This window comes from Caloenas nicobarica, chromosome Z (genome assembly GCF_036013445.1).
Source record: "Caloenas nicobarica isolate bCalNic1 chromosome Z, bCalNic1.hap1, whole genome shotgun sequence".
Taxonomy (NCBI): Eukaryota; Metazoa; Chordata; class Aves; order Columbiformes; family Columbidae; genus Caloenas; species Caloenas nicobarica.
The window spans coordinates 43,062,562-43,134,650 of record NC_088284.1 but is presented as its reverse complement, the minus strand read 5'-3'; the positions used below and the strand labels follow the sequence as shown (position 1 = coordinate 43,134,650).

The following is a 72,089-nucleotide window of genomic DNA, read 5'->3' as shown; positions in this document are numbered from 1 at the left end:
GCACACTGAAAAAGGGTTGACAGCACATGTATTTTTATTTGGAAATATTTCTGCAAATGACTTTGCACAGCAAAATGAGATTACTATGCATCATATCATTCAGTGTTCCTTCATTCAAAATAACCTCTTCTAGTAATTTAGTTCAATTATGAAAACACTTAAATCCACTGTAGATATAAAATATACTATGCAATGCTCCTTGCAGACTGTGGCACAGACAAGTTCCAGTATCGCTGTGTATGGAAAAAGCATTTACTTTCAGTTTTACACACCGTCTCTTCAATTGTTGCTGAATGACAGAAGTCCAAAGGATGAGTAGCAGTAACTACTGGTTGACTCTGTCTTGTAAAGGTGGTCTCAGAACCCACTGAATTTTTACTGGCCTTATAGTATAGTAAGTTAACAACTAAGGAGAAGCCAAATAAAACAGAACAGGAGTACAGCAGAAGAAATAAATTGAAGGAAGAGGTATAGAAAGCAAGCATGAAAACTACATTGAAAGATGAAGAAAGTTGTACTAGTAATTTTATTCTTTTATAAAGAAATAAAAATCCTGCAATAATGCCCAAGTTAGTGAACTATTAGAGTACCATTTGGCAGCAGGCCTCTGAAAGTCTGTTTCAGCTTCCCAAAGTGTGAATACCTTTCACAGGTCAAAAATAACTGAAACTGGAAACATAGGCTGGACCAATCCACTCTCAAAAACCTCATGCTCCTTTCACTTATGTATTTAAATTAAAATTTTACGTTCTTCAGAAGCCCAGTTGTTTGTATATCCTTCTCTCTCACACTGTGCATGTAACAGGTCAACAAATACTTATGGAATCTTCCATTATATTTGGAGACATCTATTCTCAATTTAAGTAAACTGCAGAATTAATTAATTAAACTGGTTTCTCTCATACATTCTAGTCTGTTGAGAAAGCTTTAAATGTAAACTGTGTACTTAAACTGCTGTGCTCTTTCAAACCCACAAACAACTTGTATGTTGTCCATTGTTTCAAACTCATTCAAAAACATGGCTAAGTTCAACATTATCAACTGCATACTACTGTAAAAAACTAATTCGGTCAAAAACAGGCTGATGAACAATGTTATGACAATTGCTAAGAAAAGGAAATACTAAAATTAACATCATTCCCTCTTATTTTTCTGCTGCTATCTGCACAGTATCACCAACAACTTCAGCAGCTTGTCATACCACCTTCTTCCTCATCTTTAAACTGTAGGCATGCTGCTGATTCTAGTGGTTATAGCTGATGTTTCAACAACTGCAGCTAAAAAAAAAAAATCAACAGGAAGAGAACAAGTGTACCTGTTCTTCCACAAATTACATAGGAAAGAAAGTGCTGTAATGATACATCATCTATAGATAGCTTTTCCTCTATAATAAAAACAGCAAGTAATGAATACATGAAATAACTACCTCCATTGCATTACCTGAGATGCTCAATCAGTTGAGTTTTTTCCTGCCAAAGGGATACGGTCCCAAAGCTGTAGCAACTTGTCTCCAACTTGTGGTTCCAGCTCCTAGAAATGAGTAGGAAATTAGAGAAATTATTTGCACTGCTACTATTGAACATACAGAAACCATTTATAACAGAACTGTTAGATGAAGTTACTGGTGATTACTTTCAGTCTTTCTGAAGGAGCTCATTCCTTTTGCTATTGAGACACACATTAGAACTCCCCGCACAGGAAGATTTTTTCACTAGGGCTCAGGAGGAGATAAAATCTTTCATAAGCAACCCTGGCCTACAGGCTGTCTGGGGTTTTTTCATTCACAACAAGGTGTCAGTTCTTAAGAAGAGAATTCTGAGTGAACACACCACCACCACATACAAGAACATATGCACCATACTTTGTATTTGCCACGGGTCACTTATTAACTAAAGACCATTATTCTCTGCATCTTCTAAGTTTAATGCAGTCAAGTGTGCAGGAGAATGTGGAAAGGCAGGTCACAAGTAATACAGTAGCTCTTGGTGGAATCACAGATATTAATATAAATCAGATTACATATCTCACACTGAAAGCCAGCGCCATGTGGAACAATCAGGCACTTTCAGTTACATCAGCTGCTCCCTAGCCACACTTCCCCACTCAGCATCTGTACCGTGCCCAGAATGAATGTGTACTATTCTGTTCCAAATTAAGGAGAAAAATTACACCAGTGAACACTAGTCTTGTTACAATTTGTATGTGCTTGACTCCAAAACTACATAAAATTTTTTTCCAAGCTCTTTACCTGAGGCACTAAGCTGTCCAAGCAACTGTGTTCTCATTCCTATGATGATTTCCATTGTGGCTTTAGACAGAAAGTTCATTTCATGCCCTGCCATTTTTTAGATATCTTTAAAAATAGCTGCACTTATGCTGTTTTCTGCTCAAAGAAACATGTTCAAGTATACTTGCATAAATGGCAAAAGCTATTTGGCCCCAGTCTGAAATAAACACATGAATTTGTGAATAATTTCACTCTTAATAAGTTGTATCCCCTGCAGGGCAGTGTCACTATTCTGTCAGTACATTTACAGTTTTGATAAAACAGTGAATTTTGTTCTAAACCAATATTTGTAATCATGTCAGCAGTACGGAGACAGTAACTACTCCTACATTTATACAGTCCTAAAATTACATTTGGCACTTTGAAGGCAACCACGAAGCTGATGTGGCCTCCAGTGAAAATGGGTTTGGCACCCCTGGTGTAGGGATTAGCTAATGTGTACCTATTGGGTCAGCAGGTCTTGTCTTTTGGAAAATAAAACCTGTTTTGTGACCTTGTGAAGGAGTAAGCTGATTTTCTTCCCTGAGGTCACCTGCTGTTGTGTTGAGGAGGATGCCACAGACCAGCCTGAAGTAGCTGAGACTCCCCGGGGACCCTGGAAGAGCCCTGAAGACCCCAGGGGCTCCCCATGGGGTTTGGGAGCATCTCAGGAGGGGAGGCAGCTTTTCCTGGTCTCCAGGTATTGGGATTAACCTTTTTCCAGAGGGGTACCTCGCGCAGTCTGTGTCGTTGGGTTTCTTGTGCTGCATATGGTGCTGATCCCACAAATTACATTTTTAGTTTGAAGTCTGTGTTTAAAGCAGCGGCTACCTTTTACACTTGGCTGTGTGTTTCAGCCTGAGTAAGTGAGGAACCTGGGGGCTCACATGAACAGCTAAATAATAATTAACTCTGGCTCTCTCCCAGCCATCACTGCGTGCCTTCTGCCATGCCTGTAAAGAATATTTTTGCCATTTGCCTGTTAATTAGATTAGCTAAAAATTGCTCATTTTACTTTTCATTTTACTTTCTTAAAAAATGGCATTTATGTCAATAAAACAAAGGCAGAAACCATTCTGAAAGAAATGTATCAAACCAGATTTTTTTCTTCTAGTTAAGTACAATCATTATGTTAAATCATTGTAAGATCATTATATTAACTTATTATAATTATATCAAAATCATTATTTTAAGTTATTGGTGTAGCAGGATATAAAGTGGCACCTTGTTGGAACACTGAGAATTTAACCAGGTTTGAAAATACAAACAAAAAGATCTGACAAAAAGTGTTCCTTCACAAATGTGTAAGCCCAGTATAAACAGGAAAGCCACTAGGCAAAAATAAAGTTTCTTCTCTAAGGACTTGGTCATAGTCTACTGTTCTATATCCAACTTGACTGGTACACCATTTACTTTGATATGTAGTCTCTTGTGACTATTACTCTATGTGAAAATGAAATAATATCTGGAAAGCCCTGAGAAGTGCCATATGGTCACTAAATGTTCCTGCAGTCAAACGTTTTCTACACAGCATGGCTGCATGCTTTTGAGAGGCCTGTGTAGGTAGGACTAAAGGGTCTTGATATGCAAGAGTGCAAGCAATGGTAAGAATAGGATCCAGGCACTTCAAAATAACAGCACACGACGCCATTTTACCAAGGTGGTTGTACTGGTAGTTTGGTGAGATGATAACCAAGTTCAGTGAGATCTTCCCAAGGATCCATAGCATCTGTTATTTGTTAAAAAAAAAAATTAAAAAGGGAAGGAGGGGGAAGTAGACAACACTAATTTACAATAAAAGCAGAAAGTATGTGAATACTGAACATTAACTAGACTTGTTTCTGAATGCTAAGAAAGCAAGTCAAACTCTTTCAACAGTTTGAGATGAGATTTTAAGCACTCTCTTCCCTTAGCATGGAAAAATACATCCACACACACAAAATGAAAATAGAAAACACACAAAAACTCAAAGCATCCTTAAGTAACTAAACAACAGTCTCAATACAAACAAAACACAGTAAGATATGTTGCCACACCATAAATATAGAATCAAATACAATTCCCATCTAAATCTGTTCCTCTGCTGGCCTTAAGCATTTGCACAGCATTTCTCACAATTAAAGTTGGTGGCGGATCAGGAGCTTTCATAAGAAAGTCGACAATTGGACAGTTAATTGGAGCCAGAAGTTTTGTGTGTAAACAAAGCTCCTGCAAGTTAAAAAAGAAAAGACTGTTAAGATTGGGGGAGGCGGGGAGAGAGGGCAGGGAACAGGTAGAAATTGCTTTTTTGGAGTAATAGTATGGTTTCATGAGAATACATTTTTTAGAAGTTATAACTTCTGACCAAACATGCACCTAAAGTGGCATTCTTAGAAGTTCTGTAATCTGAAATTGCAACATATTCTGAAATTGGAGCCTACCAAAGAGATGAAAACAGAGTCCAGGATGACAGTGCTCAGCCCTTGAAAATAAAATGCGGGAAGTTGTCAAAAATTAGAATTTCTTAAAATAAAATAAAATAAACACACACACAGAATGGAAATGCAGAAGCAACAGGCCTAAAAAAAGATAATTTTGTCATTCAGTGTAAGCCCCGCATATGAGGTGAGAGTTTTCCAGCACATTAATTATTTTCAGTAGTACAAAAAATTGGTTATTATCATTTTACCTCAACACTGAAAGATCTGCCAAAACAAAAATATAGCCTATCTAAAAATAAAGTAATGTGGGTTTTTTGCTAACCTAAGATCCATCCATCAATGCGAGAGCAAAATAACGGACTCAACGACAGATCAATATGATAGTAGTTGAAGACACTTTATTGCTCTAACAAAGTTATATTTATACCTATCTTATTTCCGTACACGTGACACGCTATTATTTGATTGGATAAACAGTTTGTCCACAAGCATAGCTACATTGCTGATTGGCTCTTGCTACTACATCTACTTGCTACTACACTACCCTATATATGGTAGCTGTTTGCATTCTCGCATTTAACTGCTTCTTGCCCGTTCTTGCTTTTATGCTTGCTCAAGCAGCTTTTGCTGTTTACATCATGTCCTTGTACCAGGACCTAATCAGCAAGGCTCGATGGATAGTCCATGAGATTGTTGTAATGTCCTTGTCTGGTCAAGTACATTGCCATAATTCCCCCTTTCTCTTCTCGGACTATCAGCACTCTTTCGATGACATTATTTATCATGTTGGAAACACATTTAAAAATACAAAGTACAATAATGAGCACTATAGCTATCACAATCAAAATAATTAATCCTTGCTTTCTAAATCAAGAAGCCATCCTGTAAGTCTCCAGCCCTTAAATAATTGATCTAACCCCCTATCGGTCACTGTCTAGTAGAAAAAATGCGCAGGCCACACCAGCAAATCAGACAGCAACTGATGAGTTTATTCTAAGCCAAGCGTAAATCCAAAAATTACACCAAATACCACAAATTTCTCAAACAAGCTCATTCTATAAATACTAATCTATGAGATCTACAGTAAAAATATCCTCTCTTTTGCACAGTTCCTAACTGATTTATCCTATTACTCCTAATACATAGAGGACTAAATGTGTAATTTAGATAAACATGTTGACTACCATTGTAATGTATTTTATACTTTCCACAGTACCTACAAAACCAAATTACATATAAACTACAAGCATGACAGATAGGACAAACTTGACTACTTGCTCTTGTATATTGTTCTGACACTGTTCACAAACTAGCTGGATACAAGCGTCCCTGGGCACAGACCCCAGCAATTCCAGTTCCTGTGGTTCAAGATCTGCTTCCGGGAGGCAATTAATCCAAAGTGCCATGTTGGTATTATCACAGTTCTATCATTATCACAATGCCTCTGCACCGACCACTATTTTTAAACAATCGTGTGATGCTGCTATAGTCATCAAGGGGGATGCCAACCAAGCGTATGTGGAACGGGTTTTCTGGAGATGCCATAGCTAGGCACGTGGAGTCCTGGCCAGTCGTGTTGGCTAAAGTAATCCACATGTTAGTCTTTGTGCAGGCATTCAAAACGCAGCAATTGCAGCAATTGTTGTCAGGAAGATAACACAGGTTTCACATTTTGCGCCGGCAACCATTGCGGCCCTTGATCTGTAAAGATACAAGCATAGCTTCTCCCCCAGGTTATCAATTGATGTGGCCCTTCCACCATTAACTAGTGATTTGACCATAACTAGTGTAGTTTCTTTCTGATTTAGCATGTTTTTGGGTCATACTTGTAAAGTGTTTCATCACAGGGGGAATTTGGGCTGCACCACTTAGATATAAGTGATTCATCACATACAATGCTTTTTACAATCAGTTTTGCGGTGTTTCCCCTACTTTTCCCACTTTTTGTTTTTTAAAAAAAAATTTTTCAGAATCAGATGCGTGCGTTGGACCTTGACTACGTACTCAGAATCACAAATCAAATTTAGAGGTTCCTCCTTAAAAAGCTTTAAGTAATGTAAAGCTGCACCAAGTTCTACTAATTGGGTTGAACCTTCAATAATTTTTACAGAACGATACCAATTGTTATCTTCATGCCAGACCACTACAGCTTTAAGAGACTTCCCCGAACTATCAACAAAAAACTGTGCAAGCATATGAGATCAGACCAAATACAAGCATGGTCTGTGACCTGATGTGAAAGACATGCAGGTTCTGCAGCAATGTACATTTAGGCATGCCAAAAGCAATACTGTTAAGAAAATCAGCTAGTGTGATTTACAAGGACATAGATTGCAAATTAAAAAAAAAATCAAAATGAGATTTCACAAATGGTACATATATGACAAAAGGATCATGGCGTATTACAACAAATTCATTCCCTGCATTTCTTGGTCAGAGAAACAATCAGTATTGTTCTTTCCTTCTTTCTTTCCTTCTTTCTTTCCTTCTTTCTTTCCTTCTTTCCTTCTTTCTTTCCTTCTTTCTTTCCTTCTTTCTTTCTTTCTTTTTCTTTCTTTCCTTCTTTCCTTCTTTCTTTCTCTTTCCTTCTTTCTTTCCTTCTTTCTTTCTTTTTCTTTCCTTCTTTCTTTCTTTCTTTCTCTTTCTTTCTTTCTTTCTTTCTTTCTTTCCTTCTTTCCTTCTTTCCTTCTTTCCTTCTTTCTTTCCTTCTTTCTTTCCTTCTTTCTTTCCTTCTTTCCTTCTTTCTTTCCTTCTTCATTTCCTTTTTTCTTTCTTTCTTTTTCTTTCTTTCCTTCTTTCGTTCTTTCTTTCTCTTTCCTTCTTTCTTTCCTTCTTCCTTTCTTTTTCTTTCCTTCTTTCTTTCTTTTTCTTTCCTTCTCTTTCTTTCTTTCTTTCTTTCCTTCTTTCTTTCTTTCTTTCTTTCTTTCTTTCTTTCTTTCTTTCTTTCTTTTCTTTCTTTCTTTCTTTCTTTTCTTTCTTTCTTTCTTCCTTCCTTCCTTCCTTCCTTCCTTCCTTCCTTCCTTCCTTCCTTCCTTCCTTTCTTCCTTCCTTCCTTCCTTTCTTCCTTCCTTCCTTCCTTCCTTTCTTCCTTCCTTTCTTTCTTTCTTCCTTTCTTCCTTCCTTTCTTCCTTCCTTTCTTCCTTCCTTTCTTCCTTTCTTTCTTCCTTTCTTTCTTCCTTTCTTCCTTTCTTTCTTCCTTTCTTTCTTCCTTTCTTTCCTTCTTTCTTTCCTTCTTTCTTTCCTTCTTTCCTTCTTTCCCACGATCTCAAAAACTAGCATGGTGAATTTACTAAGAAGTCTCTTACAACTAGTTACCACAGAATAAGTCCATTAAAAACAAAACAAAACAAAATTTTGGTTTGATTTCCCAGCTTCATTAGAACTATGGATCCACTGGCAATGCCTTTAAATTTCACCCTCAGACTCCTTCATGCAGTATTACAGTTCTCTAGCAGTAACATTGCTGGGGGGAGGGCATGGGGGGGGATAAAACCTCCCTCTCACCCCCATCTGAGATGGTAAGATCTCTAGCCCAGCATGAAAATAAATCAGTCCAAACTCCACATCAAACCGGCCTGGCTCAACTCCACACCCGAATTAGTACCAGTCTGACCCAGAGAAGCATCCAGCACTCTGATTTCCCAAAGCTGAGCAGTGTGAAAAGACTGACTTCAGCAAGGAGGTAAAATGATGAGCTCTTTCCCCAGATGTGCCAGAACCTAAGAAACAAGATGGAAGCAAAAAGAAAACAGCACTGACAACCTCTGATTCAGAGCTGAGAAGCAACGCAGTGCCACAACAAGAATGGATGACAACATTCCAGGACAGAGGCGGGGAATAAAGCCCCCTTTCTTCGCTTAGCAGCAGGCAACCAGGTTTTTTCTTTTTTTCTTTCTTTTCTTGCTGCAGTTTAGACATAGCCAAGGCCACGCAGGTGGCATAATCGCTGGTGCTAAGGAGGAGTTGCCGGACCGCTGGGTTACGATGAGCTGAGTTTACCTTGCAGCTTGACACAGGCCTGAAATTTATGTTCAAGCTGTACAGCACAGGCCTGGGATATTTTGCTTTTTTGTTTTCCCATTTCATTCCAAACATGATACACTTTATATGCAATTCCAATTAGCTCAACAGTCATTACATTCCTTAGCTCCATTTACCTTTTACAATCTATAGATGCCAAAAACCAGCATACCAGCATCAATCCATTATTCCATTTTCCTAGATCCAAATCAGTTCATATTCTAGCAGCTTTTAAATACAACCTCATACAATAACAAGTTCACATCATAGCACTTAGGTTGGGTTTTGGTTTGTTTGTTTGTGTTTGTTTGGTTTTTGTTTGTTTGGGGTTGTGGTTTTTTTGGGTTTTTTTGTTGTTGTTTTTTTTTACAATACCAATCAGAGTTTAACAGTTTAAATTCTTTCCTTGTCTCAAAATTATTAGATAACAGTAAGAGCAAATTAACTTACAGTACCGTACTTCATCCCATTTTTTCCAAAGTTCTGCAGAACAACATCAGTTTCAATACAGCACTAAACCCCAGAATTCCACATTCAAGCCACATTCAAGTACAATATAATTTCAAGGGGTTTTTATCAGAATATTTCCCCAAAAGTTACTCTAATGTGTAAGGTTGCATCCTAAGGGGAAGCAAAGTAATATTTTAGTAGCGGAAACAGATCCCATTTTGTAATTATCTCCGCTAACAAAATTCTTTTGGTACCAAATATATATATATATGAACTAAAATACTGAGCTCAGATATGAAAACCAAATACCAAGTTCAAATATGCAGATGGATCACAGTTACACTTGTTCTAGACAATATCCCGATTTCTGCATTGCACCTTTGAGCTGCTTACCGCTCAGCCAGGTAGAGGTGCCGCTGGGTCTCCCTGACAAAATAGGTCAGTGCACGGTGGAGCCCAATCGGCACCCGCCTCCCTGCTGCTCTAGCAAGCTGGACTGGGCAAGGCTTTTATTAGTGCCTCATCTGGCGTGCTACAACTGTTATCCCCAAACCAGGATTCTTTACCTGGTGTGCATACAAAAGAGCCAAATTTAGTACACCGTGATGAGACACAGCCTATCACAGAGTTGTGCAAGTCTGAATGCTGGAATAAAGCTAGCATGCTGGAAAGAAAAGTAACGGCTACTACACACAAATTTTTATTATCACATTCATGCAGCAAAGAACTAAATTACTCATGATCTTCTGTATTATCACAAAACGCACATTTCGAGCCCAGGGATTCTCATTATTTAACAGTCTGTGAACTCACCGTCCCACACAACAGACAAAGACCTACTAGGACTGCAATGTGCTTAAACAGATACCCACAAAGAAAACAGGCTAACAAGGAAAACATCTATGATTGCTGTTATACTTAAAAATACTTAAAGGCTCTATTCTCGGGCCGGTTATTTATACATCAGCAGGTCCAGTCCTTTGACCTATATTTAGATCTTTGTACATGACCTTGATTCCTGCAGTTTTTCGTACAGGCACTTCCTTACCTAATGCGCTGTTGTGAATGACCATAGGAGGGTTATCTTCCCAATGGTCACTAGGTGGCGGCATCTCTCTAGAAATCTTCTTCGGGCATACTTCCGGTGGAACGACTTTCTGCTCTTCCCTAGGTTCGGCACGGTTGTTTGGAGGCATAGAAACAGGGATTGCAGATGGGACAACGCCGGGTAGAGTGAGGCCAAAAGTAGTCTGGGCAGAGTCATGCCCCTGTCTCCTCTTTCTCTCATTGTCACTAGGACACAGAGTGCAGCAAAAGCAGAAACCGTGGCTTTAAAATTGGCTTTCATTTCTTGAAGCGTGGTCTTAATTAACTTCCATAATGTAGCAAAACCCTTAACTTCTTTCGAGCCATTGCTAATGCTATCCCATAGGGCCTCTCCGATAGCTTCCCAAGTGCATAACTTAAAGGCAGTTCCTACATCAATCAATAACCCTTGATCTCTGCTCCATAATAGAAGCCGCTGTAGACAGGTTTCGTCATATTTTATACCTCTCATAGAGAGTATGTGTTGGAGGAGCTTTAGAACCACCTCTTCCTCTTTAGAGGCTGTCTGCCCCATCTCCTCCCCCGACCGCTTACCTCTTCTTTTGGGTAAGACCTTCACCTCTTTTACGGGTGCTCCTCGCCTCTTTGGAAGAATTCAAAGGCTAGCCTTTCCATCTCTTTTGGACACTTCAGCTGGGGCAGCTGAACTCTCGGTCAGGATCCTCCTGTCACTCTTCTCTTTTCGTTCGTTTCCAAATGGTGCAAAAGATCCGAGGGTCCCTGTTCGGGCACCAATTGCGGGAGCAAAATAACGGACTCAACAACAGATCAATATGATCGTAGTTGAAGACACTTTATTGCTCTAACAAAGTTATATTTATACCTATCTTATTTCCGTACACGTGACACGCTATTATTTGATTGGATAAACAGTTTGTCCACGAGCATAGCTACATTGCTGATTGGCTCTTGCTACTACATCTACTTGCTACTACACTACCCTATATATGGTAGCTGTTTGCATTCTCGCATTTAACTGCTTCTTGCCCGTTCTTGCTTTTATGCTTGCTCAAGCAGCTTTTGCTGTTTACATCATGTCCTTGTACCAGGACCCAATCAGCAAGGCTCAGTGAATAGTCCATGAGATTGTTGTAATGTCCTTGTTTGGTCAAGTACATTGCCACACATCAACTGTACTTTGCTGTAAGTAATCTAAGTCATTTCTTCTTCTTCACCTCCCCACAATGGTTCAAGTCATGCTCAGAGTAAAAGGCAGAATGAAGACCAAATAACTCGTTATTGAGGGGACAGAGACAGCAAATGCTCACATTCCTGCAGCCTAATGTCAATATCATATTATCAAACATAGGCATTTGTTGCTCTTAATATATATCTTCTTAGGCCTCACCCAGTGTTGAGAAGAATCTGATAAAGGCCTGTTAAGTCATGAATAGTCAGGAGAAGGTTAATAAGGTATCACTGCTCACTGTGTCTTCTAATATAGGGATGAAGAGGTATCAGTTAAAAACTTAACAACAGGCAGCCCTTGGCCCACAGGTCAGTCATGAAACACCTTACCGGACACTGTGGCTGCTGGTGCTACGTGGGAGAAAGAGGAAGGAGAACAAGTTCATGGAGGGAAGACAACTCGACCTGATGTAAGCTTCAGGAAATTCCTGAGTGTTGCTTTTCTACGACTTGGGAAATGACTCCAAGAAAATACATCCTGACCCTTACTCTTGTACAGAGAATTAGCATTGGCCATTGTTCCACACGACACTGGATTAGGTTAGTAACCCCACACACTGTGGCTGCTGTTATGCTGTGTACTTCATCCTTAACATACGAGACAGTACATGTTTGCAAAACAAAATACAGTATGAAGCATTTATTACCTGCCTTTTCTGTGGATAGCACTGGCTTTTGAAATCCACACCATTTTTAGCATTGTAACACTACTCAGTGCATCAAAAGACTTCTATAAAAGCGGAGCAAGGAACATAAAACCAAGAATGAATAGGGTACATGAAATAAGAGTTACTAATGATTTAGATCATCAACAGAAGTTATCTTAAAAATAACAATAAGCACCAGCAGCTTCTGGCACAAAGGCGTGTTCTAAAGTACTTGGTTTCAAATGAATTTGTGCTACAATATCTTTGTGCTACACGGTTTTCAAAATTCAAGTTTTCTAGTCAATATGTAATTGTAAGTCAATAAAAGTGTAAAGGTTTAATTGCAAGGCGACAATAAACCGTGGCAGATGCTCTCTGTTAATCCCCCCTCCACCCTCTCCTCAGATAGGAAAAAGTGATAAGAAGGATAAGAAAGAGAGACTTCAAGTTGGAAATGTCTTAAAGGCTTTACTAATGCCACTAATAAATACAGAAAAAATATAAAATATACAAAACCAATCTTGAGTGTCCCAGGGTAGCAGCTTTGCCCCATACGGAGTTGGCATGACTCCAGCAGCTGCAGGGCAGTCACCTAGAAGTCCTGGGCAGGGTTCTACACCAAACTGGAACTGGATTCAGGGATTCAGGGTCTGGAACCAGGCCTTGGATTGCAGGCAGATAGGCAAGGTCCTCTTCAGATGCTGGCCACGACTGAAGAGAGTGAGACCCTTGTGATCTCTCTCTTTTATAGGGTGTATGGCGTGGATGGGATGGAATACTCAGTTGGTCAGTTTTAGTCACCTGTTCTGTCCGTCCCTTCTTGTGAATACACCCCTCTCAATTATGGGATATTATCAGAATTCTTAGTTGTTATAGCAATAAATCTAAACATGAGCCTCTCCTGCATTCCATTGCTCATCTTATCAGTCCAGAGTGAACAGTACCTCAAAAAACATGTAGCTAAATTCAGAAAGGTGCAGTTACTTAGAAGGTACTTCGAAGAACTTGGCTGAAAGGAAAATTCACTAAAAGAGAACTGGTCTTGTTTTTAACAAAGCCAGGACATGAAGATATGGATTATATGTTATATTCAAGTTTTCCTCTTTGCCTCACTTGGAAATTTTGTCCTTATTTTCTTATATTTGGTACAAAATTACAAAAAAAAAAGTATTACCATGAGAACTTCAGAAATTTGGTGTGCCTATCTCCTATGAAATCCAATTGTATTTTCTAAGCTGGGTATTAAACTGCCTGATTATATTCTCTCAGTTTTCTTGAACAAATAATTAGGGAATGGGCATTCAACACATGACAAACAATGCTTAAAAACTTCATGGATTAGGCTTGGGCTGCATACAATAGTAGGACAAAGGAAACTCCCAGTGTTCTCTAAGTCTCAGGAAGACAGTGGTCTGAAATGACAGACTTGTTTTTTTAAAAAATAAAACAGATATACTAAAAAAAAAAAAAAAAGTAGATATATTAGTAGATCAATTTGCAATAGCTTTTACAAGGTTTTTAAGCAGCTAGCTATTTACAGTACTTTTCATAAAACAAATGGATGTCAAAACTTCTCAGTGAGTTTTGTTGTTTGACATGTACTAGCTCTCAGCCTACTATCGAAAAGACAGCTCTCCAACATATATGGATAATGTACTTTAAAATAACAATAGGAAGTTTACTTCCCAAGGAAAGCTTAAGCTCATCGTACCTGTTTCATCTTGCCCAAGTCAATAACAAATCCAACATCGTTGAGTGTTATGCTGGTTTCTGCAGTATTAGCAGAAAGAATCTGCGATTTAAAAAAAACAAAAAAACAAAACCAAAACCCCAACAATAGTAACTGTAAAAGCAAAGACAAAATAGACCAATACAAAATCTGAAAAAGTCCTCTGATAACTTGCTATTTTGCAGATGCCAGGCGGTGGACTTCTAAGCACCTTCTTCTGATCCAAAGGCTGCATATTTGAATGAAGCATGAAAACCTAATGCAAGACAAAGAATGCTTTTTAAGGATCTTTGAAAGAAACTATAAAAACTCAAGTCAGCCACAGAAACTATAGGTTTTACCTGTGAGCATTATCAGCAAATCTCTTGTCATCAAAAAGAATATGGTCCCTCAGGCTAACTATCTCATCATGTCCAGGAAGAAATATTAAAATCGCTCCTGAAAAAGAAGTTGGTTCATAGGGTTAAACAGAAAATTCACTTCAAATATGTGTCAGTACTGCATATATTAGCACTCAGAAGGTTTTACCTATTTCACATTATTGAAAAAAGAGCATAATTCATCAGAAGCTCAATCCACAAGAATTTATTGGCAGTGTGTGTATTTAACTACCAGCATCATAACTATGGCAAATGTTATAAAGTAAGTACATAATCAGGTCTAGATCCACTTTTTCATCATCAAGACCATGATGATAAGCTTTCAAGAGTTCTCTGTCCTCTGCACTAAGGCCACTACCAGTAGTTTGGACCAGAGAACTTTCACCCAGATTTCCAAATTCCACTGAAACTTGACCAGGTTGCTCAAACCCACATCCAACCTAGCCTTGAACACTTCCAGGGATGCGGTATCCACAGCTTCTCTGGGCAGCCTGTTCCAGGATCTCACCACCCTCATGATGAAGAACTTCTTTCTTGTATCTAAGAGAGTAACCTCTCTCACATTAAGAGGTTACTCTCTTAAAATAAGAATTGTCAAATATTTGGGGTCTAATTCTATCAACTCAGTAAGAAAGGTTCTATTTTTAATTCTTAGAGTGTGTTAAATCGGGCTCATTGAAACCAAGAGTGTGTATCCCATATTCAAGACTATTCAATTAAAAATTCGATCTAGAGTTTACAGAAAGCAATGTGATTAACAGAAGTTAGAAATGGTTTAGACTGTCAAAACCTGTTAGTGCTTACAGTAGTCTGATAAGTTAGTAGATTAGTTTAGATGTTATAGAAATGTATTTCTCATTTTTATATTGACAAATCAATCTATGTTTCAGTTTATCTGTTTGGTTTTACCAGCCATTGGATGATTTCAAGTGGATACTTGCTTCCATACAGATCAGTTGTTCTACTTGGCTCAAAAAGCCTCTCCCTGAAGTGATCATTAGTGCAGTTGCGCTGGTTTCACTACGCCTATAATCAACTGAGGAGTGTGGGAAAAAAAAAAATCAGCACACCCAATATAAACATCGTTATTTTCTCATCTAAATGTAGTATGAATATGACCTCCAAAACCCAGCCCAAAGAGAACTTGTTTTCTCACTGCATCCCACTAGTCACTTCGTGTGAATTTAATGCTGTCTTAGAAACATAAGATCTGTTAATACTTCAAAGCAAGTACAAAATAAATAAATACAAAACTCATTAATTCTGCTAAATCAATTTTTTCAACAGGCATCAGAATTCAAAGGTAACAACATTTGAAATTGGAGATAGTCACAGAAATTCTAGTCATTTTGAGGGTGGTTTTTCTTATGCAATAAGATGAGAAACTTATCACTGACATTTTCAGTTAAAATGAGATGGAACACCTGAGCAAGGGAATCAACATCTTTATGTAAACAGATATCAGAAAGACAAGAATCCATTTCTTTCATTAGCCATGGTTCGAGGCAATTCACATCTTATTCAGTCTGAAGAGAAAAAACAGTATTGAAAGATTAATCTCTTCAAAAAGTTGTCTTTACTCTCACGTATTAGACACGAAGACTTGGAACAGTTTATCAAGTGACAACCAGAAATATAGCATTCAGGTATCAGTTAAAGCATTTACTGGGTCATACGCGAGTACTTTAAACAATGGCAATCTACCCATTTGCTATAAACAAAAGTTATATGCAACCATCATAATTGAAAAGCACACCTTATCTAGAGTAGATCATGCTAATAAAAAAAGGTTTAAAATAAGTTAATATCCTTCTAGAAACTCCACAAGAGTAATATCTTTAGAAAACAATTTTTAAATGGGTAGTACTAATATAACACAGATTTAAATATCTCTTCCGACAAAAGGAAAAACTTACCAGTTGATTAAATACTGTGCCACCACCATCATCCAAAAAATTATACTCTTCAGTCCTCTTGGGACGGATCTTTGGCTCTGAGATTCCAGTTTGCTACATTTTTCTTGAGCAGAACACCACTCAGTAAGAGTGCTTTGCTGTTTTTCTTCTAGAATTCATAAAGTAGTATCAAAAATAAGTTTTACAGTCATCTTAATTATCTATCGTTTACAGTGATAAAGAATAGTTATATCGTCACGAAGTTTTACCTATTCAATCTTTTATTTAATCTAGAATGCTATTACCAGCTCAACATAAATTCCATGACTAAGGGCACCCAAAGTGCACCATCGCAAACATCTCCTACAGAAATAAAGTAAAAAAGAATACAATTTGGGTGCTTAATGCCTTTAGGTCTCCAGTATTCCAACTTACTGCATTCAAATGAGCTTTCTAAGTAAATATTTTCTACACAATTCTCAGGCCAGGTCTTTCTCCAGAAGTGAAATACCAAAATGATATAGCTCCTGCATGTAAGAACTCATTTTTGCACACAGTAGAAGCAATAGAAGAGGACACCAGTGCCTTAACTGAACTTTTCTATCCACAGTGACCAGGGCTGAGCACCACAATAAACATGCAGTTAGGATCATATGCTATAGCTTTGCTTTTTCCCCCACTTTAAACCACAACAAAACGAAACACAACTATATCAAGTTGTTAATTCTTCTGGGCTATACATATTAAATACATCTATGTCTGAATAATGCAGTGAAAAATGTTACTAATAGCAACCACTTCTGTGCAAGATGTACAAAATCCGGCCCTCTTCAACAGCTGCACTTTAGTTTGCACTCAAAAGTCAACACATATCTTCTGCTTCTATAGTTTTCCTGTGGGTAAGGTCCCCAGTTATATGCAAATCTCCTCTATAATAGTTAAGAAAAACATAACATTTGTCAATTGAAGGCAAAAATAATGCAACCATTGAAAGAAAGTGGTGTTTGGTTTGGGGGTTTTGTTTGTTTGTTTGTTTGTATTGGTTTGTTTGTTTGTTTGTTTGTTTGTATTGGTTTGTTTGTTTGTTTGTTTTTAAGTTACACAATCTACTTCAATAATGTAAACACCAAGAACTTAAAGACACTTGCTGTCACCTAGTCATGTCTCGCTTAGTATTCTGACTATGGAATTTTAACAGCCACTCATACTGTTTAGTTGTTCAATCAATCAATGAGACTCATTCTTAACCCTAACAATTAAGAAGTCCACCAACCTCGCTGTTTCTCTTTTTCATACTTTACCACTTCACCATCTCTTTGCTTGTACACCCAGTGCCCTGTAAAACGTCCTCCAAAAACATCTCTTTAACTTCAAAAGAGTGTCAGAATTTCCTGAATAAACATATTGATCTAAATGAACAGGAAGCTACAAGAAGAGCAAACGGGAAAGCCACGTAACAACTATAACTATAAAATATAAAAAATATTTTGGAAAACGCTGAAATCATGTGTAAATTCCAGATTCCTGCCTTCAACAAGTTGCAAGTCTCATTTTAATAGCCCTAAATTCAGAACTGGGAACTGAAAAGAAACACTTCTATCTGGGGAAAAAAAATAAATAAAAATCTTTTTTCAGGAACATTCACTGGAATAAACTGACGATTTGTAGAGAAAATTCTAAATAAAGTGATCTTACCATGTCCTGGGACTGCTGAGCTTCTTAAAAAATGGCTGATGTAGTCTACTTGATTGTTTTGAAAATACGGTATTTTTCTTAAAGGCATCTTTTAAAAACTTATACTTAGACACTGTTGTTGAAAAAGGAAGAGGATTGCAAGGTGCCAGGGAAGGTCACCCATGCAGAAAACTGTCAGGTCAGGAGGGTGAAGGGAAGAACAGCATCTCCCACACATTTACGTCTACTAAAGATCAGTCAAATGAAATCAGCAATAACAACTTCTCTTTGTATTTGAATGTAATCTAACTGCAGATCACTGACTCCAAACATAAATTAACATAAATTGCCAAGTCTTTTCTCAATGTTTACCTCAATTAACAGCTAATAAGTTTCCTTTAAAATAAAGAATCATTTGATTAAAGTATGAAAACCCAACTTGGCTAGGACTGTCTTTCTGAAGTGACCAGGTGCAGTTATCTGTGTTTGCTCCAGTAACCCATAGCAATCTCTGTCAGGCCAGAAGAAACAGAATGTACTGGAATGAATTAATCTATATGACACTTTGTAGATCCTAGGGCCTACATCACCATGGACATCAGCACTTTACGAATTTTTTCCTGTTACTTGAACCGAACATGTCAGCGCACAGGGCAGCCCTGCACTTACAGAACTCCCTGTGATGAAACACTGCACTCTGAAGTCAAAGTGCAAATTGTTATGAAATAACAAACACAAAGAACAAAGAACAAGCATTGCTGTAACTCTCAGTGTATTTAGCATGTTCTCTAACTCAGAATCATTTGCTACGGCTTAATAAGGTCTATAAGTCCTAGGGCAGGTACCCTCAGATTGCAGTCTACACAAATACTTACTGTGTATTACTGGACACCTTCTAAAATATCTAATAAAGAGATCCACATCTAGAGCATCACTAGAAATAATTAGTTTCAAGTTAGTCTGTTTTTGCAATACATCTCTCAGTTTTATTAACAAGAAGTCACTGAACCTATCCCTGTCATGTACTTCATTCTGTAAGAGAAGGGGAAAAAAAACAATGGCAAAAGATAAACATCCAAGATTGTAACTTTTCACAAATATGAACCCTTTTAAAAACTAAAATACATAATTTGCTGCTACATTATAGATTCATTAAAATGTCTAGATTAAGTACAGATTTGTTTAAAAACCATCCAAAATTAAAAAAAAAAAAATTTAAAAGTTTTATGAAGAGACCAGAGCAGACTGCTCTGTTAATGCATAAGCCACGTACACCTTGATTTCAGAGGTTAAAGTGAGTTTCTGAAACTTCTCCAATTCTTATATTTGAATCTCATTTTTAATACAGTGACATAAACTGCAAATCCTACCAATATATTAATAAATTCTCACTTCATAATTGAAGAACTTTTAAAGAAATGTATGATACCATATAATAAAAAAAAAGTTAGATTGCTTAATCCATTGAGTCATGCACAAAGCTTATCATCGGTTAAGGCATATGACTGATTAATCAATCATCTTTGTTGGTATGTTCTGCTGTTTTCTTTTATGTTATGAACTTAGGAAGCAGGGACCCAAATACAACATTTTTAGGCTGAAGTCAAGAATGTCAAATCATTGTCACACTTCTTTCCATTTTGATAAACAGATAGACACTTAAATTTATAATAAATTTTGCTGTCTTCAGCAGTGGAGAACTTAATCTTGCAATAGGTACTCTGGTTGCACTGTCTTATCAAACTCCACAATAGGAATATTCATATAATCATAAACAAACACACTTAAATAATTTGCTGAAAATTATACTACTTATTATATTGAAAACATCTGGGCAAACAAAAGGACTCCAAACCTGATATTGCTAAAAGAAGTACATAATACAAGAAATTCTGACACGCCCACATTGAAGCATATCTACAGAAGCCTCCCTAAGGGTTTTCTGCTTTCTGACAGAGGAAGTTGGGAAAAATTGAGAGCTCTGTCCTCCACAACTGCATCATGATTCCGTGCTCTACAGAGCAGGCTGAGCCAGTAGCAAGGAGACAGTAAATGCTGTCTCTTCTGGCAGTCAGAGCTCTCTGCTGCCCAAGGCTGTGCTCTCCAACACTCATTTGACATTCAATGCTGAGCAGGGTGCAGGGACAGTGATTTAGGACCAGTTCTGTAAAGAGGTTTCACTAGGCATTAGGCACTGAGGAATTGTAGATATCGGTGTACTGTTCATTGCATTTGCTCTGGACACAGGTTTGTACAGCAATAAGCACTCAGTGGCACTGCCACAAGCTTAGAAACTTTCCTTCTCTGCAGGAATGCTCTTAATTCATTCATCCCCCAGTCTGTGTTGACAGTGGGGATTGCCCCCAGGTGCAGGACCTTGCACTTGGTCTTGTTGAAATTCATGAGGTTCACATTGGCCCACTGCTCTGGCCCATCAAGGTCCCTGTGGATGGCATCTGTCCCTCATGCCTATTAGCTGCAACACTCAGCTTGGTGTCATCCACAACCTTGCTGAGGGTGCACTCAGTCTCACTGTCTATGCTATTGACAAATATATTGAACAGTACCAGTCCCAGTGCAGACCCCTGAGGGACACCACTTGTTACTGAACTCCATTTGGACAATGAGCCATTGACTGCAACTCACTGGATGCAGTAATCCAGCCAATTCCTTATGCATATACCAGTCCATCCATCAAACCTATACATCTCCAATTTGGAAGTAAGAATGTTGTGGGGGACCTTATCAAAGGCCTTATAGAAGTCTAGATAGATGACTTCTGTAGCTCTTCCCTTGTCCACTGATGCAGTGACCCCACTGTAGAAGGCCACTAAATTAGTCAGGCATGATTTCCACACAGTGAAGTCGTGTTGGCTGTTACACAATAGTACCACAGCAAGAGTAACCATTCACCCTGGACGAAATCCTTGTGCTGCTCCTTGCAGCAACTCCTCAGAAAGGGAAGAAAACACCATATTTGGGGGTCAGATCCAGAGAGAGATGAAGACCAAGTTCATTACCACAGGACTGCAGATTAGCAAGACCTTTTTTTGAAGTTTTACAAGAAAAAAAGCAACAATCCCAAAATTACATATTGAGACCAGTGGCTGAATGGATCACAGTGCATTTTTATCCACATCAACACCTTGAGGGTAGGGATTTCTTTGCAATGTGACACACTGAGCAATCTCAATGTTGCTAATGGAGGCAGAAGGAAAAGGATTTTTGCTACTCCAAGCGAGACACCTTGCTCCATTCATCCAGTTAAGGTTCCCAAAGTGTATTTGACTTCTACTACAGTTTTGAACAAGGTCAGATCTCTTGCTTCCCAACCTCAATATTGTCCTTTAAGTTGCTGAATGCTGTGGATGGTGTAAGTAGGCAGCACATCCCCTTCCAGAGATGTTTCCTGTTGGTTGAACCAGGGAGGGCAGCTGACCTTAATTTGGGTCCAAGAGCTCTCCCAGAATGAATCAGCGTTCATGGCAGAGCAGAAAAGAAAAAAGGCAGCGGCAATTACTTCCTGTGGCAGGAAAGAACAGTCTCAGCACCATCCTGACCCAGGGTTACGTACCCCCAAGCCACAGTGCGATACAAAACCACAGTCCTCAAGTGTTATTTCCCTTCCAGGTTTAGTGCCACAATTTGTGTCATCTTCACTCTGTGCTCCAGGCACATCTGCTTCTGCTCTTGCAGATGAGTCTCAAGATATTGCCTGCTTGTGGGGGACAGTAAAAGTCCTCTGTGTGTTAGAGATGCTGCAAATACAAGCTCCTGATGATGTGGCAGGCACGTGGGTGATGAGTCCTGGGGATTGCTAGAAGAGGTGGGCAGCAGAGACAGGCAGCTCAGCAAGGGCAGAGAGAATGCAAAAGGCTGCTGGGAACAGACAGGGTCAGCCCTGAGCCTCTGCTCATGCAGGAGGCATTTATTCCTGTCCCCTGCCCCGCAGCAATTGGACTTTGCAGGAAGGGCTGGGGCATTCACATGCTGCAGAACTCTGGTGAGGTCCCTGGGAGCAGGAGGGCTGGGAGCTAGATGGTGGCCCTAGAGCAAATCCCCGGCACCAGGATGCACAGATGCCCCCTCAGCCATGAGAGGCAGCTCAGCACAGCCCCAACAGCCTTGCTCTGTAAGGCCAGGGCTCCTCTGGTTTGGTGAGATGCACAGGGGTCTGCTGGCCCCTGAGAGCCTGAGACTTTGCAGGAGCTTTCATTTCAGACCTGTTGGGAGGCAGGAACCCTAATGGCAGCTGTAAGAGCAACAGCCAGCCTCAGGTCTGGGACCCTTCTGCCAATCCCAGGGCTGGGAGGCAGGGGGCATTTCGTAGCTGGAGCCAGAGCCCTGATGCATGCCTGGTGGTAGTACAGACTCCCTGTGCACCACAGCCAAGTACTTGGTGCTTACAAGCATGAGAGTTTTTATGTAAATCACATTCCATTCCTGTTTGCCACACTCCCGCCCACCCCCAAATAGATATTTGCTATGCTGAGGCTGTGCAGTGACCATCCTTTCTACCGCCTGCACTCTGCTGTTGAAAGGTATTCCTTCTGTTGTTGTGGTCAATGGTTTCTGTACTTCACCTGGAAGAGTTTGTGGTCCTTCATTCTGTCACACGACACGCAGCCTTAGCTGCCTGAAGGTTTCCCCTTGCTTTTAGTAGTTTTCCTTATATGAAGAACGGGAGCCATTGCTAAACCTTTGTTCCTATGCTTTGAGTCTTTCATCCCATATGTCTTTTGCACAGTACCTCCAGAATAGGATTGTCCGCTCCCAGTGACAGGGCTGAAAACTACTCTTCCTCTCCCAGAGTCAGGAAGCCCCATTTTGAAATTGACTCACTAGGGGCTGGGCTGATGGGATGGTTGGTCCTGCAAGGATGGCAAATCTACCAATGTTACACCTCCCTGCAGGCAGGAGACCTGGTTCTACATTTTCCCACTTTAAGCCTGCAAATGCAGTCAGCTGGCATCCTGGGGCTTTGCAGTCCAGCAGCTATCTGCAGTTCTCAGTCCTTAATTGCATTCCAAAATTAGGCTACAAATGAATCCTTGGAAATTCCTGGGTTGCTTTGTGCCACAGCCATTTAGCCATGCCAGGTGGCAGAGAAAAGTATGTCTTACTACCAAATACACACCCTGGAGCCTAGAAAATCATACTGAAAAATCATCCTTTCTGACTCTGGCCCTGGGAGGCAGTGGTGAACAGGTAACTATAGATGCTTTTTGTATCACATGCTTGGGGAGAGTGAAGCTGGGAGCCAGTCCTGGTACCACGGAGTTGCGCCGTGAGCAGTGATGGCCAGCTTCTGCACAGGGATCCTGGTAGGCCAGGCAGCTGGCGATTCAGGATAAACCATAAACAAGTGTTCTCCTTTGAAAATCATGAGTAGACACTGGTGCTACCAGGCAGAGCACATCTCTTACTGCACTCCCAACCTGGAGCCTCAGTCCTTGTCACAAGACTTAGTCAGCAGTGCAGAGGCCTGGAGGTGGAGTTCCCTGCATACAGGCTCCTGACAAGGAAGGAAACAGCAAGAGCTAGCTCATTGTGCTAGTCCGTGTTTCTCCTCCTCTCTCCTGTTCATCTGAACTGTGCTGTCACTGCAAAAAGCTATCCAAGAGACGATAACACCAAGATCTTCTGGCTGAGATTGCTCAGGAAGGATGCATATCTGGCCCTCAGCTCTGGCTATGTTCATTGCTCGGCTTCCCTCTCCTATAGAAGAAGATGAAATGAATATAGAAACCAAGAGTTTCCATCAAAGAGCTGTGAGATAAACATTTTCTTTCTCTGCCATTTCCTTCTGTGAAAAACTGGGATAGACCACTGCAGAAACCTCAGCACCAGGCATCTCTCCTCTGCAGACAGGTGTGCCTGCAGATGGGCCAGCTCTGCTTCTTCCACTAGCCCTCCCAAAGCTCACTGCTGAGTTTCCTCAGTCAGCCCTTTCAGCACTGGCTTGACTTCCAAGCCAAACGCCAGCACCTGAGGCTGGCAGTCAACACAGACAAAGAAGCGTCAGCCAGAGTCATAGTTAAGAGCAGACCAAGGAGAAAGGAGGATGAAGAAAACGATTGTACTAAAGGCAGTGACACCAAGTGCAGCTGCTGGCTTTTGTCAGCTACTGCAGGCTCCAGGGAAAAGTGGAAGCACAAGACCCTCTGCTTTGATTCCCTGGAAAAGACACAGGACTGCCTTGAATCTTCAGGAGAGCCTTTGATTCCCATAAAGCTGTTTTTCCCTGGGGGTAATTTGGGTGTGTTATGAGTGATTTTGGGAACTCTGGCAAAGGCATTAAGTGCTGTTGTGGATGTGCACTGCAGTGCATTGGTCATCAGTAATGTTGTAAGGGTTTGCCCATGCATGTCAAGCTGCACAGCCTACACATTGGGTTCAGCTCCTCTCCAAAGAAGGCAGAAGGCAGGGCTGTGCTGAGGCCACTCACACAGCCAGGCAGGCACATGCAGGCTGAGTGGCCTTGCTGGTGAGACTGGGGATGCTGGAGAAAGACAGGAAGGCACTGCAGCATGCAAATGCCTGGCTAATGGAGCAAGGAGCTGGCTGAGGTGACCTGAGTGGTGCTGAGACACGGTAGGCTGGGCAAGTGTGCAACGAGGGACCTCAGTGCTGGTGTGAAGGAAGGCAGATAGTGATGGAAAGGACTGCATGAAGTGGGGATCCCATGGTTCTCCTTTCCTGCAGGTGAGAGGCCCCAGTGTGTGGCCAAGGTGGCAGTGGAGCTGCTGCCTGAGCTCTGCATGCTCCAAAGGCACACGGAGCAGAGCTGCATGATAAAAGCTAGGAGCAAGGAACTCCAGCAGTGCTAGACAGGCGTGCAGCGGCCCCTCATCCCTGGGGGCTGAGGCTCTGACACTTCATCCCTGCTCTGTTCTTTACCCCCACAGTGGCAAGAGGTGCAGACCACCACATCAGAGCTTGGCTGGGAGGTTGAGGTCCCCTCCTCAGCCCATGTACAATGGCCAGGGCAGTGACTGGAGCTCACCCATGTCTCCAGCTCTACCTCCCAGAGCCACGACCTGGCCCAGCAGTACCAGAGCAGGCACCATGAGCTCTGGAAGCTGGAGGAGCTGCTGCCACAGCTACAGCTGGAGAGAAGGACCTGTCTTGTGCCCAGGGGTCCTTCTTCCTGTCCCCAGTGCCTGCAGAGCTGGCTGGGAGAGAAGACCCAACGGTGAGGGCAATGCCCAAAAGGATGCATGAGGGGAAATCTCAGAAACTCTTCCCAGGCAGATGTCTCATGGGAGTGTCACCTCCTTCTCCCTCACCTTCCCATGCCCTGTTTGGTGCTCTTATTGCCTCCCTCTTCTGTAGAAGCACTTGCAGGCAGTGAAGGAGTGAGCTGCTAGGCTGAAAAAGCTGGATGAGGTACGGGGGTGAAGTGCATGCAGGGAATAGGGTCTCAGTGGAGCCATGTGCCCCAGCACTCTCAGCCAGCAGCATAGCTGAGGATGACGTCAGCCCCAGGGTCCATCACTTCCCTTCCCTGTGCCTTTTGAGTCACTACCAGGTGTCCCTGAGCCAGTGGAGTAAGCAGTAAATTAGCACAGTGCTAGTTTTGAAGAGCATTCAGTGTCCCCAGGTTCCAGTCCGTATGGTCACTGCTTTGCAGGAGAAATAGTGCTCATTCCAGCTGGAGGAGCAAGAGAAGTGGAGAAGGGCCACACCATGGGGCCAAGGGCATGGGGAGGTGCACAATGACATGGAGGTTTTGGAGGATGGCTGTGGTGGCCACATGGATTTCAACCCTTCTCTCTCCCAGGCATGCCATCATGAACTAGCCCACCTGCGAGAGGTGGTGGAAGAGCTGAAAATGCGCAGTGAGTGTGGACAGGGTACCCCTTGCCCAACACGGGTAGCCAGGGCAGCTGTGCTGCATGGGTCCAGGGAGTGTTTGTAGCAGTATGGATCCCCCCCTGGCAATGGAGGTACTCATCTAACCAAGCCCTGTGGACCGTGGCAAGCAGCAGAGCAGGAGGTGAGGAGCTAGAGTCTGCGCCACTCTGGATGGCAGAAGCACAGCTGGTGAGGAGGCACTGCCAGTCCCTGCTCCAGCTGGCAGGGGCTCACTAGGGACAGTGGTCTGTGTACTGCCTGGCCAACATGGGGGCAGTGCTGTGCAGTGTAGAGGGCAGAGGCCCTGCCCTGGAGTCCGTCCTGGCTGTCCTGCCCACATGGCAGGGCCCAAAAAATATCCCTGCTGTCTGTTGACCTGTGGGAGAGGAACGCACTGTCCAAGATGCAGCATCACTTTCTGAGCGGCCATGCTGGCCCCAAGCTCCATCCCTTCCCCCTGGCCTCTCCTGCCAAGGGCAGCTGGAGGGACCGCTTCCCCTGATGACTCTGTCGGGTGACAAGGAGGGAAAGGAGGCTTTTCCCTGGTTTGGAGGGGAAACGATTGGTAAGCCCCAGTGATAAGAGGAACAAAAGTCTTTCAGAAACCAGATTAGGCCTAATGTAAGAAGACTAGCCATAATGTAACAGGAACTTAAGAGAGAAACAATAGCTATATAGAGACTGGACATGAGGCAAAGTGCGATATCCTTGTTTCACAAGCTGGGCAAGCAGGATGTTCCACTAGATAAAGAGCAGGCTACGTGACTTTTGCTGTGTAGTAGTACAAAATGACAACACATATGCTCAAGAAACCAGGACAAGGAGCGGTCCCTTGTAATCCAAGGGGTACCAGGCTGCAAAGACCACCAAGGGCCACTAGAGACCCCAGATGAAGACCCTCGAATACCAAAAAATGACTTCTGACAAAGGGCATCGTTATGTAAAAAAAAATCTATGTTTAATGCATGAACTAAGCAGTAGAAACGAATGCATATGTCATTGGTTTGTGCAATAAATACCAAAAAGTGTGAGCCATGCATACGCTTGATTAGAGGAAAGATCCTCCCTGCATCCAGCATGCTGAATAGAAGTGCCTGCTTTTTAACACTTTCAAAACAGTGTTAAGGAGCCTTTTGCCAGCTTTTCAGTATCATCAGGACACACTCCAGGAACAAGTGCTCTAGAGGGACTCCAGGACTGGGGATCTCCTCTTCTTGTCTGTCCTGTCCTCCATCTCTACACTTCTTTCCCTATCTCAGTGTCCATCTCCCTCTTTCCCTCTGTTCCTCTTTCCTGCTCTCCATCCCTTTTCTTCTCTCTATCCTACTCCCTGGTTTTCACATGCTGTTTCACTGTTCTGGTCCCATCCCAATTTTCCTTTCTCCCTCTCCCTCTGCCAGGCCCTCAGAACTTTATCCTTTCGTTCAGCTTCTCATCCTTATTTTTTTGATCCCACTCATCTTTATCCTCACCTTTTACTCTCCCCACTGACTCCTCCATTCTTTGTCCCTATTTCATTCTCCCTGTCCTACGTGTCTCACCACCTCTTTTCCTCCCCTGGTCCCTCCCTTCCACTCTTGATCCCAGTGTCCTCACTCTGCCCATATTCCCAACTCCTCTGTCCGCCCCCGCAACGAGGTAAGCCCATGTGCATGCGCACTGGCCCTCCTTGCGGGCGGCTCTGTGGACACGGCCCAGTGCATGCGCAGTCCTCCTGACCTCAGCAACACGTACCGCAGGCACAGTCCTGCGCATGCGCGGGCTGGGAAGCTGCTGCGTCTGGCTCCCGTGCGTTGGTCGTGGAATGGTGCCACTCGCTGCCCTTCACGGGGCTACTGATACCGAAAAGTCTGCAAAAAGACTCCTTAGCGCTGTTTTGAAAGTGTTTAAAAGCAGGCACTTTTATTGCACTTTTTAAATTGCACTGTTATTGCAGCGCGCCGGATGCTCGTAGGATCATCCCTCGAGTGCGCACATGACTCACACTTTTTTGTATTTATTACACATTTTCTACTGCTTAGTTCATGCATTAAACATAAGTTATTTACATAATCCCACCCTTTGCCGGAAGTCCACCTTTGGTATTCGAGGGTCTCCAGTGGCCCCCGGTGGTCTTTGCAGCCTGCTGTCCCCCGCCCAGTGTCAGCTTCTTGACCGTGCATGTAATAAATTTCGACTCCAATTAACTTAAACAATTAAGGTTTTATTGCCAAATAGAAGCAGGCTGCAATAAGCAAAGACAGCGCTGGGCGGCCCCCTTAATAGTGGCAGTGGCTCGCAACATGTGGCGGGTTCTTTCAGTTTTTATATCCTCCGGTGGTCCCTCCTGCGCATGTGTCTTCTGTTGCTAGGTGGTCGTTGATGTGACTTTGCAATAACCTTGACACGCCTCTCCAGCCAAACAACCCACCACCCTTAGTTTTTAAAACAACTTTCCAAACTGCTCATCAAGTACAACAAATAACAAAACATTTCAACAAAGGGACTTTAATGAACAAATTCCTTGTATTTTATCACAGTGCATATTGTCATTTCGTGCTGCTACTCAGCAAAAGTCATGTAGCTCTTTGTTCATTTAGTGGAACATTCCACTTTCCCAGCTTGCAAACCAAGGACATGCCGCTTTGCCTCATGTCCAGTTTCTATAGAGCTATTTTTTCTCTATTAAGTTCCTGTTACATTAGGCCTAGTCTTGTTACATTATGCCTAGGGTTTCTAAAATATTTTTGTTCCTCTTTCCACTACCCGCAGTGTAGCAGCCAGCCTCTCACATGTGCTCACAGTGTGTTCACTGCTTCCGCGTGCCTTGGTAACTGCGCATGCCTGAAGGACGTTCCTGCGTGGTGGCAGGAGGAGCTTGGCTACGGGGTCAGAGGGCGAGGCAAGGTTGAGGCGCTGGTGCGGGCATCATGACGTCTTTGGCCTGTGGAGGCAGCTGCCACAAGGAGTGCAGGAATGGCAGAGCCAGCCCCAGAATGTGTCCCAAAAGCACGGAACCAGCCCATTGCTGCACTTTCTCTCAACCTCAAAAGACTCCCACACCTGCCTCAGGGTACTTGGTGGTCTCTGAATGTACCCAAACCAGCCTCTTTCCCCCAGAAAAACCCGAACCAGCCCCAGGGCCCCAAATACCCACAGCTCAGCTTGTGGTCACCAAAGACTCACCTTCAGGGTCTCAAATCCATGCCTAACTAACCTCAGAGACCCCTGTGTTGCTGCAGGTCCCCAAAACACCTCCAGCTCTACTTCAATGCCTCCACCCTGTCCAAATCTTCCTCAACAACTCCTGGTTCCACACCCTACCTAAATGCCCCTAGACACACCCATCGCTATGCTAGAAGCCAAAAACACCCCAAACCCTGCTCCAGGATCCCCTCATTTACCCTATCCTACTTGAGTATCCCTAGTGTTCTCCAGTTCTGTCACAGTACACTCCCAAAACCTGTTTCAAGGCCTCCAAATAGCTCTGAACACTCCTCAGAGTATGTCAGGTAGATATCATGAATACCTGCAAACCCTATCCAAGTACCCCCAAAGTTCCTCAAACCTGCACCTGTGACAACTTTGAAGCGCTTCCCCCCCGTCATTAGCAGAACAAAGGACCTTGTTATGCCTCAAACGACTGGTTTTTCTTGCTTGGGAAGGACAAGGCAGGTGGTTGTGCAGACAGCCATCTCCCTTATCTTTCCCAACGTATTGTGTTTGGGGCAGAAGAGGTAGATGGTTATGGCATCAAGTACCTTGTTAATCGCTGTGAAGGCCTCATGGCCAAGTTAAAATGAGATTATCTCATCTGTTGGACAGCCAGCTACCTGAAGAAAGCCATGAACCAACAGCTACGCCTGATGGGCAAGACAACTCACTTCTGGTTGGCACTGTGAACTTTCCCCTATTTTGCAGACCCCAGGCCCATTTCCAGAAGAGTCTCCCTAATTAGCATGAAGAGCAAACAGAGGAAGGAGGTGAACTGCCCACACGTAAATGAACTGGGTTATAAAATGATCCCCCTTGCATGGCATCAGAGGTGGTGTGTATATGCTGCGCAGTGTAACCGAAGTCTTCAATGTGTCCACCCTCCCTTCACTGGACATTGCTGGATCGATAACCTGTGGAGTGGTGATATCCTACTCTCTTTCTCTCTCTACCACTCTCTTCCTCTCTTTTCCTTTTGAACATATAAGAGTAACATAATCTTAAGCTCTGCTGTTGGATTCTTGTTAAATTTTGTATTATAGCTACTAATGGTTGCCAATACATTGCTTGTAGAAGGACCTTTGCTTGGCTTTTGCCAAGCCACTATTCGCTGTAACTAATATTCTAACACATACTTTTTGGTAAAACTCATAATTGAATTGGACCCCTGGAGTGATTGTCTATCATTCACTTCACATAACTGTGCAGGATTAACCCAGAGTTAACTCACACCTGGTCTCATCTGTTGAGTCAGGGCACGTGTCACGTTCAGAGTTAACTCATCCTTCATCCCATCTGTTGGGATGGGACAGCACCACAGCCCAAAAATATCCCAATCCTTGTTTCTGAGACCCTGAAAGTCCTCCTCCAAATACCTACAGATCCTAATTTCCCACAAAGATCCAATAAATCTTTCTTCTAGGCCACAAAACACCCACGCGTCATTCCCTGGAGCCACCAAACAACCCCAAACTTGTGCTAGGATGGCCAAAGTCCCGCCTCCAGGTCCCCAAAGACTTCCTTCAAACATCCTGAAACTTTGCTCTTGGGCCAGCAAATCAAATCCAAATACCCCCAAAGACCCACCTAAAATGACCAAAGTAGCCCCAAGTACCCTAAACCCTGCTTCCAAGCTTCTCAGACATCTTCCAGGCCATGCTAAAAGGTCCAAACACTGTCCTGAAGCTTCCACCAAACCCCAAATATGCCATAGTTCTTGCTGTCTCCTAAAGACCTTGTACCTTGCCTAATTTTCCTCAAAACCCAACATTTGCCCCAGGACCCAAAGCAAATCTTGCCCTACTTCAAGACACTCAGAAACCTCCCCAAAACTCTACCACAGGACCCCAAACACTGCCAAAATATCCCTTAGCAATGCTGAAAGCCCCCCTCCCCCAGTGACCTTAAAGACTTCAAAACTGCCTCATGCTCTCAAAATGTGCCCCAGGAACCTAAGAATACCTTCAGTTGACTCCCCCCATGTCCAGGGCTACTGAAGATGCTCAAGCCCTAACCAATAGTCCCCAAAGATCTCCAAATGTGCACTAGGGCCCCCAAACACCCCAAAGCCTGCTTCAGGTCCTCCAAAGATGTTTTCCAGCCCCAAATCATGTTCCAGGTTCCCCCAAAGCCTGCCAAAATGTCTTGAAGACCCTAAAACCTGGCCCAGGGCTGGAAAAAACCAACCAAACAAAACCCAAACCAAACCACAACAATTACATCAAAAACCAAACCAACCAAACAAAACGAAAACAAAACCAAAAACCACAACCAAACCAACAAACAAAAACCCCAAACCAACAAACAAACCCCAACAGTTTTACAGGCTCCTAAGATCTCTCCCAAACATTCCTGAATCTTGTCTCAGCATTCCCCACTAAACTTTCCCCTGGCACCCTGCTTCAGGGCACCGTAATGCTTCCCCAAAACTCTACCAAACTGTGCTTCAAGTTCTGCATTTGCAGCACACAGTGCCCAAATATTCTCAGTGTCCCACAGTCCTGCCCAAGGGCTCCAAAGCACCATCAAAACCTGCTTCAGTACCCTCAAAGATCCAAAGCCCTATCTCAGAGCTGTCATCATATCATGAACAACCCCAAACCCTGAGGAGTGTATGCCCACACGATTCTCAAAAACCTACTCCCAGGCCACAACACAAACCCTGCTTCTAAGTTTTCCCACCGCAAAGATACACAGACTCTGTCCCAGAGCCACGAAACCCCCACAAACCTGGCCCAAGTGCCCCAAATACCTCCAGAACCTGCTTCAGGTCCCCCAAAGCCCTTCTGGAACTCAACCCACACCCTGCCCCAGGGCTCTCCAAGGCCTCCCTACACCCTGCACAAGTACTTGCAGCCCCTCACAACATGGTATCAGAGTCCTGAAACATGCTAATAACTTGCTTCGGGACCCTAAAGTCATCAATCCGTAGACTCTGCCCAACTGCCACCAATAAGGTCCAAACCCTGCCCCAGAGCATCCCAAACACAAATCCCTAATCTAGCCCAAGTGGCCCCTGGTGCCAGATCCTGCCCCAGGGCTCCCAAACACTGGCAAACCCTTCCCAAGAGACACCAAACACCCCCAAACCTGCCCCAAAGCCCAGAACACCCAACGTCGTGGCCCCTAGAGGCTTCTCACAAAGCTGTCCAAACAATATCCCAGGCCCTGCAAAGATCCCAAACAATGCCCAGATGTCTCCAGAGATGCCCAACCCTGCCATTTGTCACCAAAGCCTGTGCAGAGTTCTTGTGGAGGCAGCAGAAGGGCAGTTGGGTAGATTTTCAGTCTTTCATTTAAGAGCACTGCAAAGAGCAGCAGAGTCTGGAAGAATTGATTTGTGCCACATATAATTCTGCTTAAGCTTGAAGTGCCTCCATCCTGTTGACAATTTCAGCATTTTAATGTGGTCTTTCTGCTAAAAGAGCATGCACAACAGCTGCCTTCCCTGGATTTCAAGGGGGATTTTCTGGGAAGGCTGCTTTCAACACTGAGGTGTGCTCTTTTCCGCAAAACAGCGTCACAATGGCCATGAAGTTTTACAAATACCTCGCAGATTCTGTGGAACTTTTCTGTAAATTTGATATATGATCACACCTCCCTACAGGGGAGACCACTTGGGCAGAGCCAAGTGGGCCACAGCAAGGATGCCTGTTCCTGCAGCCAGTTGTATGACTGGGGAGCAGCTGCACCAAAACTTCTCCTCCTCTTCCTGCTCCTCAGCTCCCCTCACCTCCCCACAGTAGTAAAACATGGACCACAGTTTTGACCATATTTTTTAGTTTCGGTTTGGAGGCTTTTTTATAATTTCTTTAATAAAGAAGGCATTCACCAATGGGCACAGCTTCAGAGATTTTGCAGTTCAGGGAGCTGTATTCACCTTCAGCCATTGGAGGTAGCTGTCCTCCTGCTTTCTGTCTGGTGATAGCCATGCCCTTGACTTAATAAAAGCACTGTCTGGACCACAGGAAGTGCAACTACTACAGGGTATTGGAATTACTTGCTCAATTTTATTTACGTCTTCATCCTCCAAAGCAAGGTGTAATTTTGGGGGAGGCTGGGGAATGACCTCCCTAAGCTGCACAGCATCTACCATCCCTGCCAAATGTGGAGGATCAATGGGATTGTGCAGGGGGTGCACAGTCTACGTTCTTGGTACAAACAGGAGGCACCACATCAGAATAGGTAGGAAGTGCTGCCTGCCCTCCCTGTGGGCAAGCATGGGCCACAGGGATGAAGAGTGCTGGTCAGGGAGGGGAAGGAGAAGCAAAGAACATACAAGGACAATGCATCTGAACAGAAGGGCTGCTGCTTTGGCCACAGGAGCTGCCTACACCATGATAGCATGAGGGAGCCCAGGAAAGCCTGGGGACAGTCAGTAGAGGAACAGCTTTTGATTGCCTTCTCTGCTCCTTTACAGGCTTGCTGGTGGGACTGCTCAGGAAGCCAAAGTCCCCAAAGACCTTCGGTACACTAGCCTGTAAGCTCCCATGCCCCTGTGAGGCTACCACTTCAGGGAGGAAGGTCTGTTTGGGGAGCAGAGCCCCTTTGCCCCCTGCCCCAGCTAGAGGCTCTGCCCTGCTGCGAGTGAAGAGGTCACCTCTCCCTGGGTGACACCGGGAGGTTGAGGCCTGCCTCTCTCATGATGTCCAGCCAACCTAAGCAGCTCCAGCCTGATTGCCTTTGGCTTGTCAGCACTGACGCCCATTGGTAGCCCTTCCTCTGCCACTCCAAGTCTGCCCCTTGCATACCACATGCTCCCAGAAACAGCAGCCCCTGGGAATGACCACCACTTTTGCCCTCAGAACTTGCTTGGCAAAGGGAAAGCAGGCCAAGGTGAGGCTGTGTAGCAGGCACAATGGCACCTCTCACAGTTTCTTTTCCTCTGTGTTTCCTCAGTGCCAGAGAAAACCCAGTGAAGGCTGTCAGGTTGCCCAGACTTTTCTGAGAACATGCCCTGGAGCAACCTCCCAAGGGAAGAGGCATGTAAACCTGTGAAGGAAGGTGAGAAGTCAACCAACCAATCCAAAGCAGGATTGATAGCTGAATACATGTGTATTTATCTGTCAGTTGAGGAACTGAAGATCTATTCCTTAACAACGCAGTTCTTGCTAATGATTAATTCTTAGACAATATTTGTCATCCTCCGTTTCTCACCTGTAGGTCTGTAGCTCTGTGCTCATTAAGCTGCGAGTACCATGAAAGCTGATGCCATCTTTTTAGCATGGCTGCCTGCAGTTCTGACTGGCTTCTTGTCACAGAGGGAAAGGTGGTGAGGCTCCAGAGCTCTTAAGGAGAGGTCAGGACTTAAATGAGCTGGCCTTATCTCTTCTGATTTTCCTCCATCATGTCTGATGTTTTTATGTTATTTCCTCCCTCCTAAAGTTGGGTGGAGGGCTTCTCTATTCCTTACAGTTGCAGTTCCTTGTGCTTATCTTCTTGCAACATTTAGCTCGTTGAAAACATTCCTGCTGCACCTGCACCCATCTTTGACCCTTTGGTGATTACATGGTTCAGATTACTTATTCACAAAATGTGTCTGGCTATGCCATCGCAGTGTTACAAAGTTCTTGGATACTGTCTGTGTTACAGTAGTTGAGTATGCATGCATTTAAGAAAAGCTAATATTATTTATATCCTGATTAGAACATTTATATTTCATGGGTAACTCAAACCTTTCCTTTGGTTACACAGCTCCCTAACTGTGTTACAGATCCCTGAATGGGGAGATGCCAAGAAGGATGCGAGACACGAGGACTCTTGCAGGATTCAACTGGACCCAAAAGTACCCAGACCCTGACCCAACTTAAGATGCCCTAGAGAGTTCATACCTGATGGTGGGGCAGGTGCAACCAGACACCCTCCATAGGACATGTGGCATGTCAGCTGCTGGAACTGTTTGGCATCATTTGCAAGCTGCAAAGAGAGATCCTGGAAGTCTGGGTCTCATGGTGCTTGAGTTACTTACAGACAATCACGCACTTGTTTTCTGCAGCAGAGTCCCACGCAGGAAAGTAGAATCACAGATGTGCTGCTGACAGAGCACCTTCAGTCCAGCCTCCTTCTCACAGCCGGGCCATCCCCAGCAATAGGTCTGGACATCATGCCTTTGCCAAGGCCAAAGCAGTTATTCCTTGGCTGTGATTGAACCAGACTGGCTACAGGAAGAAAAGGAAGAAGAAAAAAAGAAAAAGGAAGATAAAAGATATTTAAAGAAGGGTACAGAGGGGAGTATTAGTGCTGGTGGTGGTAGTAGGAGTGGTAGTAAGGTTAAAGTGGAGCTTTGGTGATTGGAAGTGGTTCTTCTTAGATTTCTCCATACAAGGAAGCATGCCAAAGAGTCCAAGGGAGCTTTTAGCTCAAAAGAGCAGCTAAAACTAAGAGAACAGGCAGAATGGACAGGATGAAGCAGATACAAGTTTCTACAGAGTTTCTTCCTCCAGGCATACTGCATTATTTGCTCTGTCTCCAGGGGGATCCACTTGATTAAATCACTCTCTTCTATTAAAGGAACATGATACAGCAAAATAAATAATGTCAGTACAATCAATCATATGTTAATAAAGCCCAGAGCTCCTGAAGTAGGATCACAGAGGGAAACATATCCAGGCAGAAAGTACTATAATAGAAATTTCAGCTAGTTAGTATTTTTCTTACCACTCTTCCGAGGTCTTTTTCCATAAAACTTTCCAAGAAATATAGTTTTATTTGTAGCACATGTGGTTCCAGTATATGTTGTCTTCCACCCTATACCACCATCTGACTTGAGCCAAAGTTATTGAGGGAGCTGCCTGCAAACCAGGCACACAGGTGAACACATTGCAGCTGAGAGTAGGGCCACTTGTTTTAAACATCTGATAAAAATTCCCTGGGGAGTTTTAAAGCACTAGTTGCTTTTGGTGTTTATTTAGATTGTGTAGTATCAAGCAGGACTTGGACATACTAGCTGCTGCTTTATGCTCCTCTGAAGAGCTCTAGCCTCACATAGCTCCAGAAAGCTAAACTACAGTTTGCTTTCACTGGTAGGTCATGATATCCTTGTGACAAACTTGATCCAAAAAGAGGTGTAGATGAAGGTGAGAAGTGCACAACTGGTCCTGAGGAAAAAAAAAATCTCAAATTCAGAAAGGCATGAGGCACAAGAAGGTTTCCTGTAGCCCCAAAGTATAATTTCTTTTGACTTTCAACCTCTATCTGTCCTGCTCGCTGAGTCTTTTTGCTCAGGGCTAAACAGGTTTGTACGCAGTGGTCCCCAAAATGGGCAATAGCAGCTAATAGAATGGCTACTCCAGCCATTTTCATAATTTGTTTGTTTTTCATGATGTGTTGCTTCCACTGTCAGCTCCAATCACTGCAATAATTTTATATCTATACAGTTTTTACGCAGGTTTCAGTGTTTGATTGGTTGGGGGTTTTTTGTTGTTGTTTGGGTTTGTTTCTGGTTTTTTTGTTGGTTGGTTGGGGTTTTTTTTGTGTGTGTGGTTTTTTTTCCTACAGTATTTTCTTTATTTTGAAGGAAAAAAAAAATTTAAAAGGGTGTTGCTGTCTTAAAGTTTCCCCCAATTTTTTCTTTAACATTTTGATGACAAGTCTGCTTTTATGTACTTTAAAAGGTAGCACCAATGTTAGTTTTGTTTGGTTTTGGCAGAGTTACAGTGTATATGACCTCCACCCTAACTCAAATCAGGGTGACCCAATCCTGTAGAGACAGGCCTTCCTGTGCTGGTGTGCAAATACCTGTGGAAGCAATGCAGACTTTGCTTTGTATGTCCACTGCCCCTTGTGAGAGGTGTAGCATAGGAGTCCTGGACACTGATAACTCTTCCCATGGCAGCACAAAGGATGTCACCTGAGCCACTCTACAGGTCTCTAATGAGCACCTTTGGGTCTACTTTTCTCCAGTACAGCCCTTGCTCCTTTTTCCTTCCTGTCGCTTACACACAAGTCTGGCGAGTAACAGGACAGGGGAGGTATGCTTGGTCTTCAGACTGCAGCATACCTCACTTCCAGGGTCGTGTGAACTTGACCTTCCTCTGCCAGCACCATGCATTCCCCAAGGAGGCTGCAGAAAGAGGGCAGAGTTGGCTGTTCTGAGAGGCTGCAGGAAGCCTGTAGGAGTATCTCATGAAGCAGAGTTGCTCTAGAGGCAGGCAGTGACAGTGTCCTGCAGAAAGCCTTTGGACTGAGCTGCTCCAGGGGACTCAAGACTGCCTGCTTTTCAAGAGGAACAACATTTCTTGCAACAGAAGTGTTGTCTTGGACCCAGCTGTGCACAGGGCGGCAAGAAAATGTATCCCTGCCTGTGTCAGAGGGTTTCTCTAGGATCCATAGCTGTGATGGGGGCAGTTGGCTGACCTTTATGTTCCTCTTCTTTAGCTTTACAACAGCAGGCGGCCTCTAGTGAGACCAGACCACATCCAGAACCATTCGCCTTTGCAGGAAGCTTTTTGCAGTACCAGTTTTCCAGTGACCTCTACAGACCTATTGCAGGAGCCTCTGCTGGGGTTACTGGGGTCACAGGCGGCTTGTTAAGGAAGCCAGACCACTCTTTTGGCAGGGAGAGGACATGGGTCCACCCCACAACGTAGCAGGGCCATGCCTTAACATTAAAATCCCTCTGTCCTGATAAGACTTCAGCTTCATGCTTTCCGTAGGCTTTCCAGAGAAATGCACATCTTGAGTGTGAGCTGTGAGAGAGATGAGTTATGCAGTCTTGAGAACAGTGTACAGCAAGTAAGCTGACTTCAGCTATGGTGGTAATTACAGACTAGCACAGAAATTTGAGTCTCTCTTGTTCTAAAGACAAAATGTGAAGTTAGCTGAACCAGCAAAAACAACTGATAGTGCAAAGCGAATATTTGTGCAAGCTACCTGGCCTCACTGTTAGCAGTGCTGTAACACCTCTATGGCGTGCTGTCAGGGTATGACAAACTGTATAATGGACGAACAACCTGCTCTGTTACACATGATGACTTGAGAATTAGCCTCACACACCTATACGTCTGATGCATTAGCAGAGAGAAAAATGTCCCCTTTCAAATCTCTTTTATATGGTTGGATAAAGATAAAAGTCTCTTAGCCAGTGCAAGGCAGACTCTGACCAGGGCAACAGCAGATTTTGGAGACATTTGCTAGCAGTGTTTCCTCACTCCTTTAACCCATCCTTCAAAATAGAGCTAAGTTTAACCTATAACTAGTTTAACCTACAGGTAATTTCACACTGTCATTTTAAAGATCTGAGATACCACTTCATGTCATCATTTTGAGCATAACTTAATGCACATCTGGCAATATGGAGACCTTTGGTTTGTGCTACATGGCAGATTTGATTCACCCTTGTATCTTTAAAATACTTTTAAAAGTTTGATGTAATGAGAAAAGATTACTCTTTTCTTAAACCACCCTTTATTAAAAAATGTAAACATTTGTAAATATACAAATTATAAAGTACCAAATGCTTCTTGCTTTCCAGTACAGTAGGACTCAGAAGTGGTAGGTAAATTTGTTGTTAATCTATTTGGTTTATTAGGTCCAGGGCTGCAGAACTGACCAGCTAGTTTTGCAAAAGACAGCTAATCTCATTCCTCTGACAGGTCCAAACTGATACTGCCTCACCTCAGTTTCAGACTTCCTTCCTGCTCCTTTTGACAAACACCAGTGCTTACTGGTGAAGGCAAAGCAGGAGCTGTAGGAACTAGCAGGCTCCCTAGAAGGATGCAGCTAGGCATTTTACAAAGGGAGAGATTTCCATTTGCTAATGGGGAAGAGAATTCAGGCATTGAGAGAGCTCCTCTGTACAGTGTTCCTCAGGAAAAATGCATACTTGGCTTTGGGATCATCCTCCAGCTGGACTGGACAAAGCCAGTCACAGGTCCAATTTGCATCAAGTTCCCTTAATCAGCAAGTACTCGCGTCCTTTGCATGATGCATGGTAAGAAACATCACCAAGACAGATGATCTCACTTTTTTATCACTAAAGTGTTACAGGGTAAAATGTTCTCAGGTTGCACATCTAGACCTGAGCCCCAAAGTAGGACACTGGACTGCTGTGGAAGTACTGTAAAATGAAAAATCCATCCATTGCAATTGTCAGGGTAACTGAACTCCAAATGGGATATTTTGTGTTACTAACCATCTCTTCTAACACTCAATAATAGCTGTGAATTGCAGAGAGAACTGGAAGATGTTAATTGATGTTGTTTCTTACTTGGTCTTCCCCAAAAAGCCCCTGTCATCTACAGAAGCTTACGACAGGTCCCTGCATTCTCTAAGTCAGGGGTGTCAAACTCATTTTCACGGGGGGCCACATCAGCCTCATGGTTGCGAGTCCTAAAATTACATTCAGCCCTTTGAAGGCAACTGCGAGCCTGATGTGACCCCCCGTGAAAATGAGTTTGACACCCCTATGCCAATTCTCTGGCCTGCGTAGGGTACACTACCTTAATCTTACACCAGCAGGTTCGTTTTCTTGTGGAAAACTTAAACCACTGGAATTGCAGGGGAAGTGGAGAAACAACAGAAGCCCAAGTAAAACAAGCTCATTCTGCATGTCTCAGCACCTGGCAGGGGACCAGAAGGGTGAGGAATGCTGCTGGATTTAACTTCTGCTGCTTAATATTTTCTTTCACAGGCAGCACTGCAGGTAGGACTTTTCTTTTCCTGTTTGTAGGAGAGGACAAAGTGGCTCACTGTAACAGACTTGTATTACAGATCATATACCTACACTTCCCTGCTGTAACGGAAGGATGCGCCAGCTCCTACTACCCTTTAGCTAAGAGGCAAAATTAGCTCCAACCTTGGAGTGCAAGAGTTGTTACGCCGTACGGAAACAAGTCCTTAAACAGAAGTTTTCTACTAGATTTGTGACGGGCACAGCTTCCATCTCTGTGAAAGCTTCACCCCTGATCCAAGTACATGAATGAAAAAAATGGCTGAAATACAATGCTCCTCTCCTCTGCAACATTTCTTTAGCTTGAATCAAGTCAGCTAAAAATCCCTATTACCTGCACAGTTGTCCAGTCCCACTTTGACCTTTCTGGCAGCACAGCCTTTCTTACAGCCCAGACTCACAAATAAATACAAGATTGAGGTAAGCACAGCAAAAGTGCTGCAGTGACTCTGCTCTAGCCCTTTTTTGTTGTGCAACAGGATATGCTGTGCAACACTGGATATCCCAGTGTGCCAGCTGAGCATTTGCAGTCATGGTCCCTGTCCACAGGCCTAAGTCCTTCCCTTACTGGGCCCTTGGCATCCCCTGGTTAGGCTTCAGGAGTATCTGCTGTTGCAGCATCTTCTGCCTTGACCAAATCATCACTGTTTGTCTCAGCATGGAGCCGCTTGTAGTCAGTGTGGAAGAAGATGACGTAGAAACAAGCCACAGCGCTGCAGAGGCCTGCCAGGACCAGTACAGAATCTGCAAGGAATATACACTTTTAGATAGTGAATTCACAACTCCTCATGAGTGCAGAAGCCTAGAGGTCTGCTCTGCAGCAAACGCACAGCCTGGGTGACCTCCTCCCAGGGGCTAACCCTGAGGACAGTGTGCAGCTCACAGTGGGGCAATGCCAGTTTGGTAGGAGCCAAACCTCATCTCACCTAATGCTAGCATAGAAAGAGGTGAAATGTGGAAGGTTTCCAGGACTCTTGTCCTGCGTGATCCCGCAGGTTGGAGGTCTTACACTGGTGCACACAGTGTGTTTGTGGGAGAGTGTGTTTCTGTGTATGTATACACCTTTGTGTGTTGGGGGGTTGTGAAGAAAGTTACAAGAAAGTCTGAATCAAAACACTTGAGCTTCATAAGACAGCAGGTCCACACAGGTTCTTGTTATATCATCCAAGAGCAAAGTGTAGGAAAGGCTCACAATGCATAAACTTTAATCAAATAAAAATTTGTGTTGAAATAAACATTTTCTGGAAAAAAAGAAAAGGTAAATAAGGCAATCCAAAAGGCTATGCAACAAGGCCTGGAAGTAGTTACATTTTTATTCCAGCACTGTCTCCAATAGGTACCTGCATGCCTTTCTCCACAGATGCTCCTGCATGTATTAATCAGACCACAAAATGAGTAGGAGTGGGCACCTACTCATGAGATCCAGCTATGATCTGATGAAGAGGAGACTTGCAGGCTTTCAGACATGAAACACTCAAATTACTTTTGGTGGGCAGTTATTGTGAAGCCTTGTTCCTTGCCAGCTATGGGAGCTCATTCTGGGGAGTTTCTGTTTAGCCAAGCAGGTTTGTGTTGTGGCGTGTCCCCAAGACTTAGTGTCAGCATTACATAAATATGAACCAGCTGAGAGGATCAAGAGCAGGGTTTAGCCTGCAGTGAAAACACATTTGTGCTCCTGGTCATCTCAGTTGCTCTCTCTTCTCCAGACTGACTTGGAAACGTGCAATAAGTCAGAACAATGTTGTACCACCATGTTAGAAACCCAGGCAGCTGTGTGTGCAGAAGCAAGGGAAGCAGCTCTCAGCAAATGCATTTACAGCCTTGGCTTCCCACACTGAAAAGCAGCACAGGCTGTGCCACATGGACTGTGTCTTCCTCTCAGAACAGCTGCTTTCTAGCTTGTTGAAGCTTATGTCTCTCCAGGATGGCTATAAGGGAAAATTTAATCCAGAGCGCGCAGCAACATTCATGCCATTTTAGAGGTTTTCTCACTTCAATCTTGCAGGTCTGGTTTAGCAGAAGCAGCAAGGAAGTGCACCATCAGCTTAGGAAATGTGGTTAAGAAATATGCTACAATAAGAATCAGTCTTGCAAGCTCCCTCACAGTGAGACCTGGAGTGGGGGGTACATGGGGTGCAACCAAGTGCCCAGCATAATTTCCAAAGGACATACTTACTTGTCCAGTCCAGGGCTCCATCCTGGTCAAGGGCACAGGTGGAGGATGTATCCTCAGAAACATGCACAGTGAGGGCTTGTAGCAGAATCATTAAAATCACGCCTTCAATCTGGCTGTGGGGAGAAGCCAATATGCAGTCACGACACCTGCCTGATTCATCAGTGCTGCAGACAAGCTCAGCTTCCCCAGCAGGAAGAAAGTGAGGCCCCTTTCTGGAGCAGGGTCCTTCTAACAGAGAAAGCTACTGCCAGCTTCCTCTGGCCCAGGCACTTGGTTAACTGGCCCTGGCTCACAGGGTGCCCAGGTCAGCCTTTCAGTACACCCCCAGACATGGGGCCAGGATGGCAGGACTACTATATACTCAGTCTGGAGGTGGGTGGATTTTAACTACAGCTGCCAAGGAGCTGAGGCCTAGTGAGAGATTTGGGCAGAGACTTGGAAGTACCTCTCACTGCAGGACTGAGGATGGGAGAAAGTCAGGCTATGACTTCAGCTTCCTCCTTATTGCTGGCTGCCAGCAGCAACAAGGTCTACAACCAGTGTAAGACAAAAGCCTTCAAAGGCAGTGTCAAATGCCCATCTTTGACTGATGTTTCTTGCTGCTTCAGCTTCACCTGACACACACACATGGCATCAGGCCATATATATCACTACTTAGGACTCCAACAAGTCATTTCTGCTGCAGTCCAGTTCCAGCCCTAGGCATGTACATTGATCATTGGAAGGACTGTCACTGACCCATCTGTTGTGACCATCTTCCCTGTGAGTGATGAGCCCTATCTCTCTCAGCAGAGCACTGAGACCTGGTAAGTCCCTGGACTGCCATGGGAATTGGTGCTCCTCTCAGGTACCTCTCAGGCCCCTCTCAGTCCCCATCTGCTTCAAAGGTAGGTGATGCTGGGCATGATTAAATTCTGCTGTGTGCCGAACAAGGGAGACTTTAATCTTCCTTCTTGCTTTTCTTGCACCAACCCCACATACTTGTTCTTGCTTTAAAACCTTTAGCTCTTCAGTTCTATGGCTTTAGCCAGCCAGCTCCCTCCCTGCCATGGTCATGTGCACGGACACCAGGGAGAAGTTCAGCAGGATGGCTAGCAGTGATGTTCACACTCTTCTTTATCTGCAGCCGTGTGTGTGTGTGTGTGTACCCAAGCTCAGCTGTCAATTTAACCTCCTTACCTTGCAACAAAAATCAGGCCGGTAGATGTGCCCTCTCCCACGGGGTAGGAGCACTCCACAGCCAGCTCCATGGCAACGGGGTAGTTGGCAAAACCGAACAAACCAAAGAGTGAGCTGGTGATGGCCAGCATGACAGCCTGGTGTCTGAATCGTGAAGTCTGCAGGCAGAAAACCAAAACCAAAGTCTCAGTGTCAGCTGTGCAGAAAGTCTCTGAACCCATAACCTGCAGGAAGTCCCAAGTGGTCACGGTTCTCACCAATGCCTTCACTACCTGTTCCTGAAACCTCTCTTTTTATCTCCAGCCCTTTAGAGTCAACAAATGGCTACATGACAGAGATTTATCTTTTGAATTTAAGGAAGGGGAGAGAGGATCAGCAGAATTACCTGAAAAGCACTGGAGTGGTCATATTATTGTGACCTGACTTCCTGGTCAGTAACTTACCAGAAGTATGCTCAGCATATCTCCAGCACCAAGTAAAACACACACTTTTCTCCCAATGCAAGCTAACATTTCAGAAGTGGTGTTTGCATTGGGTTACATATGAGAATTCACTGGGCTGCTGCAGCTCACGGATAAAGAAAACTATTCCTTAGGGGCTGCAGCTCAGTGATAAGAAAAACAATTCCACACCATGTCAAACTCATGTTTGTAACACTAGGGCTTTATGACAAAAAAAAATCCCAAACAACAACAATTAAAAAAACCCCCAACAAAACAAAACAACAAAAAAAACCCAAAAAACAAACCCAACTCAAAACATAACAAACAAAAAACCACCTGAAACATTCAGAAACCCTGGAGATTAGTTCAGTGCCTAGAACAGCCTTGTCCCTAACTCTGGAGGAAAGAGCATGGCCTTGTCCTGCCAATGCTAGTAAAGTCAAGGGCATAAATCCCGCAGCCACAGTGCTAGTACCTCCTTCTGAACCATGTAATAAATTCCCACAGAGTAGCATGAGATGTCTGTCCTGGCATAGCTGCAGCAGGCCTGGCCCAGCTAAACTGGTAAAGTCAAGGAAAACTTTGTGTGTCTAGAATCCAAGTTTAAAGCATCATGGCATCAAGCAGGTTTGAATGGATGTTTTCCGGTTTACTACTTTGAAGTAGTAGTTCATCTGTATGGGGTGAATGGAACAGAGGGAAGGGGAGGATGGAAAGGTTTGCTTGTTGCTCCTGACACAGTCTCTTGCCTGCTCTGTGCTTTACCTGATCCCAATCATGCTGACTTGTATTCAGAGCATCCCCCCAACAAATGCCAGAGTATTAAAGGGGGAAATGCAAGGTCTGCTTTAGGCACATTGTCCTACACTGAGAAAGGCATTGCATTTGTCTCATTAAAGTGGAGCTAACATTACTGGGATCTTGGCCCATGGGGAGTGTGATCACACTGTATTTAAAGTCTGGATTTTTCAACACAGAGGAGAAATGCACAGCACAAGCCTGTTGGTAAAGCAGAGACCTGCACCAGTCTGGGTCCTCTGCAGTACTAGGAATCCTGTCCTCATGCTCAGATTCCTGCTGGCGGATGGCTCCCACTGGCAATGACTAAGCTTGAGTGAAGTACTTGCACTCCACTCCCATGGCTGTTAAGTCTCCAGGTTCTGCGTTCCTCTCCTGGCTTGATTCCAGTGTCCCCATTTTCTGCTTCTCCCTTACCTTGTCTTCCTTGAGGAACTACTGCAGAACTATTAATAGGTCCTTTCTGCTAATCTTACATTCCTGGCAGCCACCACAGTTAAAGGCAGGTGCTCAGAAAACTACGGCATTCTTGTTTATTTTTGCAAGATGGACATTTAGCAATTTCATTTCTTTTTGGAAAGACTGATCTCAGGGCCAGCAAACAAACAATGGTGATCCAATGTAAGGAAGTAAAATTATGCCAATTTACTTATACCCAGAAACAGTCTGTCTCAGGCTTCACAATGATTGTGAAATCCTCAGTATTTCTTTAAAACTTTCCTAGCTCAAGAGATAATCCCAAAGCACAACATGTGCCTTAATAAATACTATGACATCAAATGACATTGGTTTGAATCGATGATTTATCAGATGGCAACAGAACTAAGCCCATAGGTATGGTGCGATGCAAGAGAGAACTCACCACTGCGAACATGATGCTGGCAAGTGCACTCAGACAGAAACAAATCTTGGTGGATTCTATGAACTTCCTTGTCCGGTCGACATACAGGCCTAACAGGAAAGCACCCAACAAACCACACACTGTAAACAGTGCACCGTTGAGGCCAGCAAATTCCTGGAGGGCAGAAAAACAAGTAACTGAGCAACTAGAGCAGTTAGGAAAGAGGTTTTAATGTCACTGATGTATCTGCCTGCTGCTAGTGTGTCACTTGCTTAGGCAGGAAAAGCTTCCCTGCCCGTTGCAATAGCTGAGGCCAGCACAGGGCTCTAAGTAGTAAATAACAGGGCCCAGATGCTGCCACAAGTGTGTAGGGACAGCAGGGTCACAGCACTCCCAAGGTCTCAATGGACGACAAATTTTTGCACACCTGGCGAGGGAGGCTGGTGCTCAGGGAAGCAGCAGCAGTTCCCTGGCATTGAATGCTCCAGCCCAGCCATGAGACTGTTCTTGGCTCCTCCAGGGGCAATCAAGTGCCTTGTTCACACCGCTGGTAACAGGTCCAACTGCCTTGGGATCTGCTTCTGTTTACAGTCATGCTTCTGGCCTCTTCTTACCAGGGACCTGCAATGGCAGAATGCCTTCCACAAGGCTGGCAGCCCCAAAGGGTGTTAGATGAGACACAGCATCACCTGGCTGTAGCAAGGAGGTCTCAGAAAGGCAGTGAGCAGTAGTTAGGATAGGGTATCTGCTCTGTTGCCTGCAGTGGCTATCTTTGCTTGTCCTGCTCCTTCAGCTCCATAAGAATTCAAATGCAGACACATATCCTGAGAGCAGGGAAGCTCTAACAAATTTGGGTAAACATTTTTGAGAGTCTCATGGGCAGGCTGAAGGAAAGAATATCTGAAATAGCTTCTGTGGGCTAAAGGGCCATCGCAAGCCAGTCACACACAGACAAAAACATCATGATGCCCAGAAAGCAAGGATGCAAAGTTTAAAATGTTTCCAGTTAAATGGCAATGGAGTGTGCAAATGTGAGCTGGCTAATGGAGTACTGAGCCAGATATCAGACCTGGGAGTTGAAAGGGAGTGGACAGAGACCAGACATGTAGATGTGCATACAGAAGAGCTGGAGAGGTGTTTTATGAGGACCTCCATGGAGATACAAGCAGCAGGACTGAAGTTCTGCCAGCCTGAGGGAAAATGCAGGAACTGAGGCAGCCCCATGCTATTGCCAGGAGAGAGAGCAGGAGGAATGTAAAAGCGGCACCTATCTGAGGTCTTGGGAAAGATGGGGAAACAGCTGTCACAGTACCTATGACTTCCTCTGCTGCCCTGACTTCATGTAAGACTGTGTAAAGAGGAAAAGGTGCCTGCATCAGCCTGCCTTCAGCATCACTCTAGGGCCTGCCTGGGCCCCATCCTGTTCTGGAGAAGGTGTCAGAAGGCTGCATAGACATCAGTTCTCTGGAGTGGCTTATCAAAACCACAATACTCGTTTTTCCTAAAAAGTATTTCAGGAGGAAAGTTTTTTCATTGACAAATGGGAGGCTGGCCATGGGCAGTAACGAAAATGTAGATCATCCATTATACTGAGAGATTGACTGTGTTCTGGATTAATGCACTGCTTAAGCTATATTAGATAATGTCAGCAAATAAGATATGAGACAGTACAGCATATTCAACTATCTTCATTTTGCTCTGAGTCTTTTATCAGGGAAAATAGTTTTGATTGTATCATACATGATGTGGACAATGGGGAGGAAAGGAAGAAGACTCACATTTGAATATTCCTTTTCACAAAGGATCTGTTCTAGCAGAGCTGAAAAGCAGGTAAACATCCCAATTCCTCCTCCAAAACACACTGCCAGGATGAGGTATGGCTTGTTTCTCAGGAGCTAGAGAAAGAAGTTAATGTATCATTTAAACAACTGCAGGGGGAAAAAGGCCTGGCTGACAGTAGACTTCAGGATCAGCAGCTCTGACTCCTCAGTTGGAAATGTTGACAGTGCAACCCTGCGATCATTAGAGGAGTTTGGCTCGCTCCTGTCAGTTCAGCCAGAGGACGAGTTAAAATCGGTACCATGTAGGGAGGATCTCTTCAGTGCCCAAATTCCTCCTTCATTTTGCTATATGCTATCCTACCTGTTACCACATCTCCTCAGAAGGCTCGGGTTGTGTGGTCCTCTTGGAGGAACCCAGGTATGCCTGTTTGAGCTATCCAATCTGCAGAGAGCCCACAGATGAATGCTCAGATAACTCCAACAGCTTTGCTGTGAGCAGCTTCCAAACCCCAAGGAAGGAAGGAAATCTGGTCTATTTCAGGGGGAGAGTTTAGTGGAGTTCAGAGTCTGCTTTGTCAAGAGATTTCCCAGCATATCCCTGTCTGCCAGGGCTGCATCCCTCACTCCAGCACTGGTCTCTCTCTGTGCTAGAGCACTTACCATTTTGAGCCCCGTAAGGAATGGCTGGGAAGTGGAGTTAGTGGCACTGGCTGAAGGAGGCGTTGGAGGAACCTTCTCGTGAATCCCCACAGTTGCTAGAGCACAGGCTGTTACTGTTGGGATGGCATAAACACCCAGCTACACAACGCAAAGTAAAGACATGTTACCACTCTTTCCAGATCAACTACCTCCATATAAATAAATCAGCTGGACCCCAACTGGCCCAGCTGGCTGACTAAAGCAGTTTTCATTTACCATCAATGGGATGTGCTTTCCTTCAGGAACTAGTGCAGGTGACAGCACGTTTGCTATAAGAATACCCAACGGATTGGCTGGAAGGAAATAAACAGAGAGACACTTTTTCATGCAAGCAGTCAGAATCGTGTGTCCACCCCTACTGCCAGTCAGCACCAGAGATGCAGTGTACAGCTGAGCAATGAGTAAGGGCAGAACAAGGCATATATAGGGAGAAAGAGGTAGGGGAATATTTGGAGAAGTTGACCGTGTAGTCTTACTGCTGCTACATCTGTTCCGTCACCCCCATGAAGTCCATTCTATAAGCCTGTTTCCCTATAATCCCTAACTCCTGTAAACTGTTTTTTGTCTATGAATTCCAGTGTTGTTCACCCTCACAACACTGCCTCAGTAAATGCTGAGAGGACAAAATGAAGATGGATGAATCCATGTCATCTGTCCTGATGTTATATAGCAGCAGCAACAAATAGAGGTACTTTCCCTTCTTTACTCCCCCTTGAGGGATGCACAAAGAGGCATGTATACATATGGATAAGATCCCCCTGAGCCCTCTTGAGGGTGAACAGTCCCAGGTCTCTCAGCCTTGACTAGCATGACAGATGCTCTATTCTCTTAACTGTCTTAGTGGCTCTTAACTGGAGTTACGTCAACTTGTCCATGTCCTTCTTGTACTGAGGAGTCTAGAACTGGACACAGCTCTTCAGATGTGCACAAGGGACGTCCCTCAAGCTGCTGGCAATGCTTTTTTTTCCCAATGGTCACCAGGATGCCATTGGTCTTCTTTGCCAAAAGGGCATAAAAAGTGGGAAAGCCCTTTGACAGCTCTCTAAAGTGACACTATGTCATTCATGGCACCTTTCAAGCCAATACAGTTCCTCAGCAAAGCCCAAGCTGGCGTACAAGCTGATGTCTGCTACCAACCACAAAAATCATATGGCAGAAGAGAATCCTGGACACTTGTCTGTACTGGAGTAGGGGGTTACATTCTTAAGGGGCTGGAGCTGAGCAGCATCTGAAGTAGCACTTCTGGGACTCAGCTTGCAAATGTCCAAAATTGCAGGAGACAATTTTTTATCTTTAAGGCCATGTTCTGCAAACAGTCAAACATGTGAAGTTGTTTTTCCACTAGCAGACACGGATGGAGTTAGGAAAGCCAAAGCCAATCTGGAAATGAGATTGGTGAAAGACGTGAAGGGCAAAAGGAAGGTTAGGGAAAACGTGGGCCTGTTGCTGGATGTAGCAGGAGACATGGTGACAAAGGACATGGAAAAGGCCAAGGTATTCAACGCCTTCTTCACCTCAATCTTTACTAGTAAGACTGGCCTTCAGCCCTGAAAACAGAGGTGAAGCCTGAAGCAAGGAAGATTTACCCTCAGTTGAGGAGGACTACATTAGAGAACATTAAATAGACCAGACATACACAAGTCCATGGGACTGATGGGATGCACTGATGACTGCTGAGTGAGCAGGCTATTTTCATTGCAAGGCCATTCTTGGTTATCTTTAAAAGGCTGTGCCAATACGAAGAGGCTCCTGTGGTCTGGAAGAGAGCAAACGCCAGTCCCATCTTCAAGAAATGCAAGAAGGAGAATCCAAGGAACTCCAGGCCTTCCAGTCTCACTTTGATCCCTAAGAAGGTCATGGAACAACTAATCTGGGACACCATTTCCAGGCACATGAAGGACAACAAAGTGAACAGGAGCAGACAGCAAAGGAGAAACATTAATAACTTCATACAGTGAGATGACTGGCTGGGGAGATGAGGGGAGAACAGTGGATGTTTTTAATCTCAATTTTACTAAAGCTGTTGACACTGTCTCCTATAACATCCTTGCAGGCAAGCTGATGAAGTGGTGGCTAGATAAGCAGACAGTGAGATGAACTGAAAGTTAACTGAACAGCTGGGCCCAGAGGATTATCATCACTGACATGAAGTCCAGTGGGAGGCTGGTCCCTAGTGGTGCATCCCAGGGGCTGATACTCAGGCAAATACAGTTTAACCTTAACAAAAAATCTGGACAATGGGGCAGAGGACACCCACAGGCAGTTTGAAGATGATGTAACACTGGGAGGAGTGGCAGGCTGGAGAAATGGGCAGAGTAAAGGAAATGTAAAGTCCTGCACCTAGAGATGAATAACCACATCCATCAGTAAACACTGGGGCTGACCAACTGGAAAGCAGCTCTGCAGGGAAGGACCTGGTGTGGAAGGCACGGGTCCTGGTGGACACCAACTTGACCATAAGCCAGCGACACAATCTCATGATAAAGAAGGCTACAAGCATCCTGGGCTGCTGCCTAAGCAGGGTGTTGTCAGCAGGAGGTGATCCTTCCCCTCTGCTCAGCACTAGTGAGGCCATATCTTCAGTATTGTGTTCAGTTCTGGGCTCCCCATTACGAGGGAGGCATGGACTCACTGGTCGAGCAAAGGGCCAAAAAGATGACTAAGGGACTGGAGCTTCTGTTATGTGAGGAGAGACTGACAGAACTGGGACTGATCAGTCTGGAGAAGCTGCTGGAAAACATTTTTGCAGAGAAGGATATGGAATCATGGTGGACTGCAAGTTGACCATGAGCCAGCAATGCACCACTGCAGAAAGGTGTCCTACAGAATCCTGGGCTGCATTAGGAAGAGCATTGCCAGCAGGTGGCAGGCAGTGATCCTTCCCCTCTACTCAGCCCTAGTGAGAAACATCTGGAGTGCTGAGTTCAGACCTGGGCTCCTCCATACAAGAAAGATACAGTAAATGGAGCAAGTCCACTCAAGGGTCAAATACATGATTAAGGGACCTGAGCATCTCTCATACCTAAAGAGGCTGGGAGAACTGAGAGTGTTCAGCCTGGAGAAAAGAACCTTGATCAGATATTGTAAAGACAGAACCAGACTTTTCTCAGTGGTGTCCAGTGGCAAGATAAGAGGCAATGGACACCAACTGTAACACAGGAAACTCTGTCTGAATAGAAACTTTTTTACTGTGACAGTCATTGAACACTGAAACAAGTTGCCCAGATAAGTTGCAACATCTCCATCCTTGGAGACAGTCAAAGCCTGACTAGACATGACTCTAGGCAACCTGGTCTTGCCAACCCTGGTTGAGCAGGTGGTTGGATAAGACAATCCCAAGAGGTGCCTTCCAACCTTGTCTATTCTAGGATTCTGCTGACACATCATTAATAGTGATATAGCACACCACAATTGTAGCATTTCTGCTCTGTACTTGAGAAAGTACTAGCTTATGATTCTGGTGAAACATTACCTGTTTCTAAGTACATGGACGCAATTAAACAACTGCTTCTCCCTTGGGGTAAAAAGCATCCAAGCATTGTAGCAGACTGATGGAAAACTGCTGTCAGGTGTTTCCATGAAATATGAGTATGCTGAAGCAGTTCCAGAAAGTATAGGTGAGGGGCTAAATTGGGCTAAATTTGAAAAGACAAAGTGAGACTATCTGAGTAATTACAGGGTTTCAGCTGCCTTTGCTTCCTAGGAAGAGAAGGGATACGAGCCTATGCTAAGAAGGGAAAGTCCACTGGAGTTAATTAATTGTACGTTATGGTCCAGAGGTCCTGGTGGATTAGCTTGCAGTACTCTGCAGCTGGGCTGCGTGTTTTGTGGACAGTGACGCCGATGCACTAAAACTCTGCAGAGTGCAAAAAATTACATGTTGACAGACCACAGTAAATCAAGAATCCCATGGATGAAGCAGAGGTCACTTCAGTGGACTCAGAGAAGTTGCGCTTCTCCTGACACAGGAGAATTTCTCATGGTCTTCAAAGAGGATCAGTTCTTGGCTCTGCACTGCTTCTCTGTAAAGTGATGGGAGGACCAAGATACGATAAATACTCAAGAGCACAGCTGGAGTCATAGTGATTTCAGCTGCTCAGCAGTATCCTGGGTGCGAAGTCCATTTTTGTCTGCACACAAGAACAGAGAAGCCTACCCAGAGGCACTAACAGGAGCTGTGAGGATACTGACAGGAGCCTGTAGGACCAGTTTCTGTGTGCAGCACTGATACCAACAGTACTGCAATGTTGAGTGCTGCTCTGGCATTAACACGGGAAATGGGTATTGATAAATTGGAACAAGCTGAGAAAAAAGTTCATGTGAGCAAGAGGCAGACATAGAGACACATGGAAAGAGGCAAGGGGAAATGTGCCTGTAAAGTAACTGCATTGGAGCTATTCAGTCTTTCTAGACAAAGGAGAGGAGAGGTCACCCTGTCCATAACTACCTGACAAACAGGTGCAACAAGACTAAATAGCTGGGGTATAAGGAGCAAGACAAGAAGTAACATGTAGACATTTGCCACTGAGGTAATTAACCACTGGAGTAAATGACTGGGGCTGTGGCAGATGCTCCTTCTAGGCAACATTTAAACTTTCTTGAAATGAAATTCCTGGCTGCTGGGGAAAATGTCACAGGGAAGGAGGAAACAGTTCTGTCAACTGCAGCCCAAAGGAGCCAGGAGAGGAATGAGATTAGAGCAAGTGTATCTGGTGCCTCCTCTCCAGTTCCCCAGCTTCCGGGCACTTTGCAAGGCAGGTGGAGTTTCTGCATGGGTAGTCCCACCACATTTAGCATCCACAAACATGTTTATGTGACCAGCTGAGTATATTTTATCTGTGTGTGTACACATACGAACTGAGAATACATGCTCAGCCTTGCTACTGGATGACCTGGTGGACAAAATTGCTGCAGCACTCGCATCTCTATCCAGATACGGAATTTGGCAACTGTGATCACTGATATCACATGCGATTTAGACAGCGTTTTAACAAGCTGCAGAATTAGGGCCGCTATAGACTTTAAATCTAATAACGCTGAGGGCTATCTTCAGCCTCTATGATATTCAGGCAAAGACAATGACCTTGTCATGGCAGAGAGGAAGAAGGTTGGGAGCTTTGGTGGCTTACCTCTGACCTTGCACCTGGATGTTCCTAAGGCCCACTGCTTGCTCTCCAGCATGGAAATGCCTGCCTATCTTGCCTTGAAGGCACTGGTTTATTGCACATGGCCATGAGACTCTTGGGCAGAGCCGTGTTTGCAGAGCCAAATGGCTGTAGTACAGAGGGTTTCCTCTGCCTGCTGCCTCTGAAAGGCAAACAAAGACTAGCAAGTTCTGGGAGGCAACAATATTACTTTGCGGCTATCACTTACACATTGATGCAATCGTATTTGCTGTTGCTCTCTGGTGGTCTGGGAACCACAGTGCTGCCAGTTTTGTTGGTGAAAAGATGACAAGGGGCTGTGCCAGTGCACAGAGGCACTGCCCAATAAACAGGTACCAGTAATTCTGGGAACCCAAGCTCAGGAACTTCAGGACGCTGAATATCCGGATGATGCTACCTGTCATGTTCAGCCACGCACTCAGGATCACCTGCAACAAGCAGAAACAGCCAAGGTTTGTGTGCTGAAACTGAAGGGCAGAACTTAATGCAACAGAGTAGCATGAGCAGGGTCTCAGATGTACTACAGGACACACTGGATGTCAGTAATCACTGCATGGAAAGCTGTCTGCAGACCATCCCCACCCCTTTGGGCCACTGCAAGATGTTCCTGATCCAACAGGAAGTGAGTTACCAGTCTTCTTAGGGAGGAAGGTGGCTGTCCTGGCCCCAAATGAGAACCAGACCACAGGCAGCTTATGCAAGACAGCAAACAGAATTGATGAGAAATCCCAAGTTCACTAATTACACTCTATTTGCAAGTTTGTGTCACTGCCATATTTTGCTGTCACAATCCAAAGATCATGGCAATAAATCATCCAGCATATGGATGCTCTTCTATACCACTAGCATGCTAGTGTTTCAGTGTCACATTCCACAACACTCATCCTTCAAGGAAGACTGTGTAGATATCCCAAGCTGCACAGACCAAGCTCTGAGCTGACAGGAGTCCATTGCTTGCACCCTGCCCTGCTGCTCCTTAAACTGTCCCTGCATACAAAATAGCTTTTCCATACCAGACCCTACCCAACTGAAGCAAGCTCTTCACAGAGTCAGCTCAGAGCATCTGTCCCTGCCATCTGGCTAAGACAACAAAAACTGAAGCAGGAAAAGGCAAGTAAGGATGCAACATTATTCTGACATCCCCCCTGCTTCCCATCTCAGACGTGATGTGACAGCTATTACTGAATTAGGACAGAGCTTATAACATGCTCATCCTCTGCAACATTTGGCAAGACTCCCATTCACAGTATGCATGTTAGTGCCTGGTGCAGCCACTGCTATCTCTAGGTGAAACACCCTCAGTGAAACAATACAGTTCAACTCACAGCACATCTGAGGCCCACACTGTCGAGAACCCATGTTGCCACCAGACCAAATGGGATCGAGATGAGGAGGTACACAATTGAGAGCCAGTTGACCATCTCCAGGGAAATGTGGAAGTAGGCAGCTGTCTTATCAGCCACAGGAGCAAATGTCAGCCACAGCTGCAGAGTAAAGAGCAAAGATAGGTAGGCATGAACACCTCCACAAGAACAGAAATTCAGCATCCCCTCAGACCATCTAACTGAGTTGTGAAGGGGCTCACTATCTTAATCTCTCCTTGAAACCAGGATGTTATTTCTGGTAATAAAAATTCAAACCTCCAGTGTCTGCAGTTACTCATGCTAGGACTATTTTACCACTGATTTCATCATTATCTTGGCCTAGAGCACCCCATCCATTTCACTACCTCATCCCCAATCCCCTAGTCTTGCTGCTGGGAGCTGGCAGAAGCAGAGGTCAGTAACTTTTTCTTTCCCCAGTTTGAACATGTTGGCCCCTGATACACTTACTTACCTGATGTAAACCAAAAGCAATCCTTCTACATAAGTGTAAAAAAACCCAGAGTCTGCCATCTCCTCTCTGCAACTAAGAGTCTCCTAAACTCAGCCTGGTATTTATGGTTGCATTGGTAAACCCTGGATCTGGCTTTTTAAGAAAACCTTTGCTACATGTCAGCCAAGACAGACATTATTCCATGCTGTTCTACACACACTCAACGGTTAGGAAAAGGCCTAGAAATCTGCATTATTCAATATATCAGAATACATAACAGGGAAACATAGATGTACTTCAGTAAGTATCTATCTTTTCCTTCCAGTGCCATATATTAAAATATTTCTTTAAACCTTCTTTTAGGCACTGGTTTCATAAGGCTGCTGTCTGTTTCTGTTTTCCTAAAATTAGGTCCTGAAATCATGCCCACAAGAAAGAAATGAGGGTTCTGCCCCAAACTGAGGGATATTTCTGTGGATCCTTTGAGAAGATTCCCTCTCTGATGCTTTTCCCAAAGAGTAGCCTAACCTGAGAACAGGTGTCAATAATGTAGATGTAAACTATTGCACTGTTAGAAGATGATCTTGCAGCTGCTGAATACTCAAGATAATAAAAGTTTGCAGAAATGTGAACAAAAACTTCATCTATAGCTTACTAGCCACTGTCTCTTTCCAGGTACCCCTCTCTGTCATCACAAGCTTCCTCTTCACAGCCTGCATCCTGCAGACAGCATGAGCCGCAGCGCTCATGTGTAACTGAAAAAGGGCTCCGGTAACCTCAGAGGAGGGTATGTTCCTACACTTTGCTACTTGTTATTTCCAGTGTTCCTGTTTACTTCACACATGTCAGAGACCATAAAAACTACCACATTAAATGAAAGCAGAAGGGGAGATGGACTTTCCTTCTTTCTTAGTGTCACTGTGTGAGAATAGCCACATGCAAATCATTGTTTAGCTAAGCTTTTCTCTCAGCGAGGATGCAATGAGTAAATGGCAGTAACAGAGAAGTTTTGAATGCATTATTAGTGTCCTAGCAAGGACTCCTAGCATCAGCCCTTTTCTCTGAAAGGAGCTGACATGACAGATCTCCTGCATTCAACACAAAGCTCACATCACCATGCTGGGCTCAGACACATCCATGTGGGATCAGTGGATCAGTAAAAGGTCTGGCAGGGGGTTGATCTGGTTTTACTCAGCTTCTGCAATCAGGTGGATGAAGATGCTGGGTGCTGAAGGAAATTATACTCTTGTTAGACAACAAAGAGGCTATTCTAGATCACTGAGAGACTTGCAGTAGACGTTTATTAAAAAGAGCTTTTTATACTAACAGTTCCTTTAAATAATACGATATAGTGAATGATGTTATCATCTTGTCTCAGGAAGAAATTTCACCCACCTTTGTTTTTCCAGAACTGATCTCCATCAGTTTGGGGTGAGAATTGAAATGTTTAATGTCAATCTAACTGTCTGAATGTTACAAGCATCACTAAGGCATTAGTTTGATTATGGGATGCTAAATCGATGCTAAACAAAACCCAGCTGTGTATTTCCAGCAACAGCAATTATCAGTTTCTCACTGCCTTCCAGATGGGGGTGGTGGTGATGAAACACTGTACCAGGAAACAGTGTAATTAAAGAGATGACACATTTTGTAAGCCAGCTTCAGGTACATTTTCACCCCCGCTGTTCCACCACACAAGAAGCTCATGCATGCATGACATAATTAGGAGAATGATGCCGCAAGCCAGAGTACAGCATTTTGTGTTCAGTGGCTGTAAACATCAAGCACTCTGGCATATTTCCATAAGACCTGGTAAAACCAAGCCTCTGGGTTGCCCTGTATTTCTAGCCTGAGCAAGAGCTCTACTTCTAGTGTATACGTGTGAGAGCACAGAAGGTGGGAAGTTGCAGCCCGAGTTTGTTCTTCAAAACAGGAAGTGGGTTTCTTCATGGGTCTAGAGAGAAGCAGTATGTTTCTGCCTCCATTCTGGCAGGACTTGTTTACCATATGCTGCTCTCACAGAGAAATTAAGAACTGGGCAATGAGCTCGAGCTGTACCTCTTGTCAAAGTGGCTGCCAAATGCCCCTGCAACAAAGAGATGGCACTTCGAGGTTTCACTAACACAGGGAAATTGCCATGTTAAGCAAGTCAGTATGCCACCTTCTGCTTTTGTTTTTTCCCAGCTATGGTGACTTCATCCACAGTAGTTAGCAAGCTCTTCTGCTGGGAGCTGAAGCCCTTATCCTACATGTTGTTTCTGAAACTCTGCCCTGCCAAGGCTGGTATTTATGCAGGGACTGCCATGATACACATTCCCTCAGGCAGAAGGTGGTGAGGATGATGCAATCCTTCCCCAGTGAGGTCTAAGCCCTGTAACCTCTGAAGACACAAAATGGACACTGAGAGAAGTTTTTCTCTCCTTCACGCCCCAGGAGCCATTGTCTTAACTCAGGTTTTGCACCCCAACACCAGTTACAAAGCTCCCCACTGTAGATCGTGGTGACAGATACAGGAGGAGAGATAATGTGCAGGGTTATAGCACATCAAAAAAGGTGGCTGCCCCTGGGATAGATAAAGGAAAGAGAAACAGACAGACACCTCTGTCCTTGCAGGGTTGTCTACCCACTTGTTCAGTCCCTGCACAAGCCTCACTTTGTGGAAATACACCATTGTGGTCTGATCAAGCTCCACTCAGCTCCACTGCCTGTGCAGCCACGCAGACCTAGAGCCTTAGTCTTTGGCACAGAAGGCATCAAGGGGAGTGTTACACATTGCATTGCTATGTGCATGTTCATGTGTGCTCCCCTGGATACTCAATGGATGTCACAACAGCAGAACTGAGAGAGTACAGCCCCTTGTCAACATCTCTTCCTGACTTGACTATGTCAAGCAGCATGGGAGGACTCAGAGATGCTGCTCACCATTGTAGGGAGGAAATGCGTGCTGTCGAAGCTCAACTAGAATTGAAGCTGGCCAGTACTGTGAAGGACAATAAAAAAAGGTTTTAAAAATACATTAATGGGAAAAGGCAAGCTAGAAATAACATTGGCCCATTAATTGATGAACACGGTCACCTTATTAACAGGGACTTAGACAAAGCTGAGACATTTAATGCGTTCTTCACCTCAGTGTTCAACACCGATGAGGGACTTGCAGGCCCCCATAACCCTGGCTTAGAAAACCATGGCTGTGAGAATAATAAACTCCCAATCAATCCAGAACTTGTATGGGATCTGCTACTCCAGCTAGATCCCTACAAGTCAACGGGGCCTGATGGGATTTTTCAACACTCTTGGGAATCTGGGGAGGTCCTGGAAGACTGGAAGCTGGCAAACGTTGGCCCAATCTACAAGAAAGGCAACAGGGATGACCCCGGCAACTACAGGCCTGTCAGCCTCACTTCTGTTCCTGGCAAAATCATGGAGAAGATTGTTCTGGGAGTTTTTGAAAAACATCCAAACAACAACGCAGTCATTGGCCGCAGCCAGCACAGGTTCATGAGGGGAAAGTCTTGCCTGAGCAACTTAATTTCGTTCTACGACAAGGTTACCCACCTGGTCGACCAAGGCCTGTCGACATGATCTTTTTGGATTTCAGTAAAGCCTTTGATACTGTCTCTCACGGTATCCTCCTGGACAAGATGTCCAGCATACAACTGGATAAAGACACAATACAGTGGGTGAGCAATTGGCTGATGGGCTGGGCTCAAAGGGTTATAGTAAATGGGGTTAAGTCAGGCTGGTGACCAGTCACTAGTGGGGTTCTGCAGGGATCCATCTTAGGGCCAGCACTTTCAATGTCTTTATAAAAGACTTAGACAAAGGACTTGAGGGACTCATTAGCAAGTTTGCTGATGACACAAAATTGGGAGGAGCTGTCGACACTCTCGAGGGCAGAGAGGCCCTGCAGAGGGATCTGGACAAATGAAGAACTGGGCGATCACCAACCACATGAAGTTCAACAAGAGCAAGTATTAGATTTTGCACTTGGGACATGGCAACCCTGGCTGTACATACAGACTGGGGGACAAGATGCCAGAAAGCAGCTCTGCGGAGAGGGATCTGGGGGTTCTGGTCAATGGCAAGTTCAATATGAGCCAACAGTACCCTGAAAGCCAAGACGGCCACCCATGTCCTCATGTGCATCAAGCACAGCATTGCCAGCCTGGTGAGGGAGGTGATTATCCTACTCTGCTCTGCACTGGTGCGGCCTCAGCTGGAGCACTGCGCGCAGTTCTGGGCGCCACAGGATAAAAAGGATATTAAGCTACTGGAGAGTGCCCAGAAGAGGGCTACAAAGTTGGTGAAGGGTTTGGAGAGGAAGCTGTATGAGGAGCAGCTAAAGTCACTTGTTCAGCCTGGAGAAGAGGAGACTGAGAGGAGACCTCATTGTGGTCTACAGCTTCCTCATAAGGGGAGGAGGAAGAGTAGGCACCGAACTCTTCTCTTTCGTGACCAGTGATAGAACCCAAGCGAATGGCAGGAAGATGTGCCAGGGAGGTTTAGGTTGGACATTAGGAAAAGGTTCTTCACTCAGAGGGTGATGGAGCACTGGAACAGGCTCCCCAGGGAGGTGTCACAGTCTGACAGTGTTCAAGAAGAGGCTGGACAATGCCCTCAGACACATGGTGTGAACTGTGGGGTTGTCAAATGCACGGACAGGAGTTGGACTCGATGATCCTTGTGGGTCCCTTACGACTGAGGACATTGTATGATTCTATTATTCTATAAGCAATTTCCATTCACCTACTATGGCCTATGTCTCTCCTGATCCCTGTCAGAGCTAAAATTAAAAAAGCCTTTTAGCAAACTTTGACAAAATTCCCAGCTTGGAACCCCACAGATCAGGAATGCCTTGTCTCTGAGGCTTCAAATGCACCCAGCACAGAGTCCCACATCCTGACTACTCAACGATCACCTTGTGCAGTCCCCATAGCAGAACACAGCTGGACTGCCTAACAAGTTAGAGTGGATGACGTTGGAGGTCAGCAGGAGTCCACTCTTTGGGCCATGGCATAGTTAGGTCAAGTCATTTGCACAGAAGCCCATGCAGAGCCACTCAAGCAGAGGGACTCGACCACAATGAGTTCGTGATTGCAAACCCCTAATACATGGCAAAACTCACCTCCCAGCATGACCTCACAGATTTTGCATTATTTGTTCTCAAATGACAGGTCCCGTTGCCGTATAATCCAGTATCATTGGCCATGGTCACTCATGTTATAAACCATAGTATTTGATCCTTCAGCATTTGGGATGGACTTTCCCCTCTCTTCAGATATGCATCTAGCAAGACGTTGAAATAGCTGCTGTAATAACATACACCATTTCTTCTCTAAATGCAAGAACTGTAGTTCCCACACTCCTGAGCTAAAGCCTTAGAAGTATGTTCATCTCACTGTGATTTCTGAGTTTAGAGACAGCAAAAGCTCCAGCGCAGGAAGTTATACCTCAGTACACCTTGTTCACCATAAAAACTTGTGCTATACACAGTCAGCATAGCTACTAAGGAAGAGGACAGAAGGTCTCCTGAAGGCCCACAAGCCTGTTCTGGCTTGCGCTGGAGTACAGCCGCAGGTCACACTGCTTTCAGCATGCAGCTGCCTGATTGGGTAGCCATGTCCCATCACTAGAAGAAAAGGACAGAAATATTTTCCACACAGAATCCTCAATTACAGGAAAGCCCCCTCCTTTCCTCCTTTAATAATGGAGCATGTGGGACCACCAGTGAAAGCAATTGCACTGAAAGTCAAACCATCTGACTGGTACTGATGTTGGAAAGATACTGGCTCCACTTTCAGCTCTCCCTCCCTTTGCTTTAACTTTCTCTAGCTGACATTTTGGCTTCTCTTCTCCAGCACCTCCCAGAGACTGCCTGCTCCCTTCCCTATTAATTGTGCACCTGCCTGGGCACACCTGTAACCAAGAACAGCTTACAGCAGTTCTCATCTTGCCTCCATTTCTAAGCTTATTTGTTGCTTTTCCTGATACCTTGTAAACCCTTAAGGGATTCTCAGACATAGATCCAGCCCTCTTCCATCCAGAATGAGCCCTAACCCTCTACTTTTCCTCCTGCTCTCATTTCCCTTCTACCTCCATTTACTCCAGGTTCAGCTCCTCCACCCTACTGTCTTTACTGTTTTCACTTCCACACAGACTCTCCAGGACCTGTTTCACCTGCAGGACTGTTTCCCTCCAGCCATTCCAAGAGAGCCCAACATTCTCGCTCCCACTTCTGCAAGAGGGAGCTAGTGGGCTGTGAGCCACCAGTTCTTTGTCTGCAAAGGTAGCAAGGTGATGGCTGAAGGCACGACTCAATACAGACTCTACACTTTGATAAGCAATAGGTGAGAGCTGCAGAAGACAGCATAAATAAACACAGTCCAGGATTTTCAGAGCTCAAAGAGCAGTAATGATATATTGATGCATCACACGTATAACCAGGTGCAGCCCTGTCAGGAGCAGTAGCAAAAATGTTGTTTTTCTTGAAAGGCAAGCTGTTAAACCAATGTCTACCCTCCTCACCAACAACTCAAGGTTTTAAAAGTGAAAAGTAAAATCATTTGCAGAATGGCAAGGGCACACAATCAGGCAGGGTGGAAACTAAGCCATTTGCCATGTCAGTGGTGGTGTCAGCTAGCAAAGGCTGCCAAATGGAGTGCTCTTCACTGTTTGGCATACTGCATAGCTGTGCATAGTGTAGCAATGTCCCTGTAATATCTCATATGTACAGCTTAAAAAGGAGGAGCCAAGGAGGAAGACTTATCTGAAACATAACCTTCTGCTTTGCACAGGCAGCAGCTCTCCCAGTCCGAGCATGCACCCAGACACTGCTTTGAAGGTCATGTAGAATGTGTTTCAATGACCCACAGGCTACCTCTGCCTCCCCTGAGCCCCAGCTGATGAAGCCCTTACAACAGACTCCTCATCTTCAAGGTCAAAAGGGCCACACAGTCTGGAAGCAAACAGCCTCTTGCCTCAACTGAAGAGACTCATGCTGGCACAGCAGCCTAGGAAGTAAGGACAGAGGTGTGATCTTCAGAAAGGTCAGATCCTTGCCTAGATGTCACTTATAGCCTCTACAGCTCTGAAGAGGGCAAGCAGGACATAACAGCCAGGCAGCAGCAGCAGCTGTATGCACACACATATCTACAGGGGCACTGCTACAGCAGACAGGTATGGACAAGGAGCCTGCGCACCCAGCCCTAGAGCATGCCAGTCTCCACTTGTGCAGCTCTCCTCACTCTCCCAAGTACTCTAAGCAGTGGTGGAAGTCTGCTCATGAGTCAGGAACCACTTGGCCAAGTGTGAGCCAGCTCCAACCCTCTGCTCCCCTCCTCTCCAGCTTGCTTACACTGACAAGGACAGAATAGCACAGGAAACATTATCAGTTTTGTCCTTCTGTGTATTTCTCTGTCCCCAGCACTAAGGCAAGAAAAGGTTCCTCCTGCGAAAGACAAAGTTCCCACCTGTTCAGCTTCACAGGAAGAAGGCAGTGAGGAATGAGGTATTTGCCTCAGTAGTTTTCTTCTACAGCAGCTGTCAGCATGCCATGAATACTCTTAAACACTCGGTCTTCAGATTAAGAAAACAACACACTCAAACCCACAGCATCAGCTCAACAAAACAAATCTGGGGAGCTACTGCAGGCATAGTTACATCACCCCTCACCAGTAGTGCTACAAGAGAGAGCTGCCTGGGACTTCAGGGAGCAACTGAATTATACTCATGGCTACTTATGGGCTTAAGATAATGCAAGGGTTTCTTAGACTACGTTGTCAGCTAGGAATTTCCAGAATATCCATATCTAGGAAACGAGAACCAATCCATGGTAAGACAGTACCCACTTTATGCCACAGGGAGAGATAGAGGCTTTTAAGCTCAGATCAGTGACAGAGATTCAAGTAACAGGCTATTTATTGTTGGCATAAATGCCTCTTTTATATCCTACTTACCCCACTGTGTTCTGGTTAAAGAAGGGATTTCACACAATGATGTGGAGCAGGAGGAAGTAGGGAAGACTGCCCCTTTCATCACTACATGGTCTGGCCTGGCTTTTTTTTTTTCCTCATTCACAATCCTAAACCAGACTGAACTAAGAAATACTCCTTTCTCATCATGTCCTTGCTGCATGACTGAGTGTGCTTTCCTAGAGTTAAGTTGCTTCTAACTTGTTTTCCTGACACTGACAGTCTCTCCCTTTCAGGATTGTCTCCTGTCTTGCCACTTTTAATGACACCGAAGGCCGCTAATAGAAAACTGCATGAGTGCATGGATAAGAGTGGGGAATACAAGGCATCATCCTGGAAGCCTGGTTCTTTCCAAGTCAGGCAATTCAAAAGTCACGTGTCCTCACTACATGGATGTGGCAGTTGCACTTTCTCCCCCGCCACGCCCTGAGAACTGGTGTGGCAGTTGCACTGGTAGCTGCCCATCCCCCGCCCCCGCTCAGAACCGGGGCCTTCAATGGGGCAGCTAATGGCTCTTTCTGGAGACCCAGAGTCGGTGGGCAGGGTCGTCAGCAGAGGAGGGGCCAAGAGCGCCCACAGCCCAGAGAAGCTGAGAAGCTTCTCGAAGGCCCACACTTGGGGGGTGGGGCGTAGAGAAGCCAAGAAGCTTCTGCCCATAGTCAGATCTGAGCAGACTATAAATGGGGTTCCCGCCAAAGACCCCCTTTGTGTGGTCTTCTCGGAGCAGTGGGTCTGCCATGCTGCCGGAGTCCCTCCCCTTAGACAGAAAAGCCGTCTAAGGTAACTTCCCTGGATTGGGAGTGCCTCATCTCCGTGCTTAGGTGAGTAATAAATTACTGAACATATGCTTTAATAAGTCCTCGTCTGGGACAGACAAGTGTGAAGTCCTGGCCACAATAGGCTAGTGTTCCTCTTTGTGGGCAAACGGGGCAGAGAGGGCTCCGGTTTTGTATTTGTGAGTGCATGTATGCACACTGTTGATCCTCATTATTCTTATTTTCGCTGCATCCCAAATAATCTCCTAACCTGATACCCAAACCTCTATCTTATGTTACGGAGTGCTAGCTAGTTGTATAAACCCCGTTCATAATGGGTTTATCGGCGGTGCTTTTCCGGCCAGAATAAAGTTTAATTTTGGACCTTGTAGTCCGCCTAAACTTATTTGGCGGTGCCTCCGTGACAGTGCATTTTGCAGATAGCCTGACACAGGAATACATACAACAAAGTGTTGCACGCAACATCTGCACAGGAATTGAGGACACAACTTACAAAGCAATTTTCACACCACGGAACTGGTAAATGAATCTTTCCATCTGGAACTTTTAAACAGCAACCAACAACTTTGATTTCATGGCCTTTCAAACACCCCCTCCATTTTAATATGATTCTTATCAGGAGCGTTTAGGATAAAATTTAGCATCAGGAAATGTTTGGTTACAACTTTATATGTCAGCATACTTGCCATTCCAGACCTTCACCTTGGCTTAGAAACAGTATGTCCACTCTAGCATATTTATTAAGCACCCAGTTTTGAAGTGATGAATTTCTACCTTAAGTTCATACTGTGGGAAAATAATACTGTGGACAGTCAGGAACTTGGCAAGAGACCACACAGACAGAAAACAGTACAATCTTTCAGGGCTACAATGTATTCAGCAACATGACTCAGGACACAGTTATACTTGCAGATGCGTTGAAAGGACGTCCAGTTTCAGTGCTAATGTTTCAGCAAAGTAAAAATCTGACAAGACATCCTGCAAAGGTTTTGTACAACTTCCTTTACCCATGCTGTTACTGTCCACTTCTAGCAGGGTGGGGTTTTTTTCTTGCTACCTAATGTTCTTGTGCTGTGCCAATCTGACTACACACAAGCAATGGGTCTTCACACTGCCCTTCTGCAGAACGCCTTGGGAAGGCACACTCATTTTTTTTTCCATATACAGCCAAACTCTCACTATGTTTTTCCATTTGTTTACTCCAGCATGCTTGTAAAATGGAATACCTATTCTTCCTTACCAGCATCTAAATGTTTGCGGGTTGCAGTGCCTGATCTTGGCTGCCAGACAGTCTGCCTTCTCAGAATGGTAATGAATAATTCACATGAATAATTCTACATCAGTCTGATAGTTATCAACAATATCCTCGATGACTTGGTGAGCAAGGATTTGGGCTTCCATCTTGCATATTAGGACTTGGTAAGGATAAATTTTACATGTTTATCTCAATAATTACTGAACTTAGTTTTAATCTGTTCAATAGGTGGGGTATGATCTGGCGTCTCCTCTTTTCAGGTCTTTCAGAATAACGTACATGTAGGCAACAAGAAGTTCATATACCAGTATGTTTAGAGCAGAATCGCTCCAATACTGTTCTGTAGGTGCAAAAGACCCTGGAAGGAAACCTACCTGCTCCTTTTTCTGACCAGATATATCTGCCGTCATAGGCCAGCAATAAAGCAGAGATAACTCCTGCTCCTCTACCCAAGTGTATGGGAATATAGCGCAAGATTGGTGAGGAGGTTAGTTAAATGTAACTACGCTCAAAATGACTTGCACCTGTCTGTAGAAAAAGCACATACATCATACTAATTGTTTTACTGACCTTGTGTGCTTGATGAGTAGAACCTCTGTGTTAGATAATATAGGCCTGTGAGAAACTCTAGGCACCTTATCACTATGTCTGAGATTCTTGCTTTGTTGTGAGAAAGAGCAGGAGGCTTCTCCTGCCTGAAGCCTTGAAATACAGGCAAGCTTAGTAGGCCCAGTGATCTTCCAGCAGGGCTGAACTTACCAGCGCCTGCATCCCCGCTTGTGTCACGTCTGCCTGGGACCTTAGGTGCGACTTCGGAGATCCCCCAGTAGAGAGGTAACTAAAATAAAACTTGCTCTTTGCAATGCATTTGTGGCCTCTGGCTCTTCTTGCGGCGTGCCTGTGTATATGTACACACCAAGGACTTCTTAGATTTGAAATATGTCACCCTCACAGACACTGAATACTTTCTATTCCTCCCCATGGCCTACCAAGTGGAGTTAGCAGCAATCTCAGCTGTGCTCCAGAATACATTTTGCTCCATCCCAGTCTGGCTTGACACTGTGGTACTTCCTTCTGTGCTCTTCTAGATCACACATACCCTCCCGCTGCATCCTGCCCTTCCTGCATCACTACCCATCTGTGTCCTGGATCCCACCAGTCAGAAAGGGAGGTGTGCAGGCTGAAGTCATAACCAGAGAAACAAAGTTCAAAAGGAAAAGCTGCTTATTCAGTCCCTAAGGCAGGGCCAGGCTGAGGATTCTCTGCAGTGTGCGAATACAAGTGAGTCCCAGTGCTCCAAAGATCATAGAATTATAGAATCATTTCGGTTGGAAGATACTCTCGAGATCATCAAGTCCAACCATAACCTAACTCTAGCACTAAACCATGTCCCTAAAAACCTTGTCTATATGCCTTTTAAACACTTCCAGGGATGGCGATGACACCACTTACCTGGGCAGCCTGTTCCACTGCTTCACAACTCTTTCCTAACATCCAATCTGAACCTTCCCTGGAGCAATGTGAGGCCATTTCCTCTTGTCCTATCACTTGCTATTTGGGAGAAGAGAACAACACCCTCCATGCTACAACCTCCTTTCAGGTAGTTGTAGACAGCGATAAGGGGGTGGATCTGAGACAGGGAACTGGGGTAGAGATCTGAAGGTTGCCTGGCTGCTTCTAGGACGAGAAAGGAGGTAGGTTTGATTCTGGCGAGCCCTGTCACCTCATCCTCTCTCAGCAGCAGCAGTTAAAGTTGCTCTCCCAGGCACGAGAGAGAGCAAGCGTCCTGCCTGCACGGCACTGCGCCTTCTCCTGCGCTCACGACTGCTCGGGCACCCCGGGGCTGCTGGCGGCTGCCCTTCTCCCCCGCGGCTCGGGGCTGCCCTTGGCCCGCTTGAAGAGCGTCCTTCCTGCCCTTGCGCGGCCCGCGCCGCGACCCCCACGTTGTGGGGGCTCCACGAGCCGCGCAGCTGGAGCGGCCCGCCGCGGCGGGGAAGCCTGGCGGCCGGCAGGCCTCGGCCGGGCCGGTGCCGCCTCCGCGCCGCACTCACCATGGCGTTGGAGCAGTTCAGCAGGCACACGACAGCCAGCAGGAACCACCGCCGCCGGTAGGTCTTGAACTGGGCCAGTTGCCCCAGGCCGCGCGCCCCCAACAAGCTCGTCGCCTCGGCGCCCTCCATCTCGGCGCGGCTCGGTTCGACACGGCCGCCGCGCTCCGCCCCGCCGCCCTCCTCCGCCCCGCCGCGCTCGCCGGCCTCCCGAGGCGGACCCGTCCGAGACACCGTCTGCCACCCGGCACGGGCAGCGTGGGGCAGCGGTGTGGGCGCGCCCTGCGGAGCCGCCCCAAGACGTGAAGCGGTCATTCCCCGCTGTTGCTGGGCCCGGCCCGGAGCTGGCTGCCGGTGCCCGGGGACCCGGGTTTGCTCTGTCACGTTTGGCAAAGGGAAAAGTCTGGTCCTCCGAAACGGGACTGCTAAGGCGCTGGGAGCAGAAAGCTCTCGTTTCCCGTCTGTTGTTAAAACAACAACAATAACAACATTGCTAATGCCCGCTTGCTAGCTCTACATTATCGTGAGAGTCACAGTTAACTCTTGCCAGAGCCAGAGCGGCTGCTTCAGTGGCTGAAGGTACTGGTGGCAGTAGGAGAGAGAAGCCTTGTGGGAGCAGCCCTGTCCGAGGGCAATCACTTACTGGAGTAGAAAAGGGACTAGAGGAGAATAAAGGAATGCTATCAAGACCCACAGGACTCTATCAACAAACATGGGATATACAGTTTGATTGTGATTTCATATGACCAATTATGCTGCAGAGCACAGTATTTCTTCCCCCAATGCAGAGACACCCACACTGTTATCTCCTCAAAAACATAGCAAGGGAAAAAGCCAAGAGTGCAAAGCAAATCCTCCTCAACTCTTAAACAAGACATTTGACTTCAGGTTGGTTGGACATTGATAGTGCCTGCATGTCTTTCTCCCAAACCTGAGATTTGAGCACTCATGGTAGAAATTACAGGATCATTCAGGTTGGAAGAGACCTCAGGACGGCTCTAGTCCAACTTCCTGTTCAAACCAGAGTCATTGAAGTCAGATCAGTTTGCTTAGGGATCAGCCTGGTCCTGAAAACCTCCAACAGTGGAGACTGCACAACCTCTCTGGGCAAGCCATTCTACTGCTGGACCAGTCCTAGGATAAATGCCACAGTACAGCCTTCAGATAGCATACAATTCATTAACCACAACCCTCTGACCCAATCCAACCAGTACTTTTCCCATCCAGCTGGCTACCCATCCAGATTCTAATGTCCTAACTTAGATACAAGAACACTGTGGGAGACAGTGTTGAAAATGTTGCTAAACTAATGGTAGATTACATCCTCTCCCATCCATAGATCTCATTCTTTTACCAAAAAAAAGGCTATCAGGCAAGTTCACCAGCTATGATTTACCCTCAGTGAAACTAGGCTGATTATTCCCAATTGCCTACTTCTCCTTCATGTGTCCAGAAATACCATGCAAGAGAATTTGGTTTATCTTTTTTCCATGGACTGAAGTGAGACTGGACAACATGCAGTTTTCTGGGCTGTTCTTTGAGTGCTTTTTGAATACAGGTGCAACATTTCTCCAGTTGGCAGGGGTATCCATGGCCTCTCAAAAACAATAGAAACTGGCCTTTCTGTGGTATCAGCCAGCTCTCCCAGCATCCTTGGACACTGCCCTTCTGGTTCCATGGACTTGTTTGTATAAGTCGAGTTTTCTTCATCAATCCCTGACTCATCCACTAATGGTCACCCTTCTCCGCCATGAATCCCAGGCCTTGAGGCCTGGGAGACCTTGCTGGTAAAGATTAGGGTAAAGACGGCAATGAGTTCCTCAGGTTTGTCTATGTCTACTCTCGCTAACTCAACCAGCCTATTCAGTAACTGTCTCCCATTTCCCTTGTTCAGCATTTTACCACTAATTTAGCAGCTGAAGCCCTTCTTATTACCCTTGACATGCAAGCTGAAACTCCAGTTGAGCTTTGACTTTCCTGACACCATCCCTACATGCCCAGGCAATGTTTCTAAATTCCACCTTTGTAGCCCATCCCTGCTTCCACCACCTGTATGCTCTTCTTTTGCATTGGAGTTCTGCCACGATTTCCTGCTTACCCAAGCTGGGCTGCTGCTATGTCTTCTTTTTAGCTGAATATGGGGATGGCCTGTTTTTGCACTTGGTTGAAGATTCAGAGACTTTGTCACTACTGGAGACAGTACTAGCATGAAAGGCTGATTTTTTCCCCTGCTATACACTGAAAGAGGCAGCTAAAAATATGTCCTGAGATGCAGAACAAAGAAGTCAGATATCTTATGCGGGCACCTTTTGGTTGACTAGCATCAAGTTAGTTGAAACTTTTGTCATGGTTGGGGCATTAGTAATATCCTCCTGCTGTATGGATTATTTGCTTGCTGCTGACACCACAGTTTTCTGTGCTGGAGTGTCAATAGGTTGTATCGCTTCAGACACAGATTTTCATGGAATCTGTAGGAACTTTGCTCGTTTTGAGGAGGCTGTCACTCTGCCAAGTTCCATTAAAACTTGCTAACATGACCAAAAAAAAAAAAAAAAAAAGGAAAGGGAATAGGCAGATGTACCAGTTTAGTTCATTCTTTACTACCTAAGGAGCCCAGGTTAAAATGGTACCTGAAAGTATAATTAAAGACCATGCAGGCTCATTAGGTAAAGAGTGTGTGTATGGGGGTGAAGGTGGAATTAGGATTGCTCAAACAATTTTTATTCCGACATTTCCTACTGTTTTAATGTTTAAATTAGCAAGCCTTGATTAATTTTATTTCCACAAAAATATATTGAAAAGTGCTGTTGTTACATAAATGGATCCACCATCCACTGCTGTTCTGTCTTAGCCTGGTGTTAGAAGCAAGAGGAGACTTCCCCAGGGAATCCTGGATTTTGGTTAATGTGTGCCTTTTAATGCTAATTGGAGTGTGTATTTGTATGGTTTGTGGCAGAGAGGGCTTGAAGACTCATTTTGCATACATGGAGATGAGCATCCTGTTTGTTTCCACAGTGTGCACTGGAAGGTGAATTGTAAGAAACCAGTAAAATCTTAATTTGCAAGACTGTCACAATGCAAGTCTAGGGCCCTTCATGGAGCACATCATACATTAAAAAAAAAATAAATGGGGAGCAATTATTAAGTACACAGAGCAAACTAGTGCAAAGGATCTCCCAGACTGCAAGAGACTATTGCATTACTAGTAGATACAAGAGGAAACAGGAACGCAAAATTCACTGCAGTGGCATGTTTGCAGACTGCTGAACCAGACACTTTCCTTGCAACATAAAGATTAGTTCCTTGCTTGGCAAAACAGAGCAAAACAGGCCAGCTGAATCAGAAGAATATCTTAAGAGACAGCAAAATGCATGTCTGACACTCTGGGTGGGAAACCAGTTGTCCAGGAACTGAATCTCTTCACAGTGATGCAGGTCCTGGAAATGGTTCCTCTAGCAGTTGTGAGCCTGGAAAACAAAAATGTCCCCTATGAGAACTGCAAGCAGCTGGCAGAAGTGCAGGGAGCTAACAGTGTCACCTCTGCCACTCTATAAATGCCAATGAAGGACTAGTCCATTATGCAGTCTTATAATTTAATATTTTTCTACAGAATACAGTTTTAAAGACTTGTCTACACTTTGGCTTGCTCCTCTGTGTGACGATGTTCCTTTTCCCAAGGCAAAGTACAGATTTGTCATCGTAGCTGTAACCATTCCTGCAAATGGGTGAACCCAACCTGACAATGGACTTTTCTGGCTAAAATAAGCTGTATGTGCCTTAGAAAGTTCTGCTTGTGGACTCTATGAATGTGAAGTAAAACACAATCCTGATTGCTGTATCTCTCCTGTCAATCTTTTCTGAAGCCTAAGATAACTTGACAAAGGACTTAAGACATTACCTGATTTTTAAAGTGTTTTCTTATTTGGTCATTTAGTCATCCTTGAGCCAGGTTTTTTCCATTTACATCTGCAGCGATGAGAACGATTCATACAGATGCAGACAGAGACACACAGGCACAAAGTTCTTGTTAGCACCGAGAGCAGAGCCAGGCAGACCTGAGCTCTCTTTTATTAACAGTTCTCAATTTGTATGTTTACAGATACAGGGCTGGACCAAGAGGTTAGACAGTTTTTTTCAAAAAATGTTATTCTAAACACACCACACTCATCTTGTGACTGTTTTCAGTCACATTCCCATGCATATCTTTTGGGTGGCGTTCCAACCCATTCATTCACACGCCCAGGCCCAACATTCATACATCATACATATGGGGGTGGTTTTCCAACCCAAGATATCATTCTCACTGGCCTGGGCTATCACTTCTTACACCCATAAAAAACATACTTCTGTATAACCTGTCCAAGGCCCTTTAGCTGGAACTGCACATCCTGCCGTTCCCACATCTCCCCCTTTTTTGTTTTTGAACATCTGGTTCACAGTGAGTGCAGCAAGGACCCTGGATTTATTCTTCTTTGCATTCCGTATCATTCTCCAGATGATTTGAAGGACTACAAGAAAAAATATTACGCAAGCACATCCAATTCCCACAAAAACCCATATATGCAGATTGAGGCCTGAAAACCATGTTTTTGGGTCTAATCACTTTATGCTATTAGATAATGTTAGCTATTATTACTTGCAGTGTTAATTTTTGCAAATCATGCAGTTGTTTTTGCAGGGCACTGGCTGAATCCTGAACCAAGCCTTGTACATTAGCTGAGAATGCTCTCTATAGATGTTGTTTCACTTAAGTCCTCTCATAAACAATGTAATTCCATTTCGATGGTGTTACACATAAATTCTTCTGAGTATATTCCCAATCACAATGCAGTTTTACTCTGGTAGCTGAAGTGTTCTGTCCATCTCCTATCCACCACAGGGCTGCTTCACATGTATTTATCGCAGAGGTCTGAATAGCTTTCGAGTTTTATTCTTCCCCTTAGATGACTGGTCTCCAGTCTCAGCAAAAACTGTCTTTACAGAAAGAAGTTTGACTCTTTCTTTATCTGAGGCCCTTGAAAAGTCAGTTTTAGGTGGACAACAAGTTCCAAAACAGACTTAATTCTAGCTGGAAAAGTGTAGCCAGTAAACTGACTAGAAACAGGGTTTATGCAATTATTTAGCACTCCAACAACATAAAATACAGATTCGGATACCAGTTGAAGAGATTATTGGAGTACAACAACATAACAATAATGAGGATCCACAACGTGCATGTAGTCACTCACAAGAAACAAAACTAGAGGCCTCTCACTTCAGGGTACTCACAAAAATAATAATCACTCACCTGGGTTAGGCGAAAACTCATTCAAGGATATATCTAGTAAATAACCACTCACCCAAATGAGGAGGTGAGGCACTCTCAATCCCAGGAAGTCTCCTTAGACGCTGTTCCTGTCTAAGGAAAGGGCTCCAGTTCACAGACCCACAGCTCTGAGAAGACCACTCAAAGTATGTCTTTGGCGGGAACCTCACTTTATAGTCTGGTCAGATGTGGCTGTGGGCATTACAACATAGTCCAGAAGCTTTGCAGCTGCTCTGGGCACCTCCTTTGTTGAGGGCCCTGTCAATTGACCAAGGGTCCCACTCCTCCTGCCCCATCAGCTGGTAGAGGTGAAGTCACCCTACCCCGGGGTTGGGGAGGATGTG

General features: G+C 44.6%; 1 protein-coding gene across 1 annotated transcript; it reads right to left on the bottom strand.

Annotated features, from left to right (window-relative positions):
* Positions 1-39,211: 39,211 nt before the first annotated feature.
* On the bottom strand, positions 39,212-66,581 carry SLC49A3 (solute carrier family 49 member 3). Its single transcript, XM_065656657.1, has 10 exons — positions 66,444-66,581; positions 53,902-54,060; positions 52,785-53,004; positions 47,628-47,704; positions 47,373-47,510; positions 46,710-46,826; positions 44,953-45,105; positions 42,850-43,007; positions 41,671-41,783; positions 39,212-40,238 (listed from the first exon to the last, which is right to left on the bottom strand). Exons 1-10 carry the CDS (start codon positions 66,570-66,572, stop codon positions 40,084-40,086), a joined length of 1,419 nt encoding a protein of 472 aa, XP_065512729.1. The 5' UTR covers positions 66,573-66,581; the 3' UTR covers positions 39,212-40,083.
* Between the last annotated feature and the right edge of the window lie 5,508 nt (positions 66,582-72,089).

Excerpts from the sequence above, each read along its gene's own strand:
- SLC49A3 (XM_065656657.1), bottom strand. The coding sequence starts at position 66,572 with ATGGAGGGCGCCGAGGCGACGAGCTTGTTGGGGGCGCGCGGCCTGGGG. Across the intron at positions 54,061-66,443 it reads TGAACTGCTCCAACGCCATG|CTGTGGCTGACATTTGCTCC; the intron begins GTGAGTGCGGCG and ends TTTACTCTGCAG. Across the intron at positions 47,511-47,627 it reads GAAAGCACATCCCATTGATG|CTGGGTGTTTATGCCATCCC; the intron begins GTAAATGAAAAC and ends TGCGTTGTGTAG.